Source organism: Trichoplusia ni, chromosome 17, assembly GCF_003590095.1.
Source record: "Trichoplusia ni isolate ovarian cell line Hi5 chromosome 17, tn1, whole genome shotgun sequence".
Lineage (NCBI taxonomy): Eukaryota > Metazoa > Arthropoda > Insecta > Lepidoptera > Noctuidae > Trichoplusia > Trichoplusia ni.
Window position 1 is genome coordinate 5,566,932 of NC_039494.1, and position 71,590 is coordinate 5,638,521.

The following is a 71,590-nucleotide window of genomic DNA, read 5'->3' on the forward strand; positions in this document are numbered from 1 at the left end:
TGAGAATGGAAAATTGATAAAAATGTAAAAAAATATTTTTATATGGCATTGCGAAATTGACGAAAATATTTTTTTGGAATCCGTATGAGAAAAAAAAGTCTTTAAAATGTATGAAAAGATAACGTAAAAAATTGAAAACAAATCGATTTTGTACGGGTTTGCGAAAATTTAAACTGCTACCAAATTCATGAAATAAAGTTTCACGACAGAGGGACGTACAAACAGACTGACATACAGAAAAACGGACAACGGATCGTCGTTAAGAGAGTTAAGTTTTCTCAGAATTTTCCGGAACTCTCGAGTCCAAAATTCTGATATTTCGTTAGCAACTTAGAAGATTATAAATGTGCCTTAAATTTAAATGCATATAGGTAAAGTCTTTAGACCAGCCGTCATTATCAAATATACCTAACAACAAAACACGTTCCTTTCGTATACTTTCAGTAAAACAATTCCCTAACTCCTAGAAATAACCAGTACAAGTACATTTGACAATTTATTACTCATCATAACAGTATTAAGTGCTTCGTGGAAACAGATATAACTCATTTAAATGGAAGCTGGAAATAACTCGCGCTTTGAACGATTGTAACTATCTAATTAAAACATGGCTCTAGTTGAAATAGGTTGAGCTGTCCGTCTTACACTTTGTGATCTTAAATTCGGCATTATATTGTAGGTTTTCAAATTTTGAAAAAAAAAATTGCGTAATAATTGATGCTTTGAGGGTGATTATTAAGAAAAATGCTATTGTTCGTTGAACGTCATTTGGTATTTTTTTTTAATTTCACTTAATTTATTACTATGGATATCAATACCGAAAAGGCATTAAATCGTTTTCGGTAACCCAATTTGAGAAGTAATCTAAACCAATACGTTTATTAAGTTCATACTGCATGTAACGGAATTTATTTTGTAAAAAATAAAGTATATGAAAGTATATACATTCGTTTTCGGCTGCCAAGGGGCTGCTTTTTATAAGCACATGTAATAAAATTATATAACACGGATACTTACACAATTAAAGTAATAAATTCGCATCCAGATATTTCTGTATCTTGATAAATATTACTTCCGTACAAAGTATCTTAAATCAAATTAATTAAAATTTTCAAAATCGCAGCGCTCGCCGCGGGGCGTCAGACTACTGCAAACTGAAATTCCTTTTCAATTACCACAAATCAAGATTGATTTTCGACTTTAATTTAATGTTAGTAAGGTTGGTTATTGTTTGTTAACGAAGCCCAATTACCTGACTGGTCATTCGTTCACTACCGCCAGTTTTCCAAGTAATATAGCAATCATTCATTCCTTTTGGTGTGTGACAGTCTCGAGAGATTAATGTATTGCGATTCTCATAACAAGTTGAAATATTAATTTTAACATTTGTCTTACATTTTCGCGCTGAGACGGGAACAAAAGAATAATTTATAGTTGCTTTTCAACTAGCTTTGCTGAACATTTTGTGGTTATGCAATAATAATTATGGGAGAACGACAAAAATACACAAATTGGTTCAAAAATCACCTGTATAAGTAGTGTTCGTAAATGCAGTCATTCTTAACACTCACTATAGTGTTAAAAATGACTGCATTTACAAAGTTAATAAGTTGAAAAAAATGTTTGGTTTATTGTTAACAAAAAAGCAGAAGGAAAACAATGGGATTAAAAAAAATGTAGCATAATTAAAAATAGTTATACAATTGATAGAACGGAAGATCATAGGTATACACATCTATCAAAAATTCCCTACATTTTACAAATTAAGTAATTCATTAAGATTGTATCTTAAGTAAAGATACATCTCAATACATTTATGTACATCTCGACGTTCGATAAGGATCGGAGTAAAGCGGGATGGAGCCGTCACCGCCCATCCCGTGTTTGTATGACTCGTAAATATATGTTATTAATATCACCGCGGATGATATTTTGATGTTAAGGGGAAGTTCGCTTTGCATGTTGGTACTTTTTAAGTGCACCAAAAAGGTAGAGATTCTGAATTCCAGTTTGTATTTTTTTTTAAGAATATTCTTCTTCGTTAACTTTTTAAATACTAACCTATCGTTTTGAAATCAATCTTCTTTCCTTCTATATAATTTTCAACATTGCTTAAATTAAAATCACTTGATCTAATTCATCTTTTTGACACAAAAGTCGCAGATTGTTTTTATATTATTCATGTTAAATAGTTTTTCTTTGAGGTAGAGCTCTAAAGCACATACATAGGTACGTATGCATGTTTGTATGCACATGCATTAAGAAAAAAAGGTGAGTGGTAAACTGCGTTTATAACGACAATTTCTTTAGCATTTCATCGATTGCATGAAGAAACTCCATAACTCTACCTTAAATACTCCTACATGAATATCAGGTATGATCATACAAGCCTCTTCCACCGAACACTTGTTGAAGGCAATAAATTGTCCGCCACCCGAGGGCTAAGTCGTGATAATAATTATGAATCACTAATAAATGGCATTTAATTGCCGGTCAGATGTTTTAATTTGATGTGCCTATCGGCTGTTGTGGCTACCACGTCTTAGGAAATTAATGATTACGGCATGTATGGGTTAATATTAGACGGATAATTAAATTATTTGGTACTTATTTTAGGTTTTCCAACAAAAAAAGGGCTAGACTATTTTCGTTGGTGGCACTTCGAAAACATCACCTTAAGTTTTCAAAGCACTGTTTTTTTGCAAATCACACTCACATCACTTTTTAGAAAGACGTTAACGAGCATTTTGACTAAAACAAAAAAGAAACGCTCAATCTAACTTAATAATGAAAATGGGATCCTTTTATTACGATAACCAACACGAACCTGAACAGACGGAACGTGAAAAGCTATTATAATATAAAGTGAGCATTAAACATACTAACTACATTTCAGCGCGGGATCATAATAGAAATTCCTGAATGCCTACACATACCCATGCATGTATGTATGTATGTATGCTTGTTAACGCAGATATGTAACAGTATGCAAATAGTTTTAACCCCTGAATACATTAGCGAAAGCCAGAATGATTAATTGTAAATGAGTTACGACTTGCCTGCAATTTGGTACAGTGTGCGCATATCATTAAAATTTAGTTTCTTCAGACTTGCATGTCTAAGTAATTTACAGTTGAATTTTAGACAAGAGATGTTTCATTTAGGACGTATAAAGCCCTTAAAAATATATTCTGAATATAAATATTACATACTAGCTGTTGCCCGCGACTTCGTCCCCGTGGGTAGAAGATATAAGTTATGATTTATACTTGCCCTGCTTTTTTCACATTTTTCATTGTACACATACAATTTCACATTGTATCTTCGCTCCTATTAGTCGCGGCGTGATGGTTTATAGCCTAAAGCCTGCATCGATGAATGGTCTATTCAATACAAAAAGAATTTTTCAATTTGGACCAGTAGTTCCTGAGATTAGCGCGTTCAAACAAACAAACAAACTCTTCAGCTAAGATAAGTATGAAAATGCCAAACTAAATTCGAGGTAGAGAAACAAAATAAAAGTGATTAATCATAAGTACCTACCTATTTTTTCAAAGTCATGATAAAAAAACCAATTGTATAAAATATGTGTATTGTATACGTCAAAGAAAATGTTGAAATTTAAACAAGTGTCCCAAACACTTGAATAAAAATAGCATTAATAAAAATATTTTTACCAAAGCAAAATTATGCTTTGATGTTATTCGTGACAACATAATACATTTTTATCCGAATAAATGTAATATAAACGATCGATTTCATTAAAATTTAACAACACTCATTGCAACCCCTTGTTTTCTCAAGGAAATTGGCAAGGCCCCTGTAGGCTGTAGGGGACGCAATGAGTAAACTTTCTTATAACACCTAAATAATAAATGAACCAAAATGCAGGGAAAATGTATATGCGTACATTTTAGTTGATTCCATTAGGAAGCTTGAGGGACGTCGTTTGCTTATATTTCCTGAAGACAACATTTCTTTTATACAGTTTATCAAGAGTCATAGAACATGACGTAGTTTAGTAAGTTTTTTGTCACTTTATCAGAGGCGCTTACCTGGCAGCAAGACAGTTAAAGTTGCTTGAAACCATATCTTAAAGTAATATTATTGGAATTGTGAAAGACATCACGCGTCACGGCATAGCGTGGCGTCTCATGGTGTTTGAGCTTATAGTCTTTACTAGCTTTTCGCCCGCGGCTTCGCCCGCGTCGAGGTCGTTTATATCGCGTTTCCAAGAGAACTCTTCGAAAGTCCGGAATAAATCCTATGTTCTTTCTCATGGTCAACTCTATCTCTGTACCAAATTTCATTTAAATCGGTTCAGTGGTTTAGACGTAAAAGCGTAACAGATAAACAGACAAACAGAGTTACTTTCGCATTTATAATATTAGTACCCAAGTAATAAGTATACAAATACTTATTATTTGAGTCCTAAAGTTAACACAGTATTTATATTTTTACATTACAGCATGAGTTGATGAAGTCGATATTGTTATTTTTGGCCGGATTAGGTACGTATTTCAGTAATTATTGTAGACCCGTCCATTGTTGTCTTTAAGAAACTTTCGATGAAAAATTCTATTACTCTACTGCCTGCGGTGTTGACAACTCAAGACCTCGGATACCGGGCTTTGCCTTCGGTATACGTTACTCGGGGAGGCTGACTTGCACCCCATGTTAACTTTGTCTTAAACACACAAGAAAAAATCATCCCTTGTATATTCAGCATTGGAACCAGGGTGAAATACATCCCAATATAAACTGATGCATTATTAAATTCTGTTCGTTTGATGTTCCGGAATAAACCAGTTATTACATGACAAAATTACATTTTCCTCTCAACTTTTCAACTGTCTTCGATGTTTAGAAATAATAATAATATTTTATCGTTCCTTTGTGAGTTTTAATTTTTCCACAAGAACTAATACATTACAAAAAATATAGACCAAGGATGGCCAAGCGGGTTTTCTAAGCCACAAATATGAGCAAGTACCGGTTCACATTATCTTAGTATTTAAGAGAGTACTTTAGTAACACGTGTAAACTCTGCTCGTTGTAGTATGATTTCATGCATTTTTTAAAACTATGACTATACACGGTGATTTTTTAGTCGTCTTACAAAAGCAGCCCAGTTCATGTATCCGACGTAAAATACCCCTAGGCGCGATTATTTTTTTTTATCATCAACTAAGATAATAAGTACGAAGAAAATTAAACAAGAGAAATCTGAAATATACTCCTAAAAATGATAAAATTGCGCGCCCCTCACCATTGTTACAAGGCTCGGACCGCGCTCGCAACAGAGCTGTGTTTCTAAAAAACTACGAATTGCATCCTAATATTGAATAAAAATTGAATTTTTTTTTTCAAATCTCATAAATACCTATTTTTTATCATGAAAGTGTTCTAGTCATTGGATACATGAACTGGGCTGCTTTTGTAAGACGACTAAAAAAACACGGTGTACAATAATTGTAATAATATTTATTTAAATATTTTTACCGACCATAAGTGAAACTTAGAATTGCTGAGTAAGAAACTTTGCTCTACATATTGTGATCTACTTATATCCAGAAACTTTTAAATTTAAATATTTTCGGTAGGACGGTATAAAACATTATAAAATATTTATTTTCATAAAGAATGCTGTTAAGAAACAAAGAATTCCTTTTAGTGATTCTATAAATATCATCTGTTGTTTTTCTTTTTGCATTTTTCTCATAATGTTCAAATTCTTTATTGGTTGGAGTACTCCGTTTTAGTTACATGTGTGACATTTGTATGATACACACATTTACGTGATTTTCACACGTGTGTTAGAATCTTTGTATTTTTTTTTTGTAAATGGGTACCATAAATTTCCGAACTTAATATTATGTACCTTACTTTTACTTTAAACGTAATTTTATGTGAGTAATCTGCGGCTCTTATAAAAAACAGGATTCACACATTTTGCTTAACTGTTTTTTTTGCTTTTTCTTTAAAACAATTAAAAGCACAGACTCTTTTTCTTATTGGGTCAGGTGCTATGTATATTTGATTCTCTTCTTTACCTCCCGTTGGTGACTGTACAACGTAACTTTTGTTGCCGATTGTACAGTTTCTGGAACAAAAACACATTTTTCACTATAAATACAGCCGGTCCCATTAAGGACGCATCAAGCATTTAAAAGGGTGTTTTAAACATAAGACGTGTTATTTATAACTTGTAGTCGCGTAAGTTTTATTTGTAAAATAAATTGTTTGAAATATCACTAGTTGAACTTTCCTTTCTGGAATTTATTTTTTTATTCTAATTTTTGGAAAAAGTTTTAAAAGGAGGTTATGTTTATTGTAGAGACATTTTTTTTTACTAAAAAGTGGAAAATTAATTGTGTTCTGTCAGAGAGTTTTTAAAACATAAATAGCACCTTTTTATATCAATTTTATTATGTTTTGTCTCTGATTTTATATATAATTATGTGCCTGTATAAAACTTAAAGTATACATATATGTGACTTTATTGTGAAATGACTATGATGAACTTAAATCTCACATTCTTTCATACAAATACTTTATCCCAGTTACAAAGTAAGTGCTTATTATAACGTGCAGTAGGCACTTCTGACCAAATGTAACCAGTCTATGCATTGATATACAACGATATTCTAAAAATAACTAAACAGTGTGCGCATAACAAAAACATGACAACTCAAAATATTAAAAAGAAAACAAACAAAATCATCCGCTTCTACCGTCACATCACTCCGTTACCGAGTTAAACGCAGCCTTAAATTAATTTAAACCTTATACTCCAACTGTCAGAGTTCAATTTACTTTATAGCAAAGGTCATAATCTTGGCGAAATAAACAGACAACTTAATGCCACGCTGTCATTCACAGATTATGCAAAGTAGCCGAGGTATTTTTCTTTCTATTACCATAATACGCGTGGCAGAATGTTTGATGTAATGAAGCAACGTGGGAAAGGCTAACAGGGCCTATACAGAGCTATGACTATAAAAGTACAGTCCAAAGTAATTTCAACTTTGTAGCAATCAACGTAGAGTTGATAATGCAATGTGTGTGGTTGCATACGGGCTTGTTTGTCCGTTTGTTCTAAGCAAAATTATCAAATTTCAGAGATATCACGTTTCGAATGGCCCCTTTTTGTTCTAATGTAGTAGTAATTGATTTCTAGTTCACATAAATTGTTAGCGCACTTAGTAACAACTAGTTTAATTTGGGAACTCGTTTTCGGGTCGTTTCGGCTCTTGTCGGCTCCCTACTTCGTCAAATTATCATATATTTTGTAATACAGGATGTTTAGTGTTGAGTTACATTGTTCGTTGGTACACAAAAGATAAATAAAGTGGCTCTGAGTGGGAAAGTGAGTTAGATGAGTCACGAGAAATATTTGACGTTATTAGTAAATTGATTTGATTCGTAAGGGCAATTCGTGCATTATCAATAATAATTAAATTGTTTCCCAAAAATACGAGATTGTATTTACAAAATAAATTGCCACAAAAATTTGTTTCATTCTAAAGTTTGTTTTATTTTTTATTTTATTTCTTTTTCTCATTTTAAATTTTCATCAAACTCAACATCTGTCCCCAAGCTCACAAATCAGTCTCGGTTCCGCTTCGTCCTGTCAGTTTACAATTCGGCAATTTCCGTAACAATTCGTGTTTGAATACGATTTAACCAAATGCGCAGGAGTGGCGCGCACCGGTCGCCAATTATAAGGGCTGACTGACAAATGTGGATATCGGGGTACGGTCGCATACAAAATAAATTCAAATGGAACAAGTAAATCTACTTGTCAGTGCAATACATAGGAGTGCCTCGATAATGTTAATTTTCGCAGATATGTATTTTATCTAAAGGTACAACTATTAGAGAAAATATTAATAACGACTTTAACAGGAAGGATGTGTTACTGATTTCATTATGGTAATTAACTCTTTAAATTAGACCGGGGAAGGAGAAAAGTCACACATCCAGCTCTGCAATAACGTCACTTCAAAAAGTCAAGGTGGTACGCCACCGGTTTTCTCATCTATACTCTATACTAATATATAAAGCTGAAGAGTTTGTTTGTTTGTTTGAACGCGCTAATCTCAGGAACTACTGGTCCAAATTGAAAAATTATTTTTGTGTTGAATAGACCATTCATCGAGGAAGGCTTTAGGCTATAAAACATCATGCTGCAACTAATAGGAGCGCAGAAACAATGTAAAATGTGAAAAAAAAACAGGGCAGGTATTGGTAAATCATAACTTTTATCCTCTACCCACGGGGACGAAGTCGCGGGCAACAGCTAGTACTAATATATAAAGCTGAAGAGTTTGTTTGTTTGAACGCGCTAATCTCAGGAACTACTGGTCCAAATTGAAAAAATCTTTTTGTGTTGAATAGACCATTCATCGGGAAAGGCTTTAGGCTATAAATTATCACGCTGCGACTAATAGGAGCGAAGATACAATGGAAAATGTGAAAAAAAACAGGGCAGGTATAAATCATAACTTATATCTTCTACCCACGGGGACAAAGTCGCGGGCAACAGCTAGTGTCAATATAAGACTCGAGGTATTAAAATTATAACACTGATCATTTATAAAGGGACAAACCTACAAAATTGATTTAAACATAGAACAACAGAACATAAATCGTATTCGCAAAAAAACCACTCCTGACTGACATAACGCAGTATATTCATTTACGATGACAGGATCAAAGTCTTCTGTCTTCGAGTGTACGAGCACGCTACGTTTACTTTGATAAATGTTCGGTACCGTGTGCTACGTTACAACAGACAGTAAACGCGACATTTAAGTTTAATTTAACATACCTAAGAACATGGATGTCTTAATGACTAATGCGAACATTTTATATACTTCGTCAAGTATCATTTGTTCATTTCAAAGTGTATTTTGACTGATTTTAAATTGTTGCATACAAACTTCATAATAATGTAACGAAAGTAGTACAAATACAGGCTGAAAAGATCGTCTGATACTTTACCCAGTGCCTATCATAAGGCTATTTTGCGTATGTGTATGAAAAATGTGTGCGACGCTGGCAAGTGACTTTCTTAAATGACCCACATTATTGAGAAATGTTTTTTTTTTCATTCTCCTACTACTAAATTCTAAACACCTAAAACTTTTTCCAATCAGGAAGTTTGAACTTGTCTGATATTAATTGGCCCAATTATTTTTATATTCTTCTTTTAAAGGTAAAAAAATCGTGTATTTCTAATTAACTTTAATTAAATTCGTATTATTCTGTGTCACGTCGTCGGAGGGAGTTTTACCAAAAAGTTTTTCCTCTGATTTCTTTTTGCTAATTAAAAGCGAGCTTAAAATTCCGGCTTCCGTAATAGGGTAGGGTTCTGAGAAGGTGACAATTGTAGATTTATTGATGAAGAAGTTTGGGTGTGCTTGTACTTTGCTACCATAAAATTACAAAGCATTTTTTTTTTCATATTACTCTGATATGCTTATTAACGCGGAATAAAGCTTAAATTTGGTAAGGAATCAATATTTTTAGCTTGATTACCAAAAAAATATTTATCAATTAACGAATATATACTAACAGATATATACTTGTATCTGTTATAAATTTTAACACAAAATCTTGTCAATGTAATGCTTAGATTTATAAAAATCAATCTCAAATTAAGAAAATTAAAATGAGGATCTATTTAAGGCCAAGATAATTTCGCATCTTATTTTCGAGTATCGATTACTCGGCCTCTCCAAGGTATTAAGTCGATTAGGGGAATCGAGTTACCATGGTGATCACAGCTTCAGTGGGTAGTTACGATAGACGTCAAGAGGGGGACACTGTGAAAGCAGAACAGACGGATGTTAGAACATCAGTAGCCTACATTCATAGAAACATAGCATAAAGAATTAAAAAGGAAAAATTCTCTTTAGGTATATACACACACCATATTTCAAAGCAAAATTTTGCTCGAACTTAATAAATTAATAAATTTTCGGCTCGTTTATACCATTTCCATTACTGACGAAAACACTTTTGAACGAAAATCAGAAAACTTTATTAAAATCGCAGGTAAAAGAAAAATACCTTCAAAATTCTATCAGTGGGGAAAAAATATTGAATAACTCAATATATATTTTCAAAGACAAATGGACGGCAGACTTCAATGGCGACCAGTTGAGATAAGCTGAAACTTTCCGTCCAAACAATCGTAAAACATTGAGCAAACCTCTCACAAGCACTGGCGTACCAACAATAGCCGCCGAACAAAATCGTATAGCCCCCTTACGGAACTCGTAGACATTTCTAATAGCCCTTAAGAGTGAGGCAAACAGTTTTACTCCATTGTCCACTTCACTCGACATTGTTACTTGATAACAATCATACTTTTTGCTTCCCTGATAGAGAACTATCAACTTTATTTCAAGAGCTTAAGAGTTTTTGCGAATGTATCCGCAATTTGGCTTACCGTTCGTGCCGTTTCCATAGTAACGGGTATTGTCCAAGAATTTTTTCCAAATTCGTTCAATGGAATTTAGATTTTGTTCTACGGATGTTAAAGGTGATTGTGCCGTGTGATGACTTTCGCACAGGATATTTTTATTATGAGAAGAATATTTTTCTGCAATTGAATTTTTATTTAGTTGGAATCGATGACATTATTACTGTTAGATACCTTGTATTTTTGCTGTGTTTTGAGATAGAATCTTCGTTATGGCATTTTCTTGCCCTACTTCTAGAGTCACGTCCGTTTTATATTTAGCCGTGAAAACAGTTTTAAAAATCTAGCAAGGGAACTTGGTAGTCAAAACACAAGTCCAATGTTTACACAATACTTTTTAGAAAAAAGAAACATTAGATAGTGAATTGACATATTTATTTTCTAGGTTTCAAGCTAAATTTCCCGTGTTTGAAAATAAAATATACAAAAAAAAAATAACACTACTCAGAATTAACATGTTTAAGTTTCTCTACCAACTTCTATAATAACCATATAAGTAATTTTAATTAAGCACATTATTATACTTTGTCTGAAGAATAATATTCATACCCAGAAAACAAAAGCCAAATGGTCTCGGTGGCCAACAATTCTCTTTACTATCGCATCGGAGTGTTAAAGTTGACTATTTTTGTACGAGAGCGCCTTGTTATGAGAATAAATCGCGCGGCGAGACAACACATTGAATTGTGCCTGTCTTTTAGAAGCGACGTTATAAAGGAGGTTGTATATTCGTCTGTCAGGCTGATACCGAGCCCATCGTGAAACCGTAGCATAGTCTGTTAAAATATTGGTGACCTACAGTTGGTGACTTTAGTTATGACTTAAACTGCAAATTATTTTTTACGAAGCTCTAAAACATCCTCATTAAAACAGAAGAATAATTATTATTTTTTATAATTCAATGTGAAATAAAATAAAATAACTTTTCAAACAACTTAATTAGTCCAAGAATCTAACCTAACCTATCTACATCATCAATATTTTTTCCGCTTTTTGTTTCTCACAAACATACCACTTGTATGTATAGTATAAACATAGAAATTATCAGAAACTTAATACCTATATTTATCTCAATGTTTTGACATTAAGAAAGTCAAGAGAATGTATTGTTTTTCATCGATTCGCTACCACTTGTCATCACCAAAAGTCATCATATGATAAACTAGCTGTTGCCCGCGACTTCGTCCCCATGGGTAGAAGATATAAGTTATGATTTATACCTGCCCTGCTTTTTTCACATTTTTCAGTGTATCTTCGCTCCTATTAGTCGCAGCGTGATGGTTTATAGCCTAAAGCCTTCCTCGATGAATGGTCTATCAACACAATAAGAATTTTTCAATTTGGACCAGTAGTTCCTAAGATTAGCGCGTTCAAACAAACGAACAAACTCTTCAGCTTTATATATTAGTATATAGATTTAAATATAGAAAACATACACCCGTATGCAAAATCTAGCTTAAAGTTTTTACCTAAATAAAAGCTTCTAAAACGGGAATAAAACTGAACAACACGGAACATGATTGAACTATAAACCCAGCGTGTCTATAAGCTTCTTAACTTTGAAATATCTGCGCTTGATATTTTCTCCGTAGTTTCCGTTATCTTATAGTGTGCAATAAATACTTCAAGTCAGCCGTCACAGTGGGGCATCCCTGCATGATTATATATAGAGTAAATAAATAAAAACAGAATAAATCTTGGACACAAATAGTTTTTACCGAGGTTTGTGAATAATTGCAGAATATATTTGCTTTACGAAGTGCTTTAGAAGGTTTATAATCAAGAGAGGAAGAGGAATGTAAGAAGGAAAGAAAATAGTTAAATAAATAAATGACTGCAGTTCTAGTGTCTTTTCTTTAAAAAAAATAGAAGTGTATTCTCTCATCCGTCATCTTTTTGAGGATACCTAAGTAAACCAGACCAGAATACCATCCATCTTTCTGTCGTATTCCGAAAGAGAAAAAAATGGTCTTAAAACATATTCCAATGTATTCAATTTTCTCATATACAAGAGCTGAAAATCATTCCTTGCCTAACCTATTTATGTTTTTTTTGTTATAGTATTCTTTTTGGAGATTTTTTTCGTAAACGATATCTGCATTAAGAATTAAATCCTTGTGTGCATAAAATTAAACAAGTGATTGGAAGGAAAAAAAAAGTCCTAGAATAAACTTTCAGAAATTAAAAATATAAATAAAAGAATCTACACATTCATCGGAATAATATTGTTTGCGGTACAGAGTGGGCACAGCGCGCAGACCGGACAATCAACATCCATGGAACAAGTGCACACATTTGGCGCACCACGCCGCTAATCCTTTAATTGATGCGTCGCCAAGCTTTGTTTCATGGTAATGCAGATTCCTGATGAATAACTACAGTTAGTATAGATATGAGATGCAGTACACACTGAACAGTCCGCCACTCAACACTGAAAACATAATCGAAATGTAAATTTAAATTATGCGTTTTATAGAATTTTGATCAACCTATAGAATGTTAGGAAAGAATGGAATGTGAAATTGTGTTATGGCCTTTATATTTTGCTATTAGAAAAGTAGAAATGATCAAAAAAGAAAAACATCAAAAAACACCTGAACGAAATAAAAACAGATTGAAAAAACCTATCGATATTGTTAGGTGTACTGAATGGAAAACGAATAATGTTTTATTTAAATCTAAAGCCGATTCAGCCGCAGTTAATCTGAAACAAATAGATAAAATAGTAGTGAACAAAACTTGAGCGCAGAATACAATAGTAGATAACAAATGAACGGAAGTAAATAATCCTTTAATTGATGCAACACTACCTCTTGTCCGGATTCAATCCGATTAGCGATTTAAATTGCTGTTTGTTGTCGCTCTTCGAATGTATCAATTACAATCTGTAGGTTGAGAACAATTATTTGGATTTGTTTTAACTGAGATTGACGATCGAGGATTAACTTAATTGATGGGGATAAAGAAAATGTTAAATGTGTGGTTTTGTTAGGTTTGCTGTTAAGGCAGTGATTTTTTTTTTGTGGATATATTTTCTACCTTTTTGAAACTTAACATTGCTGCCACTAAACTTTAGTTCCAATTTATTTTAACAGTCTAACAAAATCTTTCAAATCAATCGAAACATAAGCCACAGTCTTACTTAGCTTGCATTGTAATAAATCTACACAGAATTAAAGTGTGATAATATCCATAATTCTGACACAGCATAGAGAAAGTTCCGTTACAAATACAGAACTAACGAAATTACCTCTAACTGTACAACGAACGGGCCTCATTTACTAGTCAATCAAATGGGTAATAACACACCGAAGTAAATCCTCAATAGCCGTACTTTTCACACCAGTGGCGGTGTCAATTTTATGTAAATAAACACAGGTCGGGAGCTGTCATTACAGTCAACATGTCGGTGCTAAATAACAGCGTGTGTAGAAATGTCCTGACTGGTAACTATCAATTATTGTTGCACTGCGGTGTATCGGGCCCCTAAATATGCAATTTGAACAATCCTTAAGAATTCATTAGAAAGCTGTGTTTTGAAGTGCTCCGGTCTAAGTTTACCTACGTTGAAGTATAATAATACTTTAGAACAGTTTCTTGTTTGTTACTTATAATTCTTTAAAATTTTCTCATTACCTTTTTATGATAATTTAATATGCGTGTAAGTTTGCCTTATTAATATAAGACTGTTCTGGAATTAGCTGTGTTCAAATTTAGAAATGTCCTGAGGTTAAACTTACATACTAAAATATGGCGACACAAACATAGATAGATACAATTCTATTTAATGATGTTTTGTATAGACTGCAGCATCATTCAAAACAAAGTAGCTTGTTTTAAATAAAGAACTTTTGTTTCTAAATTTGAAATCTAACTCTCAATCTGCTCCGATTTCGAATTCAAAGTAGCCGATAGGATCAATCAAATATTGACAAAACAGATCGCTCTCTTCATAGCCATTTACGAAATGGTGCACGGCAAACGTTAATTAGCAAGGGGCAGCAATTTGCGGTCTTCAAATTGACTGAGTCAGTGTTTGAGTGAGGAGGCTCGATCGGGACCGATGCCGGCTGTGTCAATTATGTAGTTTGTGACTTAAATACATTGTGTTAATGATGCAGACTTAAAGCCTGGAAAGGAAAAACAAATATTCTATGTAGATAATAAATCAAATGTCTGTAATTTTGGGAAAAACGTAAAGACGTCTGAAATCCACCGTCATAAGGCTTCGAAATTTTCACTTAGCTCAAAAAAAAAGACTTCAATATCCAAGATTTTATAAAATAAATCAAGTCAAGTAATAAAGAGAGTTTTGTAAAAATCACACATTTTTTTTTAATTTCTTACACTTATGTTTAATGCCGCAAATAGGTATTTAATAAAACAATCTATTGATATAAAATCACACGTCAAAAAAGAGAATCAAGAGACCAAAAATTATAGTAACTAATCGATTAACTAAAATATTAACGTAGGTACAACAATACAGCGTAGTTATTAGGACCAAAGTACTTAATATTGAAAGTATCAGTGCCATATGTAGCAACCCTACCCTCTCAGCAAAATACACAAAAAGTTCACGCCATCCATCAGGGCAGACAGTAAACACTGTATTTGTATGCATTTGGTGCGATTTAAGAGCTCGCCAATACCTAATGAACTTTGCAGTTCAGCAGGTATTTTCTAGTGTCTTGAATTAATATGCAATGATATTATTTAGGTTGTTGCTTTATTTTTTGTTAGAATAATGCCAACAAAATACTTTAAGTGTTCCAAGTTAGTGTTGCAGGCTTTTCGTCTATGCAAATATAATAAAACTGGAAAAAAAATCTTAGGTACTAAAACATTTTGTTTAGTCTGCTATTTTATTACAATTTTCCAATAATATCTCTTCTCCTTAAATTCTCGACACACTGTCGAGTTTTCAATGCAATGTTTTAATTTTCTTCTAAATATAATTTAAAATTGAATAAATTCCAACTGTCACACTATAGCTGTCTATCTACCTGCGGATAAATGGAGAAAATCTTTCTCCCCTACAGTACTCCAACAACAAACATTTAAAATCAAATCCATCACCTCATAGCAAACTTAAAACTTTCCAAATAGTCTACGTCACACCCCCGATACCTACACAACTTTAATACCAGACAGCAACAAAGTAAATTCACTCTTATGTCTATCAAAATAAAATCTATTACGTCAAATAGTATAATTGGTCAATAAACCAATTTGTGAATGCGTTTGGTTCAGGCAAAATTCTGCTCTATTATTATAACCTGAGGGTGTTTTTAAATAGTTAGTGTATCGTGGTAAGTCAGTGGACCCTCATTGCATTGTTTGAGAAGACGTTTAGGAAGAATGTCGCAGCGATTTCGGATATGTCAGTCGCGGCCGCCTGTCACGTCATGTGGTGGAGTGTTAGGGGAGTTGGAGGCTACAAAATAAGCGATTCAAACCGATAACAGTACGAGCATCACTTTGGATTTAGTAAAATCGATTGCATTTTGTAGAGTTCTTGAATATTTTAACCTGTAACTCAGGGTTACAAATATAATTATTTTTATATTTTCTTTCTATATTACCTGTTTAACAATATAAACACTCCTTTACTCCAAAATATTTCAAAGTGAAAAAGGCCTACCATCGTCTAGCTAGGCAAAAGAAAAGAGAAACGATGCACTAGGGCTTGTAGAGCACGATCCCGTTTCATCTCATTACAAAGGCAAAAGTTTTTGACAGTGTTCTATAAGCGTCTCGGACCCATAAAACAGTTCGGCCAAGCACGCAGTAGTAGTGGCCCACAAGTCCTGCGTCTTCCCAACCATCAAGTGATTGCTTACAGTAGGAGGGTAGATTGAATAACGTTTTGTTTATTTTTGCTTCGTCCAACTCGTAAACAATAGTCTCCGGTTTCTCAGATTATGGAATATAAGCCGGTCCCAAAGCCGTTGATTATATTTTCATGTTCAAACTAAGTGGTTCGTAATCTTAAGCACTTATTTAATTAAGGGTACTTATTTATATTTTTAATAATCAATTTGCATACTCAAAAGAAGAGAAAAAAGTAAATAAAAAGGCGCCCAATTGCTAAGGCTCTGCTATCTATTCTTCTGTCCGACATTTTTACTAATAATGTATTGTGTTGCTGCTATACTAAACAAACAATATTAACATGACGGTTACTACGGTCCTAAAATTCTGACGGATTGACGTCTGAATTGTAATTGAACGAAGTTAGATTATTTTTTCTTGCAAAATCAATTCTAACTTAACTGCAAATAAACATTTATTTTATCAGTCAATACAATTATTAGCAAATAAGGTATTGAGTATTGTGCAACTACCTCAACAAAATAACAAAATAATCATGTTTACATTGCCCTGAGAATAAAAGTTGTTGGTTTTAAACCAATTTAAATATCTGTTTCAAAATACTCACGTTGCGACACGGACACGTGATCAGAAACGTGTGTTTAATTAATAAAACAATGATGCCAATTAATCTTTGTGAGCAGACATGTGGGTATAGGTATAGAGATGAGATGAATAAGGACAATACTGGAGAACAAAGTTGAATGCATGTAATTATGTACTAAGCATCGAAAAGGGTGTAATTCTTCAAAACAGCAAATGCCATAGAACGGAAGCAGGATGATTCTTTAACGTGTCATGAGAGAAGTATTCTATTCCTAATGATAGAAGATGAATGGTTCCTATATTATATAGATGAGTGGTCATCGTCAGCGGTACAAATTAAATGCCATAAATTGTATGCAAGTGGATCAAAGATGTAGGGCATCATAATATATGCAAAAGCATATGACGTAGAATAGAAAATCCTGACTAATTTATTTAAGTTACGAATATTATATTAATAGTGACTTGATAGGTAAACCGTTCGTATTGATCTGATGTGCTCGGTTAGTTTACCTCTCTCGGCCCCAGTTGCAAACTCGTAATTAAATAATTAACAATTATTTGAACAAATGAATATTTATGGTAATTTTGAAGCAAAAAAAATAAGTCAATATACCATGACCTTCAATGTATTAGGTATTAAAAATGATTTCTTTTTAGGGTTTTCTTTTTCAATTTATGCTTATATTTTTTTAGTTTTTTAAAGCTTAGGACTTTGCTTTTTTGAACGCGCTGGTCTCAGAAACTATTATTTTGATTCGAAAAAGTATTTCCGTGTTCCATAGGTCATTTATTGATAAAGGTGATATTGTATATCTTTTCATTCACGGGTTAACTTCAAGAGAAGAGACCCGGTCCTTTTTAAAGGCGTGAACGGGGACACAGGTCCAACGTGCAGAAGCCTTCTTGAGAACTTTAATCTACAATGTGATAGGGCATCTACTAGGGATCATTCACCTCCGCTCTATGGGAGAACAGACATGAAGAATCCAAAGTAGATGCAAAACTATTGCAAGTATGTATGTAAAAATAATTAGGCTATTATAAAATGAGACATGTTATGTGGACCACTTCCTTAAATAATTCGGAGAACTATGGCATCTGCCTTTTTACACATGGTAATGCAAAACAAATATATATTATTACGCTTTGATTATTAGGAGCGTTACAGTAATGATATATTACAAAAAAGAAGTTACGAACGTACTAATACTAAATAACCGATTTTTTTTCTATTTGCCACTTCTTTTTCTGTTATATTTTTAACCCTTTTTATTTTTTATTAATTAATTAAAACATAGACACCATTCAAGGAACCAGAAATTAAATAAGAAAATGCGATTTCCCGAATCAAGTTTTTCTTATAATTCGTTAAAAGGTCAAATAATATACAGAACCAATCAAGGAAATAAAACTCAATACAAATATAAAATTTTCACCAAGTAAAACACAGACAGGGTAAATAGTAGTTTGATATAAATATGTGCTCGGTAGGTGTGTTGAGTGCTTCGCCATTCCCACTTCAGCAGAAAGATGGAAAGGGTAGTATTCTTGTTGGTCTTGGCGTCAGCCTGTAGTGTCCTGGCACAGTCCACTTACTACAGCTCATACTATGGACTGAAACTAACCCAAGCTGATGTCGACCAGTACACCTCCAACGGTACCTTGGCGTAAGTTTATTTTTTCTTCTTAAACTTAGCCTCTTACTAATCTAGATGTTTTATTATAATGTAGCCGGGAGCGTCTGTTTATTTTACTTCTAATAAATTTACTGGGTCCTTGAAATTAGTCCCTTGGTAAAACTAATTGAAATGTTATACTTGTATTTTTTTGTCCAATACAAGTGCCAAATAAGTCCTCATTTTTGGCGAAACTTTATATCTTCTTTACAATGAGCTGAAAGCTTTGGATCGACGAACCATTTACAAATAACAGTAACGAAATTTGGGAGTAAACATATAGACTAATGATGGCACTTACATCATTTATCTGCTTGATTTAAGTTAAACATTTACGATTTGTACTTCAGAAACTGTACCAACCTGATCGCGCCGTGTGACCCTAACGAGCCCAGACGTATTGATGGAACATGCAACAATTTGAACTTCCCATCCTATGGAGCCACACGCACTCCATACTACAGAATCTTGCCAGCCACATACTACAAACCCAGCAGCACAGGTAACTTAAATACATTATTTATTATTATCATCTTGTTACAAACTAGTTATTCTTTGGGTCGTCCTTTCCACTTATAATAATGTACAAGACCATATATACGTTTCTTTAGCACAAGGCTCGTCCTATACCTATAAGGAAAGTTTAAGCATTGATCACCACGGTAGCTCATTAAGGGTTAGCCATTTCAGAACCTGATATTTAAAATACAAGTAACCTTGAGAAGTTTCCCTTTACCATTTACCAGTGTTTTCTTAGAATGACTTAAGAAAGTACACATTTAGGTATAACTCATAAAAAGTCACACATGGCTGCGCTGGAAACTCAAAATCAAAACTGCATCTGAAAGTCTATTGGAGGGGAAAAGCCCGCCACACATGCCCGTCATTGCAACTCCTGTAAGCCAGGATCTACAATGAAACCAACGAAAACCACCGAAACATCCATTCATACATTAAATAAATAATTCTCGTTACGAATACTGGACTTGAACAAAATCATCTTGATTGCGTACCTAGTAGATAGCTCTTTTATTTCCCTAGGTTCAAACATTTTAACATGTTATAATATATCATTGAGTAACATAAACCATTGTCTTCCACAGTCTTTGACCCACAGAGGACTAAATCTGGCAAGGAACCTCAATTGGCTCGTAAGGTCCGAACCTCCTTCTTTGCTGAAGGTCGTGTAGATGATGAAGTCCTGGCCAGCGGCACCACTCACTTCTTGGTCTTCTTTGCTACTGATATCACCAACACTCGTGATACAAGTAAGTACTGTTTATATACAATGTAACAATCCAGATCCAAGAAGCGCAACGTGTCTTGAGTTCGATCCCCGCGTAAGAAAAGCATTTGTGTAATGAACGTATTCTTGTCCTGAGACTGGATGTCTTTGTGGATGTGACTTAAATGTTTCTGGAACCCTCCCAACAAGATGAAATTCCTTAATGAGGGTGTCGTTTTTTCAATATTAATTGTTAAAAGTTTCAATATTGAATTGGCGTACACTTAATATTGAATTATTTAAGTTTTATAAGATGACCTCGAGGACACTGACAATATACTCGTCATTTGTATTATTGGTGCTAGAGTTTTAAGAATACAGCAGTAAACATTTTACAAACCTTTTTTTTAATTATAGCTAACTATGTGTCTTGGAGGACATACTGTTGTAAGCCGGAAGGTGCGGCCGACACCGCTTGCGCGCCTAACTTAGTTCCCGAGACTGACTACGTGCACCGCTTCTCTGGTATTCGGTGCTTGAACATGACCAGACCTCTGACCTTCCAAACTTCTGGATGTCTTCCTCCTACCACTACACCTTTGAGAGTAAGCATTGATTTGTGACAGGTTTGACTTTTTAATTACCTCATATGAGCTAATAAAAGTTTTCAAGTAGTATAAAAACTATGAAAAAAAATATCGTAGAAAAAATGTATTTCGAGCAACTTAGTCAATAGAAAATATACATTTGGTCACATTAAGTAATGCCTTTAATTATATAAGATGAAATACATTTAAATAATACATCTAAACACTAGCAAAATGAACTAGATTCACTCAAGAACCCATTAAACATGTTGCAGATCGTAGATGCAACCCCAACTCACGATTTGTCCCCTGTGTACGGAAACGTGGCTGAACCAGCCAGACGTACCTTCTCTGGAGGAAAGCTGAAAACTGTTGAGGTCAACAACAGGTCATTCCCAGACACATGTAAGTATTTAATTCAAATTTCGAAATACATAGGAGCTTAATGAAAATTTAAACTTTATTTCGTGTCACAAAAAAATATGAAAAAAAGAGGCGAAACGTCGAAATAAACTCAGGGGTCATTCCTGAGTTGCCAACTAGGAAATATCGATTCCAGCTAACTTAAAAATTACATGTAAAAGTGATGATGTCTATCCTATTTGTAAAATGAAAGATTTTCATTTATGTAATTTCATGACTCATCATTTTTTTTTTTATATACCTTTAAAGATGTTATTTTGTTGATGAAAAGCATGTAATGCCGTGGAAATGTAAAAACAACCCGATTGTGGTAATTATAAATTTTTGAGCCGTTTGGGGTCGAAACGTTCGGGACATGGGGACCAGGTGCACGAGTTCTTTATAAGGAACTCGCAAAGCGTTTGGTCGACTCTACACGTTATCAGAATGCTAGTCTATATTTTGCCCGAAGAATTAGCATTGCCATACAACGTGGCAATGCAGCCAGCCTTCTGGGCACGTTTCCTGACTTTATCAGAGATGAGGATGTCTTTTTTGATGCTTTGTAAATAATGTATATTTTTCTTTTTATATTGATATAGTTTTAAAAATGTTAATATTAGTTTAGTTGAATTTATTTGAAATTGTTCACAATACTTTCTTGTTTGTGTAAAAACAATTGAAACACTTTGTACCAGTAAGTCGCAACGTAATTGTTGTTCTGATTTCCAGCCAGCATCGGTCTTCTCCTCGGCATCAACTTCTTCGGTATCATCTTCTTCTGGAGGCACCACAACTTCATTGCCACTCAGCTGGCCGCCGTCAACCCAACATGGACCGATGAGCAATTATTCGCAACCGCCCGGGAAATTAACATCGCCTACGGAAACCAATTGTTACATTACGAGCTTTTACCGCTATTCATGGGTAAGTTAAGATCTATCTCCTCTTTTAAATCATATTTAAGGCATTATAACAGTGTTTCACCAGGGTTTGCACATATATTCCAATGTTTGTCAAATGTGATGATTAAAGTATTAAGCGTGCTATAAATCACTATTCGACTATTCGAGCTGGCAAAGATTATTAATCTTATCCAGATAATATAAAGACTAGCCAAATAAGAAAATTATTTAATTTCAACAAAAAAATTGTAAAAAAATATCATTAAATCTATGAGAACTTTAATTTTGCTATTAATCTTCGTATATACTATGTACCTTGTACACTGTTTTTTGATTCCCAGGTCATGACTACATGGTAAAGAGGGGTATCATTCAAACCGGCGCCGGATTCAGAGAAACTTACAAAGAAACCTTGAAACCACAAATATCATTGGAGTATCCAGTTGTATTGAGATGGTTGCATACTCTACAAGACGGAGACCTCAGGTTTGTCAATTCTCTTCACTTTACCCAATATAATTATCTTCGGTGGAATTAGACATGAAGGCAAAAACGAACATTTTTGTAACATTACTTACTTCTGCAGAATTAGTATTTTACCACGTAAAAAAAATCCTCCAAATGTTATCTACAGCAGGATTTTTTTTATAAAATTTCCTACTTATTGTTGTTTTGCATTAAAGCGATTGAGCGATCCATATGAAAAAGCTAAATGAAGCCGATATCGCCAACTATTAACATTTATTGTTTCAAATTACAGAATGTACTACACCAATGGAACTTTACACTCAACGTTCCCTGTCGTGGACCTCACTTCAAACACTGATTTCCTGAAAGAAGGCGATAACATGGACTACGTCACTCAAGGATGCTTCAGACAACCAACTGCGAACTCCAAAGACTACATCGTCGATCCCGATGTAAGTTTCTTATGAAAATAAGTTAACACCGGAATATTCATAAGCCTTCTTCTATGCGAAATATTATAGTTCGGCCGAAGATTTTCATGAATTTCTTTCGAAAAGAGAATTTAAGATGTATCCAGGACTTGGATTTTTTTTTGTTAATCCTCTTTTTACTGAAATAGCAATATATATAGGAGTCCTGTTTATTATTTTTGCTTTAATTCCAGATCGTAGAAAGAGGCCTTGGAAGACTGCAGCAGTCAAATGACATCATGACCAATGATTTAGCCAAGAATCGTTACTTCGGCTTCCAAAGTTATATTCACTACAGAGAACATTGCTTCAAACAAAAGATTACCACATTTGATGATTTAATTGGCATCGTTGATACAGTGGTAAGATATAAGTACCTAATAATTATATATAGGGCGAACTTAATAAACATTTCAGTAAAAATAACATTGGTACAGATATAAATCAATGCGGTGAGAAAAAATGTATCCAAAGGACTAAACTGTTTATGTCATACAAGCAAAAGTGTCTAAATAACATAATAATTTTATTTTTCAGAGAATTACTCAACTGAAAGCATTATACGAGGATGTCGCGGACATTGAACTCTTGGCTGGTCTGTGGGTTGAGAAGCAGGCAGCCGGCACTCATGTGCCTCCTACATTCGCTTGCCTTGTCGGCGATCAGCTGAAACATTCCATCCACTCTGACCGCCATTGGTATGAGAGACAAAACAGACCCAATGCTTTCAATGCTGGTAAGTAGAACAAAAGTAGTTCTTCCATTAGTTATCAATCGTTTTATCAAAGACATAAAACGGAAAAAAGATCTAAGCAATATAAGATGTGTCATCATATTTAAATTTTCTTTCTAATCCCATATACATGTTTTTTTGAAAAATCCGATATAACTAGTCTAACCCGACATGATGAAAAAAAACTAGATCATATGAATTACTCGTAGATGTGCTTAATTCTTCCAGATCAGAGGATTCTAGTACAGATACCATTGTCAAGAATTTAACTAATTATAATATGTTTTTGTTTATAGCACAACTGGCTGAAATCAGGAAAGCTAAAGTAGCACGTATGTTGTGTGACATCGGAGATGCCGTGACTGTGATACAGGGTCGTGCCTTCGAGTTGCCGTCAATCGAGTATGTATTATTTTGAACCTTAATTAAGCGAGTGTAAACGAAGTCTCTCTTTAAAAATATAAAAATGCATATAACCTGTTTAAACTAGAGTTCGATTTATGTTTCATCGATTTAAAGACTGGCAATTTTGCTTCTTTCTATTAGCATCAGTAGTAAATATAATAACACGATTATAATTTTTTCAGCAACCCGATGGTCAGTTGCAAAGACATCCCTGCAATCGACTTCACTAAATGGAAAGCTTAAAACTTATACAAATTCTACAATTATAACACAACCTAGCCACAATAAACCTATGATAAGAAGATCAGTGATAAATAGAAAATTTTGTTCAGATTCCAGGACGGAACAAAGAATGTTATACACCGTATTAGACATAACATTACCTCCTATTGATACAATAATGGAAATATATGACTGAGTATTTTATTTGTTTTTATGACGTTTTATTACCCTAATTTCATTTTCTATGCAAAATTATTACTAGGGTGAATTTCCCGGACCCAAAAATTGCGTGGCATCGATGAAATCGGTACTAAAAAGCATTGTTATAATGTTCTAACATTTTTTTTAGGTAGATGACATAAAAATCTATCTGTAGCACTAAATATTTTATTAATATAATTAATAGGTTTTCCAAAAAAAAAAAAGTTAAACCACATAATCTTTCATCGCCGTGTTTGTCCACGACTCACCTTGATGTATTAAAGTCATCATTGATCAAAAAAGTAACGTTATTTATATTAAAACTTAGTTTTATTTGGTTCGTGAATAGTTAGAGTATTGACTCGGAATACATTTATTCAAATATTTACACAATACAACGTATGGTTAATAAAAAACCATTTGTCCCAGAACTACCTTTCATCGCCATGTCCTAAACATATTTGAGAATATTGCATATTCTAACGTTTTGCGTCGCTCCCGTTTTGCGTTAAACATTGCATATAAGTAACGTCGAAAGGCTAGACAAGGAACGACGTGTGTACGTGCCTGCGTTTTCGAGCTATAATTAAAAGTATTCAATTTTTTTGGTACTGGACATTTTTTCTTTCATCGCCGTGGATAGGTCTAACTTCTATTTCAATAAGTTTTTAATCTCGATTGAGCATTCAATACAATGCCATTTATATTTAGCTTATTTGTAAAGTGTTCATTACTGTGAATTATTACCAGTTTTTTAGTAAATTGAATTATACCCCTTGATTTTCATCGCCGTGCTCTCATTTCCGTGGTTTCCGTGGACAAAATTTGCTATGGCAATGAAAAAAAATACACGGGAATGAAAAAAATATCATCGCCGTGCCTTGTAAAACAGTTTCCTTTCATTGCCGTGGCCACGTGTTTCATTTCCGTGACTTATGTTTGTTTCGCCACTAGACAGGAATGTATCTATTTATAGTTATATTATAAAAATAATATCATGTGTGACTGGATTTTTACACATTATATTCTATTATTATTGCGTATAAATTAATAGTATTTATTTTTGTTTCAATGATTAACTTTATCATTTAAATATTCTTGTACACTATAATAACATTTCATTGCCATGGACACCTGTTTCATTGCCGTGCATGCATGTTTCATCGCCGTGGCACGGAATTTTCAATCTTGTATATCTCGTTAGTTTTTTAAGCTATCTGCTAGATATTAAGCAAAACTGCATATCTGATCGAAAACTTGAGAAAACACTATTTTTTATTGTTCTAAAGTTGAAGAATAAAAAATCCACGGAAATGAAGATTTTTTTGGACCTGTTGAAATTCACCCACTAAGCAGAATAAAGGCACAAACACACGCGTTGTATCGTAGTGCCTATGACAAATTAATTATGCACTAAAATACATGGCCACAAAAAATCGAATCCAACAATTGCACAAATGCCTTTAGTTAAGTCCTGCTTCTAGCAGGCTTCTAAGTATTAAAGTGAGGGTACAGATCATGGCGCTTATATAGATCACAGATCATGAAACTGTGCACAGATCTACCGATAATCCCCCGGTCGCCTCGTGTGAAGAGGTAACGTAACAGTTTGGTACTAGAAGATTAGAAATTTAAAAGAATATTGAATATCGAAACGATATGAAACAACCAACCGGTCCTCGTTTTTTGAATTGATGACTGTGCTTCCTTACTTTTTTAATATATCTTCTATTAATCTTGATAGTAACTGTCGTGAGAATGATTCATTATCAAAAAGGGCTACCCCGATAAATACGCGTGAGTAAACCATTACATCATTTAATATTATTAATCTTCTATTCTACAAACATTATATTTTTGTTGTCGTACATCAAGAGTTCGGCTATTCAGCGAACTTCGTTCTTAAGGTTAAGGGCTGATCAGTGAATCTAAGCAAACCGTTGTTTAAAATAAATCATTCGAATCGGTTTTGCCGTTTAGACGAAGTTTATTGACATAGACACGTACAGTAAATGTACATATATGAAGATAAAATAATGTATAATTTAAAGACGTTTATAAAACTGAGTTTATGAAAGGAAAAGACTAGCAGAAAAGACAGAGTCTGAATTTTGACAGAGCATTTTGAGGATCGCTTTATATTTTGAGCAAAGTATTTTCAATAATAATTTGGATCCACTGAAACTAAACGCACACGCGTTTTAACTATACTATGCTATATTCAATTCTAAATACTAATTAATGATCTCCATAAAAATTCAAGAACTCTGTCGTATATTATTTCCCTAAACTAGTTAATTTGAACTAGTTCTTGACGTTATCATGCTATAAATTATTGTTTAAATAGATAGTATAAATTATGGGAACCTATCACTAATACTGAATACTATTGACCGACACGTTTTAATTAAGGAGTAAGGGTAAAAACAAAACCCTATATACTATATACCTACTATTTATCTTTAGGTATGTTTGGAGGCTGTAGACCAATAAATATTATCTACCTGATACTCCAAATAAGTGTTATTTTAGCTAAGTATGATTCTGTTTTGTGTAAAAATAAAACGTCGAAGTAACGATAAAATTAATTAATAAAAATAGGTCGACTAGAAGAGATTCGAAACGTTACTTTAATGAAGTGAGATAATTTTAAACAAAAATTGTTGAAATTTTTCAGGGAAATGAAACTCCTCCTTTATTATAATACCTACTTAATTTACGCACATTAAAAAAAGGTTAATTGCTTTCGCACAATAACTCATGACGTAAGTACATAGTAAGTGAAAAATAGATTATGAATTAACATAGTGCGAATGATGTTTAATTATCTACTTCAATTTGGGCCACTTTGAAAAAAACCTGTTTTTTCCTTTCAAATTCAAGGTACATGTATGTTACATATAAACAGTTTTCCTCTAATTCTAATTTACTCGTAAGTTGAAAGTCGGTTACAATGTTGACATTTTTTTATTTTTTTTCTCTTGTGTGTGGTCTGCATGCTGTTATTTATGACGGTATAACTGGTAAACCTGCAACACAATCTCAGTTGAGGCTTTATCAAGAAAGAGATAATCTGGAGTGAGTTTAATACATTAATTTAAAATTATAAATCTTCATAATTTTATGCAAGAAATTGGACTAAGGAAAGAAACACACGCGTCTCATTTACCGTTTTCTGGGACCAATTATCGCAATCCTTGCGTTTTCATTCATTATTTCAATAATAACATAATATTTCATATTTTTACCAGGGAAAGGCTTTCTCTCGATATATCACCAATAATAAAAGTCAATTCTGTATTTTATCGTATATTTTTGAAAACTCAATCTAACCTAAGGTCCACAATCAATTTAATATGTTTTTACAAAATGACACGATTATGATTCTTTTTCCCTTTTTTCTTCACCCTTTACAATAAATTTGTCTACGTTGCATTTAAATGTTTTTCTTTCTCTTATAGGATTTGTACGGTAAATATAAAGCCTTGTGACCCAGAAGAATGGAAGCGTCTTGATGGGTCATGTAACAACCTTGAATACCCCAGTGTCGGTACTCATCGTACTCCAACAACAAGGCTTCTACCTCCAATACTAAACCCGAGTATGTATCTGTTTTACTTCCAAGCACTTCTGATTTTCATTTTGACAGCAACGAAAATATTTGCTCGATCACTGTCATATGTATCTAAAGAAATAAGTACTGCCGTAGTTATTTATTTAATCATTTTGCAAATAAAGGTATTGCATACATTCAAGTGACATGCACGAGATACCCAAACAATAAACGAGCATTCGTAGATTCGTTCACGCTACGTATCTTGGCTGCTAAAGGAAATAAGTAAAAACGCCTGGCAAAAAGAAAATAATAAAAATCGGTACATATATTTGCTATTTCGAAAGGGGGATCATTTTCATTTTGACAGTGGTGTATATTTATTAAATTGTATTCTTAGATTACGAGCCTGCGGATACTGTGAGTGGGGCGCCGTTCCCAGTCGCAAGAAGGATTCGTTGCGAGCTCCTTTCTGAAGGCAAAGCGTCTGATCTGACGACCACGCAACTCCTTTCATACTTCTTGCTATCTGCTACCCATGATATAAACTCACTCGATGACTTTTGTAAGTATTTTACTTTTGTTTCAATACCGATTAGAAAACCAGTATTTGAATAAAAGTGGTCAGGATTAGACACGAGACCCCGTGCGTTAGTCACATTATAAGCTAAAGAAATTCGAAGTTGGAAAGAAAACTGAAGATTATAAATGCCACTCCTTGCTGTAACTTAATGTTTATTATTTGCTGTTTTAGAAGCAGCAGAATACATCATCTGTGAAAACTACAACTACCTAGCTATGATGCTTCATTAGATACAGCCTATTAACAGACGCTTTTCTGTTTTGACCGGAACTCTATAAAGCCAACTCCTTGATTTCAGACAATTATATAATACACATACTGCACTGTTGCGAACCGGAAGGCCAGAATGACTACATGTGTACACCGCAAAGGATTCCAGTGGATGACCCCGTGCACAGATACTCGGGAGTCAGCTGTATGAACCTTACCAGGCCGATGTCTTACCAGACCCACGGGTGCCTGGAAAATGGTACCACATTTGTACGAGTGCGTAGCAACCTTTTAACTTCATTTCATAGTCGTAGAGAAAAGGCAAATAAAAATCCTGAACTGGTTCACCTTCACATAGTTTACCCATTTTTGGGAATAATGTAGGTACCTGGCAGGAACCATGATCAAGATCATGATGTCACGATCCTCAAGAAAAAAGGGAAGAGGTGTTATAATTTATCCATTTGTTATTAGATGCCAGTCGCCACTCCCGTGTTTGACCTATCGCATATTTATAAGTTATCACCTGAAACTGAAGATCTAAGAGTTTACGAGAAAGGACAAATTATAATAGAAGAAGATAATGGAAAATTATTTCCTCCTTCTATGACACCGGATATGGGTATTGGAACTTGTCTTTTGAACGAACGTCCGAGAGAATGGCGGTGCAACCGTGCTAGTGAGTTAACTTCATATTTTATTCAAAATGGGAATTTTTAATGCCTTAAGAATTATATGTTGGGTGGTTAGGTTAGGTTATAAAATTAAGAAACTCCCAATAATAAATTATCTGTGGTTACAATTTGATTACGTTATAATAATTGTCTTTGTGTGTCAAAATCATGCCGACTAATATGCCAGTTGAGTGTTTAAAAACCTTCTTACATACTTACAGATCAAACTCAGATCCTCCCTTTTTTGAGTCAGTTAAAGCACTAAAACCTTCTTCAGAATGTAACAAATACTCTTCTGAAACCGCATCCAAATTACTTCAGCCAAACGCGAGATAATCGCAGACAAACATTTGTACATACAAACAGGTTAAACTGAGAACCGCCTTTCTCTGAAGTCGGTTAAAAGTTATTTCTACAATGATGTAAAATGTAATGAAATATTTTTAGATGTCAATGGAGCTGTTGGTGCGGTTGTGATCGCGATTCAGTTTTACAGGCACCACAACTACATAGCAAATGAATTACATGAACTGAACCCGTGCTGGGATGATGAACGATTGTATTACACGGCTCGAGACATCAACATAGCTGTATTTACGCAAATTTATTTCTATGAACTATTACCTATTTTGCTGGGTAAGTTTATGTGCACATTTACGCCGTAGCAAAGCGGATTTGATCTGACGGAATGAGACCACAGTAGCTAGGTTGATGAATTGACTGGTGTGTTGAGCCAGGACTCGCAGGTTCGAGTCCTGTCTGTTGCTTTAGTTTTTCCGTTGTATTAAATAGTAAGTATTAATTGGGAATATAGTTTTACTTACATTAATAAATAATTCTTTACAGGTAAAGAAAACATGATCAAACATGGAATTATTTCTGATTCTGATGGATTCAGAGACATGTATGATGAAGATGTTTTACCGCAGATGACTGATGAATATCATTATGCGTTAAGATGGTTCCATGTTATACAGGAAGCAGACATTAAGTGAGTATTTTTTATTTATAAAGTAGATCCATGAAATAGCTAGAAATAGGACTATTTGATGGATAAAGTATAGGACCAGAATTCTGCATGTCAAAATCATAAGCTTGAGTTCATCACAGGATCTACTCAAAGGATTTCGGATATGTTTTACCGAAAGAAACCCAAAAATGACCTCCCACCAAAGTGGACTCAGGTTAGCTGGTATGTGATAAGAAAGGATAGAAACGTATAAATTAATGTATGGGACAATCAGTCATTCGTCAAAGTTATGCCAGTCATCAATGAAAATATTTTTTTCTCGAGATAGATTTTTCAGCAACAATCAGCCTTTTAGTTTTCTTTTTTATAACAGGTACTTCAAAGATCAAAATAAGATAATTTTTTTTCAGGATGTACGATAACGACGGATATTATTTGAACACTATTCCTATGGTAAACGTATCTTTACGAACAGGATTCCTGCCGCACGATGAAAACTTGGAAAAAATGACTCAGGGCAGCTTCAGACAGTATGGTGGTGGTTTTGACCACATTATAGATAACGATGTGAGTAACAAAACGGTTTCTCACAGATTGAACAAAATCAGGATAAAATATTCATGTATCAACCTAACCTAAAATATCAACCTGAATAGTACATGTCATTCCGAAATTTATAATAACAAGGTCTTTTGTGTGTTCTATTTAATTTTTGTTTAATTTCTAGATATCTGAAAGAGTAATAGGTGGCGTGCACTTCTCATCGGACGTAGCAACCATAGATATAGCTAAAGGCAGGTACTTGGGCATGCAGCCTTACGTCAACTACAGAGAGTTTTGTACAGACAGGAAGTACAAGTCATTTGAGGACCTTGAAGACGCTATCAGTCCTGAGGTATTTAATAGATGCATTCTATTCCATTCTTTCTTACTTACAGGGTGAATCGCCAATGAATTCAATATACCTTGAGTGCACGCGTGGGTGGGTATATGTCGGAATTCCACCGACTAAAAAGTGTCCCGGGCACCTTCTTCTGCTCAATCCCGGGGATGGCTATACTCGGTTAGGTCGTAGAAGCCTGTGGTATTTTTAACCTCTTGACCAAATAGAGGGGCTTAAATTCTCTTACTTTTCACCTACAAGAATTTTAGAGAATTTTCTATATAATGTGCTCGTTTGTTCAGCGTATTTACCGCCTCAGGCGGCTATACAAGGATGTGGAGGACGTAGAATTGATGAGCGGCTTATGGGTTGAGAAATACGTCGCAGGTGGAATGGTCCCTCATACCATATACTGCCTGTTGGCCGACCAACTGAAACGGTCAATCATATCAGACAGGCACTGGTATGAAAGCTCGACCAGACCACACGCTTTTACTTTGGGTAAGTTATTTTCACAGTCTAATCTGCAATTGTGGATCGACAAAGTATTTGAGTTGTAATTAGTTCTTCTTATATCAATATTTAGAGACACCCGTCTCATTAGCTGTAACCAATACAAAAAAAAAGTTAAATTTAACCCAAATACCCAGTTTCCAATTGAGCTGAAATTTTTCATGCCTAAATGGGGCTGATCTGATGTCGCAGCTTGAAGGCAGGTGACAATCAGAGCTTCGACTCAATTTGAAATGGCCGAAACTGACAGCAAAGAAAAAGAAAAACAAGAAAAAAGCTTTTTCTTTATACAATATTTATGTTTTTTTATTTTATGTTTCTAGAACAATTACAATCAATACGCAAGACGACCATTGCTGGTGTCTTGTGTGCTGTGGGTGATGAAGTGACGGAAATACAACCTGCTGCCTTCCAAAGCATATCAAACAAGTAAGTTTTGGTTCGACAACAAATGACTATTTATTTTGAGTGACTGAATATACATTTGGTATATATGAATTTTGGTTTCTTGTTACTATTTGCTTAGTAGTCTTTGTCTGAAGTATTTTTAAATTTAAATATTGCTACCTTGAACATCTACACCTGTTAAAGTATAGAATCTGCAAATATTACGTGGAACCGTGGTTTTGATATTTTTTCGTTGTTTTCAGGAATCCTTTAACGAAATGCAGTTCATCGGACATTGGAGCACTGGATCTGTCTGCTTGGGAAGATCCGATGTGCAGCTAACAATACTTTTATAGGGACGAAATGAAAAATTTTCGATGTCCGACCGACGGAGTTTAATGAAATGTACCTACCCATGTTTATTATTTTCTTGTCCTATATAATTTTGCATTTTGACAGATTTAGCGGACAGGACTATTAAGCTAACTAACTTACTTCAATTTGATTAATTATATACTGACAATATTTGTTTTTTGCACCAAAATTTGAATTATTTTATCTAATCGACACGCCACATTAAAACAAAATACAAGAAATTTAAATAAATTCACAAAAATATCTTGTTTTATTAAATACCTCTGAAGTTATGTGATACAGTAATGACAGTAAAGTGACTGGTAATGTGACTTAAGACTACCATGAAATGGTGCTACTTTTTTACTACTTTTTTTTCTTTGCTCAAGTGTGAAGTGAAATATGCTCGCAAATGCAAATATTCCGACGACTTATATTAAAATATTATAATTATGCAGTGTCAATAAAATAAAAAAGACGACTGACTTTATTAACTGTCAAAATTGAGGAAATACATACATACTTTAAATTAAGGATTTAATTTTCCTTCTCTTTTATCAATATTTCACTTACATTAACGCATTCCATTGTCCCTGGTGATTTTTTGCCATTATTGATAATTATGTGTCTGTGGAAATGTCCACCAAGCTTGCTCCAACTATTATGACTATCCGTTCTACAATGGAAAGAAAAACTATAAATTTAAGAAATAAGCAATTATTACTAATATTTAGAGTCTATATCAAATTATTAATACCCATTATTCGTTTAAACCCCAATCGCACTTTACGAAATAGTAAATAATGTTCTGAAACGGCAAAAACCGATGCCGATCATTAATAAAACTGCATACAAACACAGCATACAGCTTAGTGCATAGTGCATAAACAGCTGCTGCTACAGCTGTATGTAGCAGCAGCTGTTTATGCACTATGACAAATAAAGACAGATACATAAAAATAATAATAGTACCTACTCCTCTCACTTAAAGTAAAAATTAGGTCCGCGCCGTGCGCATTTAATGTAAAATGATTGAAATAAACTATCAATTATGCTTACTGCAATCTACGATCAATGTTGCCGATAAAATGATCGCAAAAAAAGCAAATAGGTTCGATTGCCGTGAAGGACAAAATGCAAATGCGAAAAAAAGATACCTTTTTACGAGTAATTACGTAATAGATTAACAACTGTTATACTTTTGGGATGTTTATATTGTAATGTATGAACGATATTTATAAATTTTGACAATTCTTGGAACACAAGACATCTATTTGTTGAATTCAAAATTATAATTATTTTATTGACTAGAATTTATTATATAACTACAATATGCATTTTACACAATGTTTATGCATAATATAACACATCTTAACATCTAAAACAAGGCTGTCAAAACTTTAGAAGTGCACAATTTTCACATCAATGACATCAATATCTTTAAGGGCATAATTATTAATATTTTGAGTTTAGTAGGGAAAACTAATAACTAGATATTATAATAAATTCCTATATTACTGGGATATTGTTTTTTTGTTACTTTAGTCAAATGATTTGACTAATTACTTAAGATGAAATTTTGTGTGGATTTAGCTGAAACCTTGGTGGACGGTGACAAGCGTGAATCTACACCGTCTAATCGTACACCGAGATTTTGTTTTATAAAATTTCAAAACTTGCATGTTCCCTGGGTTCAGTTTTACCTGGAAAATCCAGGAAAAAAATGTTCCAAAAACAGGTACAGTTTTAAATATTGGTTTTATGTATTCGAACTTTGTAGACATGCAACATTTCTCCAAGTAACAAATTTCTTAAATGTTCTAAACCAACAAGTACGCAACATTTAGGAAAAAGGAAAGATTGTCCGTCCGACACTTTTGAGCTAGTAAAAATGTAAGTATTTTACAGATCTGGCGCCTGGTTGTAAACACTACTGATGTAATGAATGTATACTTTTTGAGCATTTGCGAATGTGAATGAATTGTTTTTAACAATCTCACGCCCAGCTTTGTCTATTCCAAACCTAATTCAGATACTAAGCACCACCACAAACCATTTTCATACAAATACATATAATAAAAAACAAAAAAAAAATTGCCAACCCTAAAAAATACATACATTAAGTACAATACAACAGGAAAAATGATTCGCAATCTGTGTAAACTATCTATGTTTTATTAAAATTTACTTACTTAATTCCAGTATATAAGCTGAAACTTTATTGAGAAAGGCACAGAAATCCGTTTCTGGCAAAACGGTCAATATGATGCTCAAAAGCATTTTTGGGTTATTCTGCTGCGTGCAGGTCATCTATGCGGTCAGGTACCACAGGTTCAGTGGAGAGAGAGTCACTCCCAGTGAATTGGAAGCGTACAGGGCCAACAACACTTTAGCGTAAGTTTCTTTTTACTTGACAATGGACAAACCAAAGCCTCTTCTTTTTGTCCATTAAGTATTTGCACAATGTCTATTTGCCTACGCAATTAAGGCATTTATTTCATTCAGATTGTCTCTAAAGCGGTAATGTCTAAGGCAGTAAATGGAAAAAAATAGCTTATTTTTATTTGTATTTCAGGAAATGTACTATTGATGTAACGCCTTGCAAAAAATCGGAAAGACGTCGTCTTGATGGATCCTGCAACAGTCTTAAGAACCCATCCAGAGGAACCGTCACTGTGCCTCACCACAGAGTCTTGCCCGCTGCCTACTACAATGGTAAACATTCTGTTTATTCATAGCCGGATATCCATATAAGATAGTCCAGTGATATAGGTTTCCACACCGTGTGCGACGTGTCGCGGCTCCAATCCCTGCGTAGGACAAGCAATTGTCCACAAATATATTAGCATTGTTTTAAGTCTGTGTGTGTATGTGTATGTGTACGTGATTTGTATTTTTGTGAAACCCCCGCAACACAATAAATGAATTCCCTTGTGTGCGAGTCGTTGTGCAAATTTTAAAAAATAACACCATTCTATTGTACCCATAAGTTAGATAAATACCCCTGAATTGTTGCACTTACTATTATTACAGTATTAAATATTTTGTATCTTTACAGGCAACCAAGAAAGAAGATCAGTGTCCGGCAAACCTTTGAAGCTGCCGAGAGAGATTCGTACCTCTCTGCTGTGTGAAGGAATTTCAGTCAACGAGCACTTGACCTCAGCCGTACCCGGCTTCGGAATCTTCTCATTCGGAGATGTTGGAACCGTTCACGACATCAGTGAGTTGATTTTCATTATGAAAGTTTTATTTCAATCGTGCTTCGAATCACACTTAAAATTATGCCAGATGTGTTTTGAAATACCAAACTTAAAACTTACTAGACCTTGCTATTTATATTATCGAACCAATTTTCTCTAGCCCACTGCTGGGCAAAGGACTCCTCCATATCCTTCCACGATTCTCTATTCTCTATTCTCTATACCAGCCAATTAAAAGCCTTTTTATTGTTTGGACATATTTGCGTGTAAACTAATACGATAAGTGACTTTATCATGACTGCTTTTGAGGATCTGATTGAAATTGCAGAGTAGTTTTGATGAAACATTCTTACTTACAGAATTCTTCATGGACAACAAGACTGACTGTTGTACCGAAAAAGGACAGAAAGACTTCCTCTGCGCTCCCAATCTTATCCCTGAAGACGACCCTGTTCATCGTTTCTCTGGCATCCGTTGCATGAACTTAACCAGGCCTCTGGACTTCCAGTACTTTGGATGCACCAAGGACCCCGTCCCCGCACCCGTAAGTAGCTCAAATCAACTCAGTAATATAAAAAAATGATTGCTTCAGCAAGAAATTGGGAACTAAACAATCTATTTTTTATAGATCGAAGAAGCTACAGCTGTCTACGACTTGTCTGCTATTTACATTATCGAAGACAACGTAGGAGTTCCAGTCAGAACTAACAAGGGTGGTGAGCTTTTCGTAGAGGTTGACAACGGAATCGTCTGGCCCCCAAGTGGAAAAGGATACTGTCCCGCTACTCCCGCTAAGGCTGGACAGAAATGTTTCGAAAACTGTAAGTTTGAAATTTCCCTTATTAAAGAAGAAAAAAACCCATTAAAAAGTTATCAAATGTCAATTAATTACTACAACTAATTTCGCTGTCTAACTCACAATCGCTCGCAAAAGATAACACTGTTTTCATGGTACTCTGAAATTCTCAGCTGCAAGTCGTCTTAACATTTGCATCTTTCCATTTTTCTAGGATGAAGATATTTAATTATATTTCTTTCCTTCTTTTAGACTCCAACGCTCTTCTCCCCGTCCAAATGTTCGCTGTCTGGTTCGTGAGACACCACAACTACTTGGCTAAAAATCTGGCTAAGGTCAACCCTACATGGACCGATGACCAAATTTACTTCACCGCCAGGGACATTAACATCGCCTACGTCCAAGAAATGCTGGTCTACCAATTCCTGGCCACCTTAGTCGGTAATATACAAATAATATACATATATCTTACTCTGTTTTTTTTTTGGGATTTCTTTGGCGTTGGTTTTCACATGAGGTTTAATTTCAGGAAAGGACGATTTGGTGAAATCTGGTTTAGCTTCCGATGACACCGGTTTCAGGGAAACTTATGACCCTTCAGCATACCCTCAAATCACTTTGGAGTTCGTTATCATCTACCGTTGGTTCCATCTTATCCAGAATGGTGTCGCTAAGTAAGTATTTTATACAAAGCATTTTTAATAAAAATAACTTCAAGTAATTGTAACCAAGGGATATACTAACTAATGTTATAGTTTGTTCTATTTTGCACAACGTCCAACGTTACCGGTAACACTATTTGTCTGCCAACATTGCGACCAGCGCGAGCGTTATCACTACCGTATAGGCCATCAGCGCAAGTGCTAAAATCAGAAATACTTAAAATCTTTCATAAATGTTAGAGGCCACTGATGAGGATACAAACTATTACATTTAACTAAATAAATTTATTTTCGTATTTGTTTCCAGAATGTTAGACGGTGAAGGTAACTACGTCAGTGAACATCGTGTAGTAAACTCAACATTCAACGCCGGATTCTTGGGAGAAGATGACAACATCGTTTACTTGACCCAAGGTCTTTTCAGACAAGAAGCTGCCAAGGCCAACACTGGAGTTCACCCCGACGTGAGTACCTAAAACACAAGTTTTAAAAAAATACAAAAATGGAATCAGATCTGAGACAATCTAGTCAGTCTATATTTTAAATGACACCAAAACAATAATGTGGTTACAAAATGAACTTACCTAACTCATTACCTTCTTTTGTGTTTCTAGATGGCCGAACTTGGTTTACCTAACCTCCAACTCGCTACTGACATCATCACCAGTGACTTGCACAAGAACCGTTTGTTCGGTTTGAGACCATACGTTGACTACGTCAAATTCTGTTTTGATGAAGATGTTGAAACCTTCGATGACCTTAAGAAGAGGATTCCCGCTGACGTAAGTCTGGTTTTTGAGAACTCTTAATTCTATTCTCATAAACTAATAATTAATACTATAAATAAAATAATTCCATTTCAGAAAGTTTCCATTCTTCGTGACCTTTATGAAGACCCCAAGGATATTGATCTTATGGCTGGTTTATGGACTGAGAAGATCGCTAAGAACGCACACATTCCTCCTACTCTAGGTTGCTTGTTGAAGGACAGCATCCACAGAACCATCAAGGGAGACAGACATTGGTACGAAAGGAGCAAGAGACCGCACGCCTTCACTTATGGTAAACCATCTAACCCTTTCATTTAATCAATCAATTGATTAAATAATCTCTTGCTTGAAATAAAACAAACAATAATTGCAAAATGTAACCTTAATTTGATATTTTTAATTTCAGATCAACTCCAAGAAATCAGAAAGGCTTCGTTAGCTAACTTGTTGTGCGCTGTCGGCGACAAAGTTGAGAAAGTACAAAAGAACGCTTTCCTTCAAATCAGCAAGAAGTAAGTGTTTTTAATTAAACAAAGCGTTATTCCACACTTCTCAGCCAAAAAGTTAAAATGGAGCCCTTGTAAAACTACAAACGTAAAACTGTCTTCCAACTTCGCAAATAAGCAAAAAACCTTAAAGATTACGTTGTGTTCTGGATTTCCAATAACACTGTGAATTTATGACAAAGACACCAAAATATTAAAACTGTTTTCTTTTTCCAGGAACCCCTTGGTCAGCTGCAAAGAGATCCCCAAGATCAACTTCAAGAAATGGGCCCAGAAATGCTAGTCAACCAACAACGATATGAAACAAAAGAGTCACTGCTCTAGTAGCAGTTTGAACGTGCAAAATTAATTTGAAAACATCTTCAAAATTTGGTCGATCTTTGAATATACTAGGCAATAAATATGGCTTTCAATATTGTTGTTTTTCGTCTGAAATAAATTTATTCAACTAACTGGAGATTTTAATTGTTCCCGACTAAAGAGCTTTTGACGAATTCAGTTTTTTTTAACCATCTTAACAGCAGTTTTACACTTACCAGGTTAAGTTTGGTGCTCGAGGATTTGGATCAAAGTAACAGAGGTGATCATTGTCAGATTTAGAATAAGTATATCCACTAAGGCGTCAAATATGTCACTGTGCATAAAATATGATCCTTAAAAGCAAATTATAAAATCACATCAAAATCCTAGTCCGCATAAATGTCGGTTAGGAGTGTGCCCAGAAGACCTGTGTACAAGTTAATGGGACACGCAAAGTGACTAATGGATACTTTTTCATGTCTTAATAAGGCATTTTTGCACTCGAGCCCCGCGGTTCCAGAGTTTGGCAGAAATAAGTAACTACTACAAGGTTATTACCTATACCTTCCCGGTTTGAGATTCTCAGCAGCCACGGAATCAGAGTCAGTGCAGCTCAACGAACTTGATTTGATAGTCCAAGGGTATCGAGACTAGTAGCTTCCTACACTAAAGACAGATCCATTTTCATGAGAACTTATCAATGAACTTACTTACTAAAAATCATTCCGAAAGTTTCACAAACATTTAAGACACATTCACAAATCATCATTGGCCTAGCCTTTTCCCAACTATGTTGGGGTCGGCTACCAGTCCAACCGGTTTCAGCTAAGTACCAGTGTTTTACAAGGAGCGACTGCCTATCTGACCTAATCAACCCAGTTACCTGGGCAACACGATACCCCTTGGTTAGACTGGCTGTCAGACTTTTTCAAGCTTCTGACTACCTGTAACGACTGTCAAAGATGTAGGAATAACAGCCGGGACCCACAATTTTACGTGCCTTCCGAAACACGGAGGAATTCGTTATGACAAAGATGGTCACCCATCTAAAGACCAACCGCGTCAAGCATAGCTTAACCTGTGATCGAATCACTTATGCGGTTATAGCTTAGCCACGAGCTCAAGACACATTCACAAATACACGCAGCATATGTTTGTCCTCCGCAGGGATCAAACCCGCGCCACGACACGCATTGTATTTGGCGTGTAACGTGTAACCTATACAACTCGGCCATATGTGGCGCATTTGGTTCTATAGCAAATGTGATTCAATATCATAGATCTAGATTTATGAATATTAAGGCTCTCACTAATAAATTAGAGCATTTACAAAGCTTGGCCTTTTTATTGTTAAGAGGTGATCCTCATGGACACCCACTCCCTCGGGGGAGGAAATGGGTAGTGTCAGACTCTTACTGACTAAACCTGAACCGCCGTGCTACGTCATCTGCGTTTTTATGTCGGTGTATGGCCAAGGCCAAGGACAAAATCCAAAACAAAGCGACGATGACCTGCACTTTACAGAACACAAACCCAGAAAATAGAAATTTACTCATATCATTAGCATCATTGCCATCATTTTTATTATTCCATGAGATGCATCAAAGCCATACCCATACATTCATAGTTTATCATTTTTAACAAGTGATTTCAACTGATACTTGTTTTGCTAATTTACACTGTTTTTGCAGACATTCATTATAATGTAAAATCTTACTATAATATTTTATTTTGAAAAGAGTAACTTATGGAGTTTCTTGCCGCTTCTTCTCCATAAGAATAACACTTTGGAACCGCGCAACTAGAGTCAGTAATGTAACGTTTTGAAAGTGCCTGAGAAACGTCTTATTTGAAATAAAAGCTTTTTGATTTGATTTGATTTGAACATTTACTAGCAGGAAAAAACACAGAGTGCCGAGCAATGCCTGATCGAAACGTTACAAGGAAATGATCAAATGCTATGTACTTTTATGTAAATAGTCATTCTTATTGTAACGATGATAATTAATAAAATTAAAAAGTGCGAAACTCATGCCACTGAGGGTTCCGTAAAATCAGGCTAAAGAACGAAAAAAAGGGGAGTCATAAAATTTGCGACCATAGGGATGTCGACTGGTAAAGTAAAAATCTACATAGAGAATTCAGTTAGAGAATTGAATAATATAAGTATTTTTTCCTTTTTTGAAAACTTAAATTGACAAAGATTGCTTGAAAGATGCTTTAAAGTTTAAGAGAAAGGGCTTGTGACGTAACAATATAGTAAACTGCAAGAGAGACACTGAAAAACAACTGACAAAAAAATGTCGTAATTCCCATTCCACATGTTGATTAATTTTATTAATAATTTAATTATATGCTGTTATAGTCTATATCAGTACGAAACCCGAGAAAGTAAATTCATGAAAATTTATTTATTGGTAATGAATAGTATGTATGTATGTACACATAATAATATAGTGTGCACATTACAGCTGTTTTATTGTCGTGCTTCATCATTTTTGCAAATTTGCATAATATCAATATTTTGTACTTAAAATAATAGCGCTGACTATTGAATAACCCGGATCAGCCTTGGACTTATACAGCTGATATACCTTACAGATTATACAGACACTTTTTAAAGTTATACCCCTGAAGGATTCACAGAGGATAAAGAGTTTTCTGAAGCCCATCATTTTATTTTGAAGCATTTAATACGTCAAATATGATTAAAGAAAAATTAAACATTTTATTAATAAAAACCGTTCCGTCAAGTCTACAGTGCTACGAAGCTTGTTTCAGTTTCTTATCATAGCCAATTCCATTTTCAGACATAGGCCCACATGCAGACGTATTTTTTTTTTACGTTTACCTTTAAAACTTTATATTCCATAGCCCGTATTAACCGTACCAGGCAGGAAAACCTATTGGTCAGAAGACAAAAAAATATCTTGAATCCGCTTTTCTCGCGCGGTATCTTCAAAAGGTATATTTAGATCCCATCCCCATGAATGCTCACAAGGCAAATACAATATGCAAACGGGAAAATTAATTTAGTTATTACTTTTGGGATGTTTGTACAAATATATTATGTCAACTATTTAATTATTGGAACACAAGGCATATTATAATTAGCTACTTTTAATAAATTACACAATTTTATCTGCACTATAATTTAAGGCATTTTGTTTGAGTTTTAGGGATGGCCAATTTATAAAAAAATAATATTACTAAAAAAAGCTCACTAATGCATCATTAGCTTTTTCTGTACCCTAACCTTTAATTGAGGCTGTCTTAAAGTTATAAGCTTTGCTATGCAGCTTTGTAAATATGTGTTTCATAAGGAGAGACTGGGTCTCGTTGGATGCAGGTGGCAATTAACCGGTCGCGCTGGAGAACATATGGAGAGGCCTATGTCCAGCAGTGGACAGCTATAGGCTGAGATGATGATGATAAGGAGAGACAGCTTAAAATTTTCGACCAAGATTAAAACCTGAAAAATCGACCTTTAAAGTCGCCGCACACTAGCCATCGGTTTAAAAATCGCCCTCGCAGTATGCTGAAACAGGTATATTCAGAATTAGCCGAATTTGTTATTGAAGCAGTTTCGAAAAGACATAGTGTCCTTATGGACATGCCATTGAAAAACAAAAAAAGCAAAATATAGTGAAGTTTACAGATATTTTTGAAGATAACTTTTATAAGCCGGATTAATAATTATTTATGACTAGTTTAAGAGCCCGAGGGTCTCCTTGGAAACTTGTCATCCGATCTAGATAAAATACTCCTGAGGTTACCGGTATGTTAAAATCTATACCAATATAAAAAAAATGTATCAAAATATCAGTCTTACCAACCCTAACGAATATATTCATATGGATCGCATACAACAATTGAATCGAATTTTAACAATCTGTGTAAACTTTGTTTATGTAATAAAATTATTTGAGTAAATTTAGTATATATACCTGAAGTATTTCTGAGAACAGCACATCGAGCCGCTTCCGGCGATATTTCAATATGTTGCTCAAAAGCATTTTTGGGTTATTCTGCTGCGTGCAGGTCATTTCTGCAGTCAGGTACCACAGATATAGTGGAGAGAGAGTCACTCCTAGTGAATTGGAGGCATACAGAGCCAACAACACTTTAGAGTAAGTATTACTAAAAATCTAAACCTGCTCCTCACTTTCCCTAAGAGAACTTAAAATATTTCGGAACCTTTCACTTTGAACAACTATTTCCTTTTGATTTCAGAAAATGTACTATTGACGTCTTGCCTTGCAAAGAATCAGAAAGACGTCGTCTCGATGGATCCTGCAACAGTCTTCAAAACCCATCCAGGGGAACCGTGACTGTGCCCCACCACAGAGTCCTGCCCGCTGCCTACGATAACGGTAAAATAAATTTTACGTTCATAAACTAGCACAATAATTTACTCCTTACAACACCAGTTGTTAACCGACCCCGGGTGGTTCTAAAAAGACGAGGATTATAATCAGTTGTTTAATGCATTTGTTTACCCCGTTGAACCACGCTCTAAAGGCTATTTAAAAAAATATTTTGTATCATCTCAGGTAACCAAGAAAGAAAATCAGTGTCCGGAAAACCTTTGAAGCTGCCAAGAGAGATCCGTACCGCTCTGCTGTGTGAAGGAATTTCAGTCAACGAGCACTTGACGTCAGCCGTACCCGGCTTCGGAATCTTCTCATTCGGAGATGTTGGATCCGTCCACGACATCAGTAAGTGTATTTCTTTTTGTAATACGTCTTAATGCATGTCATTTAATGTCAGCTGTATTCGCAAAACAGACGCTGGCACTAAATCAAATCTTTGATTTTCTATAATTTCAATATTGAGAATTGGTTAGTCGACTTTAACCCAAACTTGTTGAACTAATTAAAGCTTTAGCTAAATACCTTGATCACTCCTGTAGAGGTGAATTTATGAATCTGATTACATCTGAAATGAAGTAATTGCTGCAATATTTTGATAAAATGGTCTTGTTACAGAATTTTTCATGGACAACAAGACTGACTGTTGTACCGAGAAGGGACAAAAAGACTTCCTCTGCGCTCCCAACCTGATCCCAGAAGACGATCCTGTGCATCGTTTCACTGGCATCCGTTGCATGAACTTAACCAGGCCTCTCGACTTCCAGTACTTCGGATGCACCAAGGACCCCGTCCCCGCACCCGTAAGTAACTCAAATAGCTTCAGCGAGAATTTTGGAAGTATATACTATTCACAACTTTCACAAAACGCCATCTAGTCTCAAACTAAGCAAAGCTTATATTATGAGTACTAGACTACTAAAGAACGTACTTAAATGTTTCCAAATACATGCATGTTATGGATAAATTACCGCTAATTAATTAATTGGATAAATAATTAATTTATTAATTATTAGAACAAATGGTCATGCTCATCTCATAAACATTTGTGCTGGGTGAGAATCGAACTTAATACATAAGGTATAGCAGTCAGGGTTAGGAACAGACCAGTCAGTCACTCTACTATAATTATTTTTATTTATAGATTGAAGAAGCTACAGCTGTCTACGACTTGTCTGCTATTTACATTATCGAAGACAACGTAGGAGTTCCAGTCAGAACTAACAAGGGTGGTGAACTTTTCGTAGAGGTTGACAATGGAATCGTCTGGCCCCCAAGTGGAAAAGGATACTGTCCCGCTACTCCCGCTAAGGCTGGACAGAAATGTTTCGAAAACTGTAAGTTTAAGCTTTTTACCGTAACCAGTTCCATTTAGCTTTTTAAGAAACTATTTATCGATTGCCAATAAACTATGAATCAAACAGAAAAAAGAGCCTGCCAAGTCAATACTTTATTGAAGAAAAAAAATCTTCTTTACATTTTTTATATTTTCTTTAATGCGTTTTTGGGTATTTTTTTATAAATATGTTTTTTTACTTCTAGACTCCAACGCTCTTCTCCCCGTCCAAATGTTCGCTGTCTGGTTCGTGAGACACCACAACTACTTGGCCCAAAATCTGGCTAAGGTCAACCCTACATGGACCGATGACCAAATATACTTCGCTGCAAGAGATATCAACATTGCCTACGCCCAAGAAATGCTGGTCTATCAATTCCTGGCCACATTAGTCGGTAATTACATTATACGTTATTCTTAAATTTATTTTTTGCCGTCACAATCCCAACTTCTCATTTGTTTGGAGCTGCTTTCTACATGATGTTTAAATACAATTTCAGGAAAGGACGATTTGGTGAAATCTGGTTTAGCTTCTGATGACAGCGGCTTCAGGGAAACTTATGACCCTTCAGCATACCCTCAAATCACCTTGGAGTTCGTTATCGTCTTCCGTTGGTTCCATCTTATCCAGAATGGTGTCGCTAAGTAAGTATTTAACACTTTGTATTTTCACTTAAATACATTTCGTTCATATGCTTATGTTATTTATGCACATTGAACATTACAAAGAAATATCGCTTTAGCTTATTCTTTGTAATTTTGTTGTTTAGAGAAAAATGTTTTGGCTGAAAATACTAGAATCGGCTTTTGTACTTAACTCGCGTATTTCGTTTTCAGAATGTTAGACGGTGAAGGTAACTACGTCAGTGAACACCGTGTAGTAAACTCAACATTCAACGCCGGATTCTTGGGAGAAGATGACAACATCGTTTACTTGACCCAAGGTCTTTTCAGACAAGAAGCTGCCAAGGCCAACACTGGAGTTCACCCCGACGTGCGTAATCCAACCTCTTTTTATACCAGTAACCATGCTTATTAAACATCTAGTAAAGTGTCTTGTTAACACTTCCCGTGACCCAAAGGCTGGCTTTTACCTCGTTCAGAGGATATGCATAGCCATTCAACATGGTAATGCTGCCAGCCTTTTATTAAGTGTATGTATCTAAATTGTAAATGTTTTGGCAATAGTTTACAACAATACTTTTAATATGAATTCAAAATAGTTACGATATCTACCCACGAATATTTGCTTATTATAAGAATAAACGTATAACACCTATAAAACTAATAGATCAATTTCTATGTTTATAGATGGCCGAACTTGGTTTACCTAATGTCCAAGTCGCTACTGACATCATCACCAGTGACTTGCACAAAAACCGTTTGTTCGGTTTGAGACCATACGTCGACTACGTCAAATTCTGCTTTGATGAGGATATCGAAACCTTCGAAGACCTGGAGAACAGAGTTCCCGCTGAGGTTGGTCTAAGTTTAAGAACTTCAATTTTTTTTCATTATAATGAAATATCTAGTTAATGTTGTCAAATATTTCTCCTTTAGAAAGTTTCCATTCTTCGTGACCTCTATGAAGACCCTAAGGATATTGATCTTATGGCTGGTTTATGGACTGAGAAGATCGCTGAAGACGCACACATTCCTCCTACTCTAGGATGCATCATCAAAGACAGCATCCACAGAACCATCAAGGGAGACAGACATTGGTACGAAAGGAGCGACAGACCTCACGCTTTCAGCCTTGGTAAGCCTTCAAATAGTATTCTTTATGAAACAGAAGACAATCCAAAACTAATCGGGGCAAATCGTAACTATGGATATTTTCATTTTCAGAACAACTCCAAGAAGTCAGAAAGGCTTCGTTAGCTAACTTATTGTGCGCTGTCGGTGACAAAGTTGAGAAAATACAAAAGAACGCTTTCGTTCAAATCAGCGAAAAGTAAGATTGTCTTTTCTTACATAAATACTTTCTAATTTATAACTTCATATTTATAACTCACTAAGTGTACATTTTTATTGATTTAGCAAGTATTTTTATGATTTGCCTGCTGCTGAAATTATTGCAGCCGATATTCTCTTTTATTATCCCTTAACTTTACCTAACCATCTGTTCATGTCCAAATGACTAAAAAAGTCCCCCTACGTCAATGATTTAAAGCCCCTGTCATAACTTCGAATTTTCTTTTCACAGGAACCCCTTGGTCAGTTGCGAAGAAATTCCTAAGATCGACTTCAGCAAATGGGCCGAGAACCAACAGTAAACAAATTAATAAACGAGATTCTATTCAAACCAATGATATTTGGAAAATAAATACAGCTTTCCAAATAAATTGTCTTTTCTTTTGGATCTTCATCTTTTCACCAACCCTAAAGGGAGGTTCGCAATTCACCATTAACGTAGCATTATTACCATGAATCTGCTAATTCAGCATTACCACTTTCTTTAACTTGTTTCTGATTATTTATTTTATTTAAAGGAGCAACAATTTTTTTATTTGTCATTTATAAATTACTTCTGTATTATTTACGTCAACACTTTGTTAAACAATATTTTTCATGCCTTTAGCTAATCACGTGAAAATATTAAATACAAATACAAATGACTTTATTTGCATAAAAACAGGTTTACATAGTTGGTACATAAATTTAATTTACCATCCATATTGGATCTAAAACGCTGGCTAACAGGACACCAACCCTCGCCACTCAAAGAATCGATACACAACAATACTCCCATCAAAGTTTAATGACGTCAATCAATACTTTCTGTTTGAACTAAAATGCAAGGTAGCTTTAAAAGGGCAAGGGGATCGCAAGGTAAACAGCGGGGGGCCCACTGCGGGTAATTTACCAATTTACCCCAGCTTGACTAAGCTAGGGGTTTGACTACCAAAACGATCACATAACGATAAATTGGTTGTGAAAAAAGGTACATCGTTTTCAAAGACAAAAAATAGGATAGAAAAATAGGACCACATTTTATAGGTTTCGGATGAACTTTATTATGATTGGTTGTTTTTGATAAAGTTTGGCTCTACAATTTAAATCCAATTGCCAACAACAAGCAATTTCACACATAAATAACATTGATATTGATGACGCTTCTGATTCTAATTTTGTAAAATTTTAATGATTCAAAATAGTTATAAAAAATATTTTTATAATTCTCGGAAAATACTCTATTCGTACCAAAATCAAGTTCACAGTTTTCGTATTCTGTAGTTTGAAGGATGCGCAAACAATGCGATAATTATCATCGAAGCAATCTGAGGGCACCCGACTGTACAAAATGCATACTCTAGGTTAATATAGCAATGGCAATTAATTATTTATTTAATACCTCCTCTACTATGAGGAAAGTCAGCAAAGTCAGTAAGTAGCTTTAGGGTAGATTGTTGTGGTACAAAAATGGAGGCACTGATTAAAAATGACTAAAATCATGCTGAAATTTGGAAGAGGTCGATAAAAAATCATCGCTGTTTATTAATCTCTTTATTATCTACTATGTATTTAAAGGCTTTTGTTCGCAATACAAACTAGGTAGCACGAACTTCAGTGTTTCTTAATCTTAATTTTGAGACTACGCTATATGCGTTGAAGTGCATACCTAACTGTGTATAATTTACCCTAAATAAAACATTAAAGGAGCGACGAACTTAAAAAAACCGTTTCAATTACTATAACCTCTACATGTATCAAACTCAAAAGGAAAGTTCCCGATGTCTTGAGAATCAAATAAAAACTGCGGTTACTTCCCGACTCGTGTCCACAATAAAACAAAAGTCTCTGTAATACCAGAATTAATATCTGTGATTTCCCGTAATAAGGACAGATGGCGCCACTTTGTCCCGCACTGGGGCACCCGGAAAAATCTGTAAACTGGTTAGCGTAAGAAATGTTCCGTATTTACGCTCAACATTTTAGTTCAACGTTGTGTTACATTTTTGTATCTCGGTAAATTGTAGCTTCTTTGTCGGCGACACCATAGAAACAAACAAACTTCGGAAAAGCATTAATCTTTTCCGGAATACCATTTTTTTATATCTAGCACTTGCAAGATAGGAGTATTTTTTTTTACTTTATTTCAACTTTTTTTTATTTCCGTTTCGGTGATGTTCGTTGAAGATTTTTTTATTTAAAATTGATTATTTCGTGACAACATTGAATGGAAATACTAATTTCATTTATAAGAATATTCTTATTTAATAGTTTATACTTTCATAAAATTACCCGCTAACAGAAAAAAAAAAGGTTAAATTTATTTTACATTGCAGATAAAAGACCTCCTTCCGTGCTTCCTTTCTGTGTGTGCTGGCTGGTTAAATATTTGAAGGAATGATTCTTTTGTTTCATGAATTTATGTCATTTCTGTGGATTTTCTTGTAGAACGATTTTATTATTTTTCTAACACAATTCGTGTGCTAGTGAAATATTGAAAATTGAAGATCTGTCATGCTGTCGTGATATGTAAGTCATATAATGCTCATTAATTCACACACCTCATTTTAAAATCCTCTAAAATCATTTAACCATCATGAAGAGGAATATTCAGAAGTCCACAAGAACATCAATCCTAACAAAGCAACTTAACAGGTCATGTCAATTGAAGTAGTACAAGAAATCTCGATTCACAATTTATAGCTACATCATAAGATGCAACAATGTTCCTGTATGTACATTCCGACTTCTGAATATCACTCAAAGCTTTCCTTTCCTAGTACTTTTCATATGCAGGTTAGCTCGTCGATGTGAAGTTAGGTAGAATACATGCCTAGGTAAAGATTGCATTTATAATATTCACACGAAGCGCATTTTTCCTAGTTCTCAAAATTCTACAGATAAGTTGTTTATAAAAATGATATTTAAGACGTAATTATTCTCTTGTCTGTGTGTTTCATAAGACGGTAATATGCTGCCCCGTAAAATCATAAATTAAAACCGTTCACGATAGCGACATAAAAATTTACAATAACAAAAATAAATATTAAGTTAAGTTTATTACCCAAAATGTTACGCATATAACCGTTCTAAAGCAAGATGGATAGAAGCAAAAATCTGATCAAATTTTCGTCAAAAATATCTGCAGTTCTTTGTTACCTGATCTGTGGCATCACTCTGTTAAGAGTGGTAGAATTATGCGAATGGTCTCGCTTCCGCGTCATAAATCAGTTTAACGTCTCCTCTGAAGACCTGCAGGGGAACTGGCCAGTGACGTTAAATGTTAAGTATATTTACCTAGTTATCTGCCTTGGATATGTAGGACAAAATTTAAAGTTGGACAATAACTACTATTAAAGAAAAGATTTATATTTTTGTTTTTGTTTTCTTTTTAGTTACAGGATGATATAATAAAATAAAATAAAATAAAAGAGCCATTTATTCTACAACAATTGCAGACCTTACACTCTATTATAACATTACATTTAAATTAAATTATATTAAAGTTATAAATTACATTAAAATTATAAATTACATTTAAAATTATATTAAAATTTTAAATTCAAATTATCATAGTTTTAATTTTTCAATTTAAGGCTTTTTTTTACTAACAAAACGAATATGAAGCAGTCGCCTCCTCGGCTAGGCCTCGCCCGATTTTTTCCAATACTGTCTGTCTCTAGCTTTAGTCATCCAAGTAGGTCCTTGTCTCTCCAGAAATATGTCCGCTATATATAAAGGATGATATACCATACCTATATTTGGTTAAAAGCATTATTTTGTTTTAATTTTTTCTCTTTGTGGTTATCAAAGCATAAGCAACAATGCTTTGTCTTTTACCTCTAGCTTGAAATATTCTCTACACAAACTTAATTCGACTAAGTGCATCCATAGTTATAATTACAAATTACCTTCCACCATAAGTTGGAATTAATAAAATAATGAATAAATCATCAAAAAATACATAAATACATCAGGTAACTTTATGACCCAACTCGTTTACCTCCACCTGGATCAAATATACCCGGCGGCATTTAAAGGAAAATTAGTTAATTAAAAAATGCAAGTACCGTCCAAACCGGCGTCTCGGTGTTTAATGAAACAAGAAAAAATAAAAAAGAATAAACACAGAAATTGTTCTTAATAAACTTGTCACGCGAGAGGGTGAAAGTTAATTTCCTGTTTCGTCCAATCTACAAGATGGCGGACTTTGTCCATCACTCCAGAAGATATAAATGTTTAGCTTTGTATCGCGAACTCATTAGCAGTCGTAAGCAAGTGTAATGTAGTATGTAACAATGATGACGATGGTTTAAATAAACTCTTCATAAGGTCGTGGATCACAAACTAAAATTACAGAATGTTTACTTGTTCCTTCCTTTACGAATTATTTATTACGTAGTATATTTGTTTAACGCTATCAGTTATAGCTTTCAACAACCCACTGGTAACGTAGGTCTTTTCATTATCCTTTTAAAACTTACACCAAAGTAAGCCACAATCTAGTTTTAATACAAGTATATTCTTGACACTATTTGCCACTTTATCAATCAACATCGCAAGACCCCATTGCTGGAAAAAAAAATCTTTGTCGCCGCTTTTCATGTGAAGTTGCCTTAATAGGGAAAAATTAGTGTTTTATTGGCGACCACGGTTCCGTCGGCTGTCGCGATGTTATTTACCCTCACGGCGAGGGAAGGTTAAAAAGCCTTGTCGACTTAATGTGATTTAACTTGAGCACCAAGATTTCCTGTTGCTGATTGTTAAGATTCGAGATTTTTTGTTTGTTTCTTCGTTCTAATTGGTGCCAGTTAGTTCATTAAGTATTCTGTGAAGAAGCAATTTTTTGGTTGCGTGAAAATAAGTGTTGGATATGACGTCATACACTTTTTAATTGATTATTATTTTTAGTTCATATTTTACTTTTGCTCCGTTAATATGTTAGTATAAAATTACAACATTGAGTACACAATATTTTATTATTTATTTTACCCATTCTCAAAAAGAGAGGAGGTTTCAATCCTTCAAAATCTTTTTACCAAGCTATACGCTGCATGATGTCTGCAGTAAAGGATACGCTTTATGTAAATGTATTATAGCTACGGCTTCCACAGTAAAGTCATCAAAACCGCTCCTTTCACATGCACAGTTGGATGCCATAAAAGGGTATATTTTCTTTTCCAAATCATAGGAAATAAGCCCCCTAATAACAGTATACAAAACATCCCCTAGCAATTTGGGAAATTACAAAATTAGTGCTTTCAATATAAAATCGTTGCACCATAATTGCAGTTCTGAAGTTTTTGAGGGGCCCCTGATCATCCCCTTGTCGTCGCCTAGGATTAGGGGCCTGATTAAAGGGTAAGATTGAATTTGTAGGGTAAACCTGTGGTTGTAATGAAGATGTTATTATTTGGGTAAATTTGGATTGCCGGCGAGAGAAATTGGGGTAATTAAAAGGCGACAGGGAGAAAACGTGTTGCTTGGAAATCGAACGTTTCTATTTTATGAGTTAACCGACTTTTATAGTTGTAATTAATGTTGTGTTCTTCAAGAAATACGATATTAAAATTAACTCCTTTTATTATTACTTTAACAACAAAAACTTCATAACGATATTTATTGTTGATCTACACACAGAAGTAAACATTTTGTCCAATTATTGATGAATCTACTTTTATTTTAGTCGTGTATAGAATTGTTGCTTGTATGAAACATTGTTATTTGCCACATAGGAAGCTGCAATAGAATGCCCTCCTCTTTCAAAAAATCGATATTCGATATAACTAAACATGTCATCAAACTATCCAGCGATAGTGATATGGGCTTAGTAAAGTAGCTTTCTTGATGAAGCCGTTTCTTTGCACTATCAACAAATTAAACTTAAGAGAACGTTCTCCTAGGAGTTTCTTACACACGCACCACAACATGATCTCACTGTCAGACTATAAACGGTTTACGACTTCGTAAACGTCAGTACGACGAGCTTCATCCCAACTTACTAAACGCTCACATAAATTTAACATTTTATGTTGACTTTATGACGTCATTTCGCAAATGTCTTCGTTTGTTAAATGACTATTATATCTTTAATAAGACTGCTGACTTTACTGCGTAACTTAACATAAAAGACAATATTATATAGTGCAAGGAAGCTTTTTCTCTGCAAACTGTACCAAACCGAACATAGAGAAATCAACGTCTTTAAGTAAGACTAAAAAGAGACATCGCTCTACACGTTGTAGCACGCTATCTTGCTTCCACAATTGGAGAAAAAAAAATTAAGATAACAAGCGCCCAATACAAGCCTTACAGTTTTGTTTTGGCTACGATGCAGCTCTTCACGGAAATTCATGTTTCCAACTAAACCTGAAATTCCGTCATCTATTATTACCTCGATTCTCGTCGCCTTAGTATCTCAATCGATCCATTCACCCATTCTATCTAAAACCGATCTAATATTCGGAACATCTCGATACTAGTTCGATTCGGAAACAATTCCATAATCGATTGGATATTCCTCAGCAAAGCACAGGGGAGTTGGTTTCGACCACGATATTCGATTCAATCGGAACGATTACTGATTCAATAGCAGAATTGTTCGGGCGTTATGTCTTGTGTTCCAGGAGGAAAACGTTTGGGGAATATTATGTTTTTATATGACGTCATAAGATTTTCTTATTAGCTACTGTATGAAGATTGTTAAAGCTCGGCTAAAAGATGTAAATGTTATTACATCTTTAAAAGGCAAATCTTGTTTTCTCAAATAGTAATATAATATTAATTTTACAACTTTCACACAACCCCTTCTGGTTTTAAACTAAGCAAATATTACTTATATATATTTCTAAATACAAACAGATTATAAACAAATTACGCCCAGACAAAGAAAAAAGTATTGTGCCTATCACACAAACATTATGTCCTGGATGGGCATCAAACACGACCACCGGTAAAGCAGTCAGGGAAACTAGCCACTAGACCAACAGGCCAATCAATTTAATTGTATATTAATCAGCTGCATTGTATGTTTTTAATCATTTATGTTAACAGTTTGTATGATCACACGAATAGTTATCGAGGCATCATTTAACGAGTATAAATTAAACAATGGACAATCTACCTTTGAATTATAAAACCAAACAGCGTAAAACTTGGAAACAATACAAACGCTAGTTACGGACAGTGCATTCGACGCCAATCGACCGTGCGGAATAACACTTCATCATTTGAATTCGGCGTCGCCGCCATACGTTAATACGTCATATCAATAGCTACTAATGACCTACAGTTAATTAGGCGTCATTGCGCGCATCGGCACCGAATGTGATGCCCGTACATTGTAGGCTGTTTTAGATTATGGCAAATGAAAATTAGAAAAGTTAACTGAAAAAATCTGTATATTATTGGCGCTTTGTAAGTCACGGGGGAGCTTACGTGGACGACTCTATTCGGTATTTTGAAAATTCAAACATTGTTGCAATTGTTCCAATTTAGGAAAATTTTATACGTATTTCCAATCTGAATATAGGCAAAGGCCCAGCAAATATAGTATCATATTTACGCAGCAACAGATAGTGCGGTATCGAGGATACGCTCTTGCGGCCACTAAAATGAATAGTTTATATCACAAACAAAAATATCAGTGCCCGTAGGCCGTAGAAGGTAGGGCTGTGATAAATACAAAACAAGAAGAAGAAACAAGAAGATATTATATACAAGCACCTTTCTCATTACCGTCACTTTTCCAAAAGCGCAAATAATATTACTTTAAGACACATTAGTAGTAGACCCTTTCACATAATATTCAAACGGTACCTTGGTCATAATTCTATTTCAAACAGCCAAACCACAGACACATAACTTAGGATGACGTCATGAATGTACGTACACCGCTCACCACACATCGCCACAAGAGTCCAGCAAACAATGTATTGCAGGCACGTGATGACGTCATTTGCCACTGTTTGCTGTATCGGGATGTAATTGAGAAGTTACTGTGGCAGACGTGGAGATGAAAACTGCATTTCAACTGATACCAGTCTTTGATGTAGCTTCAATAATGTTGCTCTAGTTTTCAACGAGTTCCGAATTAGCAGTTGTATCTACATACATACGAATAAAGATATTCAGCAAAGGAGATCAAAGAATGCTGCAGAGGAAATATCTTATACGTGGAATGATGTCGACTACCTAGGACTCTGATTGTGAATGAAACCGTTCTAAAAAAAACTCCATATTTTGTGAGCTATTCATTCACATTATCTGCTCTCTTATTTTGTAGTTAATTCATACATATTTATTTCATCAGAGATGGTTTCGCTTTATGAGACATTGATTACGTCACAAAAAGGAAAAATCTGTGGCAAAAATCAGGAAAACTCCATCAGAATAAATGATTCCAATCGAAATGATTCACAAAATCTTTGGAGTATCACCCATAAATTAACATCTTTAATGCCATGACTCACAACATAATAGTCTTCTATTCACCGAACGAGCCTTCATAATAACATATTTTCTTAGGAAAATGGGAAATGCCAACCTATTTGTTTGTGACTGTCTGACAATGTAGGTTCATTTCTTTTTTTTTCTGCCTATCCAATAACCTGACAAATAGGCATAGGTTAACGGAATCCTGTTCAGTAATACTTCGTGAACGCTAAAACTCTTTTAATTGGTTAAATATTATATAACAAATAATAATACCAGCCTAAATACGTTCCTCCGCTAGGCAGAGGTCTCTTCCCATACAGGGAAGGTTTGAGCATTGATCACCACGCTAGCGGGTTGGCGATTTCTGATTCCAATATTTGGAATCCAGATTTTCTCACGATGTTTTGTTCCTCTGTTGTGACCCTCACAGTTTGTCAGTTAGGTCTTAGAATAATTAAGAAAGCATATAACTTTGAAAAGTCACATTGGTACTTTACCTGCGATGGGATCTAACCTCCACCTCGTGAATACAAATCCATGCAATCCAAAGCGATAAACCTTGGATGATAAATAATTAAATAGTTGAACATAAAGAAAATTACTTTTATCACTCGAGACAATAAACGGTCAAGGTAAAATGTTAAATGCTTCCCAATCTCAGAATGATTTCAATTTCAGAAGCATGTTTTTCAAATTTTCAATTTCGTTCATATTTCAAGTGAAAAAGGTTTTTCAATAATATAAACGTGATTCTTGAACGTCATTTAGTTAGCAGCTCTTGTAGAAAATTTAACTAGACTTATAGTAAGAAAAGATGGCATGAACGAATGTTTAGGACATATTCGATACTTTAAACTCAATCTCTGTAACATTATATTGGATGTGTATCGTGGTGTGACTTGTCTCGTGTATTTCACGTATGTTGTGGACAGACGCATCCGACGTGCATGTCTCACGATCCGAGAAGAGCTGGCTGATAAAATGACGCTTTAGTAAGAAGCAAGTGGTGCAGTTGTAGCTTACAGATCTGATTGTAAGATAGCACCAAAAGGCGCATTGTTTCGACGGCAAGAACTTAAATGTCTTTATTAATTAAATTATAATTATTTTTTATAAAATTCATAGTTATCAATCAGAAAAAAGGAAAAGGATCATGAATTTTTACTCCAGTGCGCAACATTTTGCAGTCATTTTTCTCTTTTTTTTTTTGGTTACTCGTTGCAGCATTTTAGCGGTTTTCAGTCCGAAACTCACGGTCGGCACGTCGAGTCCGCTGCAATCGAACATCTCCGGAACATTCTGTAGGTTATACTACCGAATAACAGATAACTGCCTGTCCTCAAAGTTACAGAAAATGGAGCCCTATCTCTTTCAGAATAAGGTTTAGAATTCATTAGTTAACGATGGCATTTATCAGGGAGCTTGCAAGGAGAAATGCGTCAGTGCATACTTGTGAATGGACCATCATTTCTGGATATTTCGCGTAAAGATTCTTGTGTTTCCAATACCAGGATGGCAATTCCTTGATTGTTAGGGCCGAGCTAATTAGATGCGATTCAATCGAATATTTATGGGAAAATGCTTGATTGGACTTGGATTCTTGACTAAGAAATAGGCGATTAGTGCTTTCGCATTAACTTGGTTTAGGATGTGGGGTACTATTATATATTATCTTTCTAAAAGGGCACGTTACTGCTTTAGTCTTAGCTTTATACATCGTAGCTGATAGCATGATTTGATTATATTTTACCAGAATTAGACTAAATACGACCTTTTTGGTATTGTGGTACTGCCTTAAGCATCCCATTCAGATTTTCTACTTACTTGGGCGTCGATCTTTCTCAATGGCTGCGACCGATCATGTTTACGACCGAAGTTAAAAAGATAAATTAATAATATTTATTTCAGCCCTCCCTTTTCTTGTCCATCCAAAGGTTATCTGCCGGAGACAAGTACGCCCATTGAATAATTTGTCTCAGACATTTGTCTTCATTCAATAGTAAATTGTTTAAATTATTTTTTCCAACTCACTGTACATCTGAGCTAATACATATTGAATTTTAGTTATGAACTCATTATATTAACATAATTGAACAATGTATGATATATTTTAACATAAACAAATATTGAAATATGCTAACCCTGAAACTTTCTTCTGGTATATGAGAATGTTATAACTATATATAGTTGACTTATATGTACCCTTTAGGTATAGACACAAGTAACCTAAAAATATAAAAACCTACTTAATGTAGTGCTGGTATTTGGCCTGACTTGACAACTGTCTATTTAGTTAGAAGTTTTCACTTACTTCTTTCAATCTTTCTACGCCTTTTCCATCTTTGTTGGTTGTGATTTCAATTTAATTTAAGCACGATTACATATTTTGTTAATTTTAGTTCCTATTTTCAACATTTCAAACTTTCTTATAAAACAACCTACGTTTATGTTTTTGCAATTTCAGAAACATTTTCAGTACAAGTTGTTTTATCACCTATACAAAGAGCGCAAACTTCTATCACCGTTTGGAAAGTGTTATTACAGTAATAGTTTCCCGAAACCGGCGAAACAATTAACTTAATGAATATGTGGGTAGTAGTGCAAACAGTCGCAGTCGGCGCGTCTCGCCTCCATGCAGTTTGTACAAGACTTTGGCAAATTGGCGATGCATTCTGTTAGCTGTTCTGTTTATCACTGCGATTAAGTTCTATATGTAGTTGTGAGCTATTGTGTACCAAATTTTCGTAATTGGAGGTACATTTTAGGTGAGTTTGGCCTCTGAATATTTCAGTCTTGTTTTAGTTGAATTCCGTTTTAGTATTGCTGTGTAGCTTAATTGAAGGTTTGGACAATGTTCTAGACTTCTGTAACATTAAAATCGATCTCAAATATAAAACTTTAAGGTAAGGAATGATAATCTTTTCAGAAACGTCAATGAATTCATTAAGAGATACGATAGAGTTAGGCTTTCAAAAATACAACTTTTCAACGTGTCATTATTAGAGACGCTACTTTAAAGTAATCGTACTAAAAGCACGTATCGTTCGATATTTATAATTTGTTTGTCCTGAATATACTAATTCACTAATTGTACCAATTAAGTTGTGAATACATTTTTGTTTGAGTTCGTGCTATGAGGTGTTTAGGTCTGCCGATTGTATCTGGTTACTTTGAAACATTTAACACTGCATTTTATGTTATTCTTTGTTTTTACAAATAAGAAATAGAAAACAGACGTTGTTTTCTTACCAGCGTTATTATTACTACTCTATTATTCGTTTTTGTCCAAGTTTTTAAACAAAATAAACCAACTATGAAAACATGTGATACGTCGGGGTCTCTACGTGTATTTCATCGTTATCAACGTTCAAAAAGTGCAATTTGGAATTAAAGAATTTTGATTTTGGTGACTTGATTTGATATTATTTCTCTGGAAAAAATACTTAATGCCCTTCTAATAACAGAACACTGTACTCGTATATTAGCATTATTACCTATGCACCTGAACTATGAGTCTACAATACTCTACATTTGCTACACGAACAAATGTCCTAACGCTATATTTCCCAGTATATTATAATTCCTATTCCCATTCCCAATGGCAGTAAATCAATATCCCGGCGTACCAATCACGCATGCCACATAATTGTTTAATTGATTGATTAGTTCCTATTAGATGCGTCCGGTACAATTACTTAATAATACATTTGTGAGTACTTTTGTATCTGTAATTGTGTGCTATCGATACTTTATCGACTATTTAATAATTTAGAGTTTGTTCAATTGTTTTTTATTTTGCATTTGTTATTTTCCCCTTGTTACCCATTTTTGCGACAAAAGCAATTTATTTTTATGTAATTTTGGTGGTAAATAAGGAATAAATAAATAGGTAATGAAGAATAAGTAACGTCAAAATGTTTTTAGACTATAATGCATTTCAGTACTATTTTTTTATCTTTTATGAACCCTAATAGACAGACCACCGTCAATATTGTTATACACATAACTTGAACGCAGTTGATTATTTGTCATCATAATAGTTACCATTAACATGCCATTCGGTATGAACAATCGAACGAATTAATAAGGGTAACAAACTAAAAGTATTAAATTCCATATTTAAGACACATTTTCTTTGAGAGTTATATTCCGGAAAATAAAGCTCTTATGCAAAAATTGTTTAATGAATCGTCCTTAAATCCTGGAAAATGTTGAGTCACATCTATTTTAGGTGTCTAATAATCTTGTTTGTTACTCGTTCTCGGAATCATAGTTAAAAGTAGGTTAGTCATGGTAATAAGGCCATTCTCTTGTGTTTCAGACACCACAATCATTTGGGCGTACAATATGTGTATCTGATTGTGCTAGGACACTTAGGCTTAAAGTTATATTTTTGTTTTTCTTCGGATTTGTTTTAGATGACTGTAGTTTTTCGGATTTACCGATTTATTATAATTTTGCGCAAGGAAATAAAATAATCAGGAAGTGGAAAATTTTAAATGGTAGACAAATTAGAATTTAAGTATATAATAATAAACATATAATTTATTAAAATAACTGGAGATCATTTACTAGCTTGATATGGAGGATAAAAAAAAAGTAATCCCGAATAAATTTAAACTTATGCTCTCAGTCGTCCAGAGATCCTGGGTTTTCATTTTTAAAGCAATACAATTAATATAACTCATCCCTGTCATAAATAAATACATCTTTTAAAAAACTCTTATTTCTGAAGTCCGTTTATGACAGTGGAGTACTTAAATTGTCCCAATTAGTGCGTTTTAAGTGACAAATGTGAGCAGTTAAAGGAACTTTGAACTTGTTTTAGTCATACAATTTGACTAATGGGATGAACCGAAATAGATTTGATTTGTTAGCCGCAGAGCCATGTTTAGTGATCACGATACGTAGACGATACGACTTCAACATACTACATTGATCCATTGAATTGTATGTGCTTTCATAAAGAAATTGAAATATCGTAAAAGATGTTGGCTGTGTATGTTATGTTCTAGATATTAATATCTTTATTTCCAGAAATATATTGCTTATAGATTGTATAAATGATGCGTATTTTAATATTATACATAGGATCTTTTTTTATTATAAGTGGCTGAAATGTGTAACCATCATATCCTGGCACTGTGAATCCATTAAATCCATACAGATTTTATTTTCACAAACGTGTGTAACTTTATTTAACATCATTAACACCAAAAAATGATGATACGAGTATAATTTGCACTAAAAATATCTTCTCAATTATAAACACAATAAAATATAATATGACAGTCGTTTCATATAAATGGCTTCTTCATTTTATTAAAAGTTCTTATCTATGGTTGAAGAGGATTTAAAAATATTTTTAAGTGTTTTGATTATATTGAGTGATCGGACACTGGGAGTGTCTGTTTATTGTTGGTAATAGTCATTCGTCTCCATTTAAAGTGTTGTTCAAGCAGAAATAATAGTTTCGTAAATTATTTGTTTGCACACGCTCATGTGGAACACTGAAACTTTAAAGCATACTTACAAGTCGACCGCCTGTTAGCCCTAAGTCATTGTCACATTGATCGATATTTTTCATATTTTTAAGACAAAGGTTTAAAAAACCACTCCCGAACGAAGGAATTTAATCCTTGTGTCGCGGGGGTTAACAAACATTGAAGTCACATGCACAAAGTCACTCAGTGGATCACACAAACGCTTGTCCTAGTCGAAGATCGAAACTTCTCGCATTATAGTGGGTTTGATGTGCTGATCTCAATCACTCGCTAATCTGTGTAGTCAAAAATATGCAGTTATGCAGTAAATTTCATCCCATTCTGATGATGAGTCATAAGTATTCTTTCAACAACTTACCATAATAATGTATAGCCTTAAATCATCTTGAAAAGTGACAAAATGCACAGAAAGATATAAATTCGTACTAAGCGAAGATTTATTTTCTTGCTACTGTCATTATTAGTTTAGTATTCATTTCTGTCAAGTCTTAAATACAATATTGTTTAATGAGTGGTTAAGAAAAGCCTTTTTGTAATTACACTGTAATTATATTTTACTTAACCTTTTACGCTTATTAATCTCATAAAATTTTCCTCTTCATGCGCTACAACTTACGTAACACTACGGCTATATCTTTTATAGCCTAGCATACATTAGGCATATCCCGCTGAGCCCCATCAGAAAGTAATTAGATGCGGAGAATTAATAACCAGTCATTAAAATAGCTACTGCTGTACACTTTATGGTTCACCACTTACGGTAGTGACGGCATAACCCATTTGAACTTTGTTCTAGTACTTCCTTAATAAGAAAGATTGATAGTAACGAATAAGTAAGTACCCTTACTACAGACTTATTAATAGTCTTAGGTACGTCTATTACTTGTGAATCTTGTTGTAATGAAATCATCCCTTCTCTCCTCCTACCTCAGATCGCCCGTAAATTATTTTTCCTTTCATTTTTATAATATTCCCCTCCTTTTCTAATGGGTTTCATCCTACTATTTTTTTTTTCATTTTTTATTATTTTTCAAGGGATCTACCCTGGTAATTGTCAATAAAAATTATTTAACTATTTCATCAAAGTACAATCAGGTAAATAAAATACAATGGCAATGTTACAAATTAATTTATTTAATATCACAGATTTAAATACAAAATTTACATTAAGTTAGTATCTACATACTTAATAGAGAATAATAATGTATTAAAAGAAAATATTTTAATGGATATCCAGTACCTAATTTCAACAGTTTAATTAAAACCGTTCTTGTAAACCTACTTTGATTTCATTCCTTGTTGTATTTCCAAAATATTTTCTTTAAATACATTTTAATATTTTTAATATCATACATAATTATAAAAAGCCTAATTATAAAACAATCATCGTAAATGCGTATCAAAATGGCAGTTATTTCATTGAATCAATCAGTCTTACAACAAAACGTTATAATATTATCTTCTTACACGATTATAGGTGAAACTGTACTTATAAAGAAACCTACTCTTTCGCACATATATATCAAGCGTTGCCAAAAAAAAATCGAATGTTTTGTTTTATTTCTACAAAATAGGCCTTTGTAACATGCTATCTAGTTATTTCGTATAGACACTAGTTTTTACATAGTATTTTTGATGCTACATTTTCGGCTAAAAAGCTTGTAGCTCCAGTAAAATTTTATTTTTATGTTTATTTTTTTTCTCTGAAATTAAAATCATTTTGACGTCAATTATCTTTAAAAAACCCGAGTATCTACAGAAGATATCAGTATTAAAGGTTAACATTTTTCTTAAACCAAAACTTATTCTAATCTATAAAACAATTTAAAACACAAACGATATAAAAAACGTATTTAATATCCACAAATAAAAAAGAAAATAATAAATAAGGCTAGAGAACGGTTCGATGATAATATATTAGGTCGAATCGATCCTGTTGCTAGGCACGTACTACGGAACTAATGGGATTCTTACCCCGGTCTCTACAACATTTACGTATCTATTCCAGGAAAAGAATGAAAATTTACGTTAGAAAATAGCCAGATTCCATCTGAACTAATTAAAAGGTACAAAAAAGGGTGTAGGAAAAAAAAGAAATTTAGTTAGTCAGCAGTAGGGCAGCGTGTGATTTTTGTCACGACTTTTCGTTTCAGATCGTTTTAATCGATATTTGCTAGTAGACTAAATGTCGCTGAAAATTCAATGAATAAATCGGATAACTTTCGAGTAGAATCTACTTTAGACCGTTTCTACTTATTCCAGATACCCATTAGTTCCAAACAATTACAATTTCCAAATTACTTTACAATAGTCAGACAGATCTTATCTCTATAGCTGGTGTCCAGGTGTCCTGTGGGGAGTGTCACCGCTACATCTACCTTCGACAGTGAGGTAGGGGACGCTGTCACCAGCTCTGCGAGCTGTGATGAACATTCACTTGACCTGGATGTCATTGTTCGAGCTGTAGGGTGGAATAAAGCCGTTATTAACTGGAAAGAGATTTGCTTATAATGGGTGTCTGAGATGTAGTCAAAATGATGTCTCATATCTTTCGAAATCATGTGAGTTTTCATATAAATATATTTTTATGCTTAAATAACCTAGAACTTCTAAGATCACAAATAGAGTCATTAAATATTTTTTTTAAGTACACATCTAATAGAATTATTTGATTGCATTAATTTTTTCATTTTAAACACACGAGGTTTTATATCGGCGGTTAAATACGTATTTCATACTTTAGCTACAATTAAACAATGTTCTATAGTCCGATTTTTAATTCGAGGCAGTAAAATGACATTTCCAGTGTGGCAGGTTTTTAATTCCAAATAAATAGTGATGTGTTAGAATCGACTTATTACAATCAAAAGTTAGTCGAGCTTCCTTTTTTTTATTCAGATATCAAATTAGCTCTGTATAAAAAAAATATATTTACGACAATTAATCAAAAGACATGCACGGTGACTGTTTTTAAATCTAAAAGAAATTAATATAAATTTAAATTTATAAAATTAAAGCCAAATGCGGTGCTGGTATAAGATGAAGCACCTTACCATGCAAGAAAAGTCGAGCGCATCCAACTCCAGACTGGATGAATTCTGACATTGTAATTTGATAATCAATAATTGTAAGTTGATTACTTACAATTATAAAAGCTCAATTAATAGAAATAGTAAATTTTTGATACATAATAAAATAAAGCATGACTAAATGTCATCGTCGTAGTAAGATTTCCAAACATCACTATTGTAGCGGGTCACCCTTTTTTGTATAAATGACAGTTGCAATTGTCATTTTAATGCCTCGAATTAAAAATCGGACTATAATTAAAACTTTTGCTCGAATTTGGTTGATATTTGGTGAAACTAATATTAAATTTATTGATCGAATATCTAGTTTCGAGCAAGTCAAGTAATATATAATCGACAAAAAATGATGCTTGAACAGTTTTGGTCCACTGATTTTCATAAGAGGGGTGTATCGAATTGGATTAGATATCTGCAGCTGTCCTTTTAAAAATATCAAGTTCCACTTATCACTTCCTAAGATATTTATCTGGATGGCTTTTTTTGATGTTACCTGCTAATAGTGTCGTGAGAATTCTAAATAACTAGCGAAATCATGAACACATTACAAATGTCTATGTTTTGCCGTTACGTTTCGAGTGCCATGACGTTTATTTTGAAGTGATACTATTTAAAGCCAAGGGATCTTTTTGATGTCAGTTATACTTACAGTTGGTGTAACAACTGGACGCCGACTCCCCGGAAGGGCTGTAAGGCTTCATCTCGTAATGGTTACTTCCAGCTGACGACTGATGTCTACTCCGGTTCCCAAATGGGGATGAATAGCTAGGGGTGGAAGAATAATGGCGCATAAACCAAATGGATGTGAAAAGTTATTACTATACAAACAGCAATATCTCCTAACATCAGTTTTTATGTTACGAGCTTTTTTTAGGGTTGAAAATGGGCTAAATCGTTATCTGCACTAAAAGTGTTTTCTATAATATTTTTTGCATTCCATTGACTATTTACGAGATTTTTTATATTTTTGTTTGTATGCTGCTTTTACTTGCAGTAAGCAACTCAATTTGGATAACGTTTTAACTGGTCTTTTGACTGGCTAAAAATTAATTCTACACTTCAAAACCATTTTTTAGAAGTTCTCTTATTTTTTACCTGTCTCTGACATGAGGCATGTCATAATGGTTATCAGGTCCGTGCATCCAGTACTCGTTGCAGGTCCGCGTCAGGTCCGGCGCCGCGTTGCCCTTGTCCCTGCCTGAAGCGGGCTTTGGTATACCTAGGTGTTGTGTAAATGGTTCTGCTAAATCGTAGGGATAATAGTCGTGGTGTTACTTTGAATTTAACAGCGAGAGTTACGTGCACTTGACAAGAATGGTAATTTATTCCTCACTTTTCGTGAACCAAAACATGACTAAATGTTTTTCTCCACATTCATTAATAATATCAGTTAATTTATTGGAAAACTTTGATTCTTATAAACCTATTTTATTTATGGGGACGAAACTTGGAACTTTTGGTTGTAATATTTATTTCTTCTATAAGTAAACGCTTACCGATTCTTCCTGCCGAGTACCCAGGCCTGCCTTTATATTTGCACCACACATACATGATGGCGGCGCCAGCGATGAGCATGGCGATGGTGATTCCAATACCAACGTATAATGTGGTGTTGTTTGTGTAGAATCCTGAACATAGGAGAATATTTATAAATCAGAACATTTAGTACCTATAGATATAATGGAAGGTTAAAATCGATGAAAATGAAAGTCTTTTGCTTGTAATATCTTCTGCACTTCAAATTACACCGACGACATTATTCACATCTTCGGATACTTAAGATAGTTTCTTTGGGTTTTAAGTTCGAATACTGTGCGGAACTCGAGAAAATCTTCTTAAAAGGTCAAGTAACAACTTGCAGTCAAAAATCCTCTTACTCATGCCAGTGGTGCACATCCCATCGACGCAGGCAGCGTGCTGTAGTGTGGATCCCTGGCAGTTGTTGCCAGAGCACTGTCTTCTGCGGATCCTAACGCACTCCCCACTGCAGGTAGACCACGAGCCCCATGGTGACCAGGAACCAGCTTCAAAAAATGTTTTTATAACACTCGAAGAATTTACAAGACGAAATTGTGATACACTCAGTTTTATGATGTCTTTAATGGAGCATAGTCAAATTTTGTACCGTCATGTGAAAGGCCAAAAACGTAGGACCACGAAATGACATCTTCATGAGGCCGTTAAATTTTTAAACCGTTGTTATATTCATATTTTGCAGTATGCAACAAAAACTCTATGAATGTTACTTAAAAAACACACTTCTCACCATTTTGACAAGTAACGCAGTCCTCGTCGCTCTGTGAGGAGTGTCCCCTGCAGTGCGCGCCGCCATTGGCGGGGGGTGGCTCGGTACAGCTGCGCACGCGCCGCCGCCCGCTCGTAGCAGAACCGCAGCGGCACGGCGCCCACGGTGACCATTCTGACCAACCGCCATTCACTAATACCAAAAGATCTGTTAAGTACCTAATATATATTTTTTGAAGGAAGTTTTATTATGAATGGCAAAATTTTAGAGTAATTCAATGGGTAGGTAATTTATTGAAGTCTAATTTTGTTATAATGAATAATTATATTTGTTTTCGAAATAACTACAACTTCACCTTAGAAAAATAGCTATAGTTGAAGTGAAACATAGACAGATATAGAAACTACATACATATATTACAAACAATGTCGTCCTCATACAGAGAAATGATATCATAACAGACCACAAATTATATCACCACAATGGCGTCTTTGCCATTCATAATAATGATGAAAGTTATGAAAACTTACCGTAGACAGACAAAACAGCAACGTCGGATTCCCGACGCCCGGCGATGTTTTCCGCCACGCAAGTGTAGTTCGCCATGTCCTGATCAATATTCATTATAAAATACAGGTGTCTTTTTGCTTTATGCATGATAAAACTTATCTAGACATGTTTTTTTTTATTTACCTGAAGGCCAACTTTAGGCAACACAAGAGTTTCAACAGTAGGCTCAATAGTGACTCCATTCCTAGTCCACTTGACGGTAGGCGGCGGTGCTGCCGGCGGAGGAACACATCTAAAGGTCACAGATCTGCCAGATTCCACAGTAGATGATAGGGGTTGCTGCAGGAATTGCTTCTTTATATCTGTTGGATAAAGTTGAAATTCAGTTGAAGAGTTCCTAAGTCTACTTAAGATGTTGCATAAGTAGTGTGTTTATTTTTTTTGTGTTCATATAATTCGCTTTTTAAGTACAGAAAACAATCTTTACGAACAAATGGAGCCAATAACAAGTAAATTAGTCGGCATGAAAATACGGCACTTCATGGACTCTTACGTACAAGTGAAATCAAACAACAAATAGAAAACTGACGAACTACTTTCGTTCGAGACTTTCACTAGAACAAACGGAGATCCACCCTCGTATCACAAATAGAAAGCTAGTGAGCATTCATCAAAGTGCAAAGTGCTCGAGTTAACGAGCGGAAATAATGTTTCCTCCATATAATGGTTCCGTTACTCACCCTCTTAAAAAACGGGGGATGAAAATAAAAACAGTCGTAAAAAAATTTTGGACACATAACTTGAAAAGAACAGCGTTGAAAGGGTAGGAAGTATTTTCATAGTAGAAAATAAAGTGAGAATCATCGTTACCGTCGTGATAAACCTAATTTATCCTTTTATGACGACCTGGAGAACACAATGTCCCTGGTGTAAGAATGGACCCAGTATGGCAAGTTTCTAATAGTAAATCAAAAATGCTTAAAACAAGAGAATTTTTAATGGATATGAGTTTTATTATCATTTATATTATGGTTAACTATGTTCTGGGCGAAATGCAAATAAAATGTTGCCTATTGAACTAGAAAATGTTTAATAAACTACTCGTCCAAAATTAAACGGAAATTCATTTGTCCTATTCTGGCTCCTAAGTTATCCAATCTTTCCTGTTTCTTTTTAAATTAAAGTCACATCGAATTCTATTGAAAAGTAATGAACTTGTTAAAACATTCCACCATTTTCAAATGTCATTTCGTTGATTATTTCTTTCGTTGACATGGCGAGTCGCGGCGTGGGGTGTTTATTTCTAGACAATAGGCGTGCCCCTTAATTGCCGGCACTCCACTTTATTTTCGTCTCCTTCTTATTGTTACAATTTATGCGTTACGTTTCAGAGTTTTGTGTTACGTTTGTTTGTTGTATTTGTTTCATTTTTAAGAATTGTTGACGTTTAATTAAGACGGTATAATTGTTATACTTTTTCTATTTTCCTCTTGATGTCTGCGACTTCTCAGTTAGTGATATTATTATGAAATCTCTATCTTGCCCTCGCGGGCACGAATCATAAACAATTAAAAATTGAATACTGGACTAAAGTATACAATAATAAACGTTAACTAAAAGCCGTAACAAGTATTGCCTTAAATCTAAGCAACTGACACAAAGAAAATAGTAAAATTATCGAATAGTCCAACAAAAACTCACAATGTTACAACTTAAACTGCACAAAATAAACATTCGCAGTAATCACTGAACTAAAATGTTCCACATTAGTGCACGTCAGTGCTACAAAAACCTGTTATGGTCCTAGCAAGCGACGATGCTCGTCCTGCAAACCCAACAAAACACTGTTATGTGAGTTTTCTCTGACATAACTAGTGTGACCACTTACAACAACTCATTGCTTATAAGGATAAGAAGGGCGTAGTAATTGATAAACACAGCGCTGTAAATCCTGCACCAGACATAGAAGAAAATGTTTAAAGGTGTCGGGTGAAGTGTCAGACGAACATACATACATAACGTTAGTCTATTCACACGAGAGTTGAAACAACAAACAAAGTTTTCGTAGTGGTTTCCATTCATAAATCTTGTCGTTTACAGTCTTCGCTTGTGAGGATGTTCCTCCTGAGTTTTTGACAAACAGTCCGTATAAGGTAGTGTATTGAATAATTACTAATGTATCACATGAAGCCATCAACCATAACGAATGCTGGAATATATTTTCATTTATCCCTGTCAATAGAATGTTTGAAGTTTCCTATTATTTCACAAAATGACCACGGTAAATTGATTATGTTATAATTAATGAATAACCGGTCGCTCCATAAAGTTTGATAAATCGCCTCATTAGTATAAACAAAAAAATATTTGATCTCAAAATCGCTCGAAGCTGAACCTCCTTAAATAATAGAAACATTCGAATGTTAATCGCTATCAAATAAGAACATCGTTAAGCAGCGGAAACTACTAAATTGTAGATATAAAATATATTAATGAAAACAAAACTAACCGCGGCATGCGTTTCATTCAAATGCCGATAGTCGTAAAGTTTTTAATTTTACCTGCTGTTCAAGAATATTGATTAGAAAGGGCATTATGGTCCGTTACACAGGTTACATTGAATGTTCAAATTAGGACAACAAAAATGTTTATGAGGCTACCTGGAATCCAACAGCGTAGGAACTTTAAACTATTTAATGCTCTAAAGCCACTAAGTATATTTAGCCATGAAGGAGATGCCGAGAATTTATGTAAATCTTGGATTCATTTCAGGATTAAAAGCATTAATACCATGGAATAATTAATAATGCCAGTATTAGCCAATATCACTGATGATGGAGACATGTACAACTTGTTTTTCTATTTCACCGCTGGCTGAGAGTGGGTGGTTAATAAAACATAAATAATGTCAGCGTATACAGTTTTTGGTAAGACTTAATTATCATCTATCTTGTTATATTAAGATGTTTTATTGCTACAACTGTGTTTTAATTATGGGCTTGTATTTAATTTCTTTATTATAAAATTTTATGCGGGATGGTTTATAACGAAGAATACATTCTCCAAATCTTTCTCGTTTCTTTGTTTTTAAACCCACGCGTTAAACTCAACTTTTTAACTTAGCAGCTTACTCGAATCAGACTTGTTGACGGCGGCAACACTTTATAAAAGTTGTCGCTAAGCAACATTGCGAATGGAGCTTCGAGCCGGTTAGAACTTAGGCCAACTATAACAGGAGCATTCCATATTATGTTAGCTGTGCCGTCATAATCGGATAATGATAATTATAAGTACTACATAAAGATTATATTTGCATGTAGTGCTCAAATTAAAGGTACAAAACACTTACCTGATATGGAAATGAAAGATACGGTACAAGTGATTACGGATATAGTTAATTGAGATGACAGTTATGATGGCTTGATACAAGAAATACTTACATGCATATTCAATGAGGACTCCTTGACTTCTTATCCTGCCTTTACTGTTCCACGCGTAGCACTCACAGCTGTACTTCTTGTTGGACCCATCAAGCTCATTCTTTGTAACATTAAGTTCTGCTTCTACAACCCTGACTCCATTATGAGGGTCAACGTGTTCTAACTGTACAGTCTTATCAATTCTTACGTCATTACATTTGAAGTATACTTCAAGAGCATTAGCTGCTTTACATAGCAAGTTTGCTGGTCTATTTCTAAGGACATAAGAATTCTTAGGTTCTAAAAGGAATATAGGTAGGCCGTCTATCGTTTCATCGTTTTCAGGTAACGGGATGTAATCGTCTTCCTCTTCGCTCTCAGCTTTGAAGTCGGAGAGGTAAGGATCAAAGCTGAGCAAACCATCTGGGTGAATATACTCCGGTCTGGTTTCTTTGGTTGTGTGTTCAGGATCTGAAACAAGGTAAAAGGTATTGTTCATTATTGTATCAGTGTGTTCAATGAGATTTCGATCAATCTTCATTTTGATTTGGTGGCTATTATTAGAAAAGCAGATGCATCCATCTGTTTAATTTTAGGATTGAACTTTACGATTCTGTTATCAATATTCAACCATTACTGTGCTATCAAATAAGTGTCTACAGATCGATGGCTTAAATGAGGTTATGACCGGCAATTTAATTGTAAGTATTTTAATGAATCGTAGTTGATGTTCTTACAAAAATGTAGTTTAAATTTACCTTCGTCGGTGTATCAAAGCAGGCATTTAACCTACATCAGTAGCTGTCTTTTCGTTGATAAATAGTTGAGATTACAGCGAGTAAACCAAGCCGGTGCTACTGCATGTTTTTAACTAAGATCATAAATATTTAAGCGCTCGTATCTGTGCTATGAAAATAGACTAGATAATGGTGTAATCAAGGATGCGTACATGAATCATTCATGTAACATGGAAGAATGAAGTTACGTTGATAAGTTAACTTTACCTAGTTTTTAGGATTCCGTACCCAAAGTGTAAAACCGGAACCCTAACCCTAGGGCCCTTCTGTGCGTCTTTCCGTCCGTCAGTGACAAGGTTTGATAAATACAAAAAGTTATTTTCACAAATATTGTATCTCTGTTGCCCCAGAACAATAAACACGTCTATGACAAATATAAAATTCCTAATTTAACATATTATGTTTTGATTTACCATCTAGCTTACATTACTTTGGTATTTAAAAAAAAACATCATTACGTACGAAGTAGGTATTACTATCTACGTATCGTATTTCATCCTAGTATACTTAACCACCTGTCAATCCCATACGGTCGGTTACATTCGGAAACCAACGATGCGTTACAAGCACAGAATTACCGCAAACAGCTTTAGGGAAACCGTATGGCGAAGTAAGCAAAAATAGTTCTAATATAAGACCGTTTACTTCTTTTAAATGGTCTATAGAAAATAAATGAAACAAGTTGAGTCGTTATACCATGAAACCAAAGAGGCTTTAATTCAATAGCGGATTAAATAACGCTTTTGAATTTATGCGTTTTTTATTGATACCAAATTAATTAATGACTGAGAAATAGCAATTCAATTACTGAGCTTCCGTTTATCTGGTTTAAATTGTTGTGTTGTTACATCTATTAAATTGGCCATATACAAAGGAAACCAATTTAATATACCTTTATTACGTCATTTTTATGGATTAGCTTGTCCGGGGCAACGATTAATTTGTGCAATTCTGTTATTCATACATCTTGTGCAGTCGTTAAAGGTAGTCAGAAGCTAGAAAGTTTGATAACCAGTCTAAGGGGTATCTTGTTGCCAAGGTGGTTGAGAGGTCAGATAGTCGCTCCTTGTAAAACACTGGTACTAATCTGCATCTTGTTAGACTAGAAACCGACCCCAACATAGTTGGGAAATGGCTAGCCTGATGATGATGATGATTACGACATTTTTATTTAAAACCTTTCTGATTATTTTCTTCATTATTTGATTTGTAAAACAGTAAAACAAAAATACGACTTATCAGCAGAAATAATTTTGATATTATAATCATGTAATTTCATACAATCAACTCGTATTACCTATGTAAACTTTAAGCCCATAAACATGGATACTTTACATCGTAAAATAAACCAGCATTTACAT

The 71,590-nt window shown here is 34.4% G+C and overlaps 7 protein-coding genes across 10 annotated transcripts in view; 6 read left to right on the top strand and 1 right to left on the bottom strand.

Moving 5' to 3' along the window:
* The first annotated feature begins 18,422 nt into the window (after positions 1–18,422).
* LOC113502452 (peroxidase-like) lies at positions 18,423–24,220 on the top strand. Its single transcript, XM_026884024.1, has 12 exons — positions 18,423–18,582; positions 18,942–19,093; positions 19,695–19,859; positions 20,234–20,421; positions 20,679–20,808; positions 21,538–21,732; positions 22,052–22,196; positions 22,471–22,630; positions 22,843–23,010; positions 23,186–23,384; positions 23,678–23,783; positions 23,969–24,220. Exons 1-12 carry the CDS (start codon positions 18,446–18,448, stop codon positions 24,027–24,029), a joined length of 1,806 nt encoding a protein of 601 aa, XP_026739825.1. The 5' UTR covers positions 18,423–18,445; the 3' UTR covers positions 24,030–24,220.
* Positions 24,221–27,593: 3,373 nt separating this feature from the next.
* LOC113502699 (peroxidase-like) lies at positions 27,594–29,005 on the top strand (the record flags this gene model as incomplete). Its single annotated transcript, XM_026884351.1, has 3 exons — positions 27,594–27,810; positions 28,163–28,327; positions 28,644–29,005. Coding segments are annotated over 3 exons (678 nt in total), but the record flags the coding sequence as incomplete, so codon positions are not given.
* On the top strand, positions 28,949–32,549 carry LOC113502599 (peroxidase-like). Of its 2 annotated transcripts, XR_003401369.1 has the most exons (7): positions 28,949–29,234; positions 29,677–29,865; positions 30,076–30,220; positions 30,610–31,094; positions 31,385–31,583; positions 31,919–32,024; positions 32,246–32,549. XR_003401369.1 is itself a non-coding variant. In XM_026884242.1 (4 exons), the coding sequence occupies exons 1-4, from the start codon at positions 29,030–29,032 to the stop codon at positions 30,836–30,838; spliced, it is 768 nt and encodes a 255-aa protein (XP_026740043.1). In that variant the 5' UTR covers positions 28,949–29,029; the 3' UTR covers positions 30,839–31,270. The 2 variants fall into 2 exon arrangements, 1 of the variants encoding a protein (XP_026740043.1); XM_026884242.1 differs by lacking the exons at positions 31,385–31,583; positions 31,919–32,024; positions 32,246–32,549 and having other exon boundaries at positions 30,610–31,270.
* LOC113502700 (peroxidase-like) lies at positions 31,008–32,324 on the top strand. Its single transcript, XM_026884352.1, has 4 exons — positions 31,008–31,094; positions 31,385–31,583; positions 31,919–32,024; positions 32,246–32,324. The coding sequence occupies exons 1-4, from the start codon at positions 31,008–31,010 to the stop codon at positions 32,322–32,324; spliced, it is 471 nt and encodes a 156-aa protein (XP_026740153.1).
* A 2,035-nt stretch (positions 32,550–34,584) lies between the features above and the next one.
* On the top strand, positions 34,585–38,725 carry LOC113502455 (peroxidase-like). Its single transcript, XM_026884027.1, has 12 exons — positions 34,585–34,730; positions 34,912–35,051; positions 35,395–35,559; positions 35,899–36,083; positions 36,168–36,360; positions 36,588–36,776; positions 36,865–37,009; positions 37,305–37,461; positions 37,612–37,779; positions 37,861–38,059; positions 38,174–38,279; positions 38,490–38,725. The coding sequence occupies exons 1-12, from the start codon at positions 34,600–34,602 to the stop codon at positions 38,554–38,556; spliced, it is 1,845 nt and encodes a 614-aa protein (XP_026739828.1). The 5' UTR covers positions 34,585–34,599; the 3' UTR covers positions 38,557–38,725.
* A 3,814-nt stretch (positions 38,726–42,539) lies between these two features.
* LOC113502471 (peroxidase-like) lies at positions 42,540–46,624 on the top strand. Its single transcript, XM_026884054.1, has 12 exons — positions 42,540–42,703; positions 42,807–42,946; positions 43,127–43,291; positions 43,562–43,746; positions 44,088–44,280; positions 44,486–44,674; positions 44,780–44,924; positions 45,117–45,273; positions 45,591–45,758; positions 45,840–46,038; positions 46,128–46,233; positions 46,486–46,624. Exons 1-12 carry the CDS (start codon positions 42,573–42,575, stop codon positions 46,553–46,555), a joined length of 1,848 nt encoding a protein of 615 aa, XP_026739855.1. The 5' UTR covers positions 42,540–42,572; the 3' UTR covers positions 46,556–46,624.
* Positions 46,625–61,392: 14,768 nt separating this feature from the next.
* The window catches only part of LOC113502517 (netrin receptor UNC5C-like), a 15,304-nt gene continuing 5,106 nt past the window's right edge, over positions 61,393–71,590 (bottom strand). The window contains exons 2-10 of one of the 3 annotated variants that reach the window (XM_026884123.1): positions 69,454–69,903; positions 66,197–66,375; positions 66,034–66,112; positions 65,525–65,695; positions 65,136–65,282; positions 64,755–64,886; positions 64,354–64,456; positions 63,908–64,023; positions 61,393–62,633 (exon numbers count right to left, since the gene is read on the bottom strand). In XM_026884123.1, the coding sequence (XP_026739924.1) occupies positions 62,470–62,633; positions 63,908–64,023; positions 64,354–64,456; positions 64,755–64,886; positions 65,136–65,282; positions 65,525–65,695; positions 66,034–66,112; positions 66,197–66,375; positions 69,454–69,903 (1,541 nt within the window). In that variant the 3' untranslated portion in view covers positions 61,393–62,469. Of the gene's footprint in view, positions 62,634–63,907; positions 64,024–64,353; positions 64,502–64,754; positions 64,887–65,135; positions 65,283–65,524; positions 65,696–66,033; positions 66,113–66,196; positions 66,376–69,453; positions 69,904–71,590 lie in introns of all 3 variants that reach the window. The other 2 variants (XM_026884122.1, XM_026884121.1) reach the window with 2 other exon arrangements.

Bases quoted from the DNA above. Each gene is read 5' to 3' on its own strand.
- LOC113502452 (XM_026884024.1), top strand. From the start codon at position 18,446: ATGGAAAGGGTAGTATTCTTGTTGGTCTTGGCGTCAGCCTGTAGTGTC. The intron at 19,094-19,694 runs GTAACTTAAATA...TGTCTTCCACAG, and splicing joins CTACAAACCCAGCAGCACAG to TCTTTGACCCACAGAGGACT. The intron at 21,733-22,051 runs GTAAGTTAAGAT...TTTGATTCCCAG, and splicing joins GCTTTTACCGCTATTCATGG to GTCATGACTACATGGTAAAG.
- LOC113502599 (XM_026884242.1), top strand. From the start codon at position 29,030: ATGCCAGTCGCCACTCCCGTGTTTGACCTATCGCATATTTATAAGTTA. The intron at 29,235-29,676 runs GTGAGTTAACTT...AAATATTTTTAG, and splicing joins ATGGCGGTGCAACCGTGCTA to ATGTCAATGGAGCTGTTGGT. The intron at 29,866-30,075 runs GTAAGTTTATGT...AATTCTTTACAG, and splicing joins ACTATTACCTATTTTGCTGG to GTAAAGAAAACATGATCAAA.
- LOC113502700 (XM_026884352.1), top strand. From the start codon at position 31,008: ATGCAGCCTTACGTCAACTACAGAGAGTTTTGTACAGACAGGAAGTAC. The intron at 31,584-31,918 runs GTAAGTTATTTT...TTATGTTTCTAG, and splicing joins ACCACACGCTTTTACTTTGG to AACAATTACAATCAATACGC. The intron at 32,025-32,245 runs GTAAGTTTTGGT...CGTTGTTTTCAG, and splicing joins TTCCAAAGCATATCAAACAA to GAATCCTTTAACGAAATGCA.
- LOC113502455 (XM_026884027.1), top strand. From the start codon at position 34,600: ATGATGCTCAAAAGCATTTTTGGGTTATTCTGCTGCGTGCAGGTCATC. The intron at 35,560-35,898 runs GTGAGTTGATTT...TCTTACTTACAG, and splicing joins TGGAACCGTTCACGACATCA to AATTCTTCATGGACAACAAG. The intron at 37,462-37,611 runs GTGAGTACCTAA...TTGTGTTTCTAG, and splicing joins ACACTGGAGTTCACCCCGAC to ATGGCCGAACTTGGTTTACC.
- LOC113502471 (XM_026884054.1), top strand. From the start codon at position 42,573: ATGTTGCTCAAAAGCATTTTTGGGTTATTCTGCTGCGTGCAGGTCATT. The intron at 43,747-44,087 runs GTAAGTAACTCA...TTTTATTTATAG, and splicing joins AGGACCCCGTCCCCGCACCC to ATTGAAGAAGCTACAGCTGT. The intron at 45,274-45,590 runs GTGCGTAATCCA...CTATGTTTATAG, and splicing joins ACACTGGAGTTCACCCCGAC to ATGGCCGAACTTGGTTTACC.